At 40.0% G+C, this 64,741-nt stretch overlaps 3 protein-coding genes across 3 annotated transcripts in view; 2 read left to right on the forward strand and 1 right to left on the reverse strand.

Moving 5' to 3' along the window:
- The window catches only part of YTHDF3 (YTH N6-methyladenosine RNA binding protein F3), a 23,054-nt gene extending 21,379 nt beyond the window's left edge, over positions 1–1,675 (reverse strand). Inside the window, exon 1 of the mRNA XM_050915798.1 lies at positions 1,537–1,675. Within this exon, the coding sequence (XP_050771755.1) occupies positions 1,537–1,560 (24 nt within the window). The 5' untranslated portion in view covers positions 1,561–1,675. The remainder of the gene's footprint in view (positions 1–1,536) is intronic.
- A 25,007-nt stretch (positions 1,676–26,682) lies between these two features.
- Positions 26,683–42,082, forward strand: TTPA (alpha tocopherol transfer protein). Its single transcript, XM_050892490.1, has 5 exons — positions 26,683–26,877; positions 35,651–35,804; positions 37,039–37,232; positions 39,826–39,936; positions 41,954–42,082. Exons 1-5 carry the CDS (start codon positions 26,683–26,685, stop codon positions 42,080–42,082), a joined length of 783 nt encoding a protein of 260 aa, XP_050748447.1.
- Positions 42,083–45,001: 2,919 nt separating this feature from the next.
- On the forward strand, positions 45,002–60,537 carry GGH (gamma-glutamyl hydrolase). Its single transcript, XM_050892489.1, has 9 exons — positions 45,002–45,131; positions 45,672–45,786; positions 47,058–47,108; positions 50,288–50,372; positions 53,618–53,756; positions 54,626–54,732; positions 54,834–54,924; positions 56,224–56,361; positions 58,476–60,537. Exons 1-9 carry the CDS (start codon positions 45,002–45,004, stop codon positions 58,595–58,597), a joined length of 978 nt encoding a protein of 325 aa, XP_050748446.1. The 3' UTR covers positions 58,598–60,537.
- The last annotated feature ends 4,204 nt before the right edge of the window (positions 60,538–64,741 follow it).

Raw genomic sequence — 64,741 nt, forward strand, 5'->3', positions numbered from 1 at the left:
TGATACAGTCTGTATGAAGTTTTCACACATGGAAATAATACCTTAAGGAGGACTCTTTTTTTTTTTTTTTTAGGATTAGTCATTACAAAACACTGTTAATCTGTCATGCACTAAGAATCACTGTAACAGTAGAAGCTACAGTATCCTTAAATCCTCTACAGCAAAATAAAATAGCTTAGAAAAACAAATGCTAGCCCATGAAAATCTAATTCATCTTCTTACATATGTACAACTAAGCATGAGTGGGTCTCCAGGCTCTATCACTCTCTAACAATTTTTAGTCCTGAAAAACTCAGTATTCAGAGGTTTGAAAGTTTAGGAGGCAACCACCTCCATCTTGCTTTTACGTGCACCTGTCCCAGAGTTATAAGACTGTTTAACACTGCTCCATCTAAAGCTGCACTGGTTAGTCACCTCCCTCTCCCAAAACCAGAGAAAAATCTCTGTAACCTTAAAAACCCCAACTCATCTTTTGCGATGAATCTAATCCAGACACAAAGGCACGCAGAGACCAACAAGAGACATGGAACTAAAAAAGCTGGGAAGAAGAAGCCTTCGTGGAAGATAGAGCAATGAAAAGCTAGGGGATCACTGAGCTAGAAATAAGTGCATAAAAGGAAACTGGAGAGCATGCACAGAGACAAAACAAACAAAACATTAAAGGCATAGAGAGAGAAAATAAAAGGAGGCAGGGAACTGCAGGGCCAAAACTTTTGCGAAGTGGCAGAGGCCCACGGGGGAAGCAGAGACCAAGACAGAACAGCTTCCAGGCAGAAAGGCAGGCAAGCAGAAGCCTAGCAAATATGAAAAATAACAAACCCTAAGCTCCGTGAAGAACCAACTAAAAAAGTGCAGCACAGCGCACGGAGAGAAACAGAGGAGAACAGCTGGAAGAAGCGGAGGCCGCGGGGAAGGAGCAGAAACCAGAGGCCCGAAGGGAGAAGAGATGAGTGAGGAGAAAGAAAGGCACGAAGAGAAAGGATACGGTAACGAGGAGCCAGAGAGAATCAGGGGTGCGCAGGGGAGAGCAGATGGAGCTGGGCGCCGCGGGGAGCCCGGCAGCAAGGCACTCCCAGAGTGGAGAGAGGAAACGGGAGCCCGGAGGGGCTCGGCCGGGGAGGGCTCGCTTGCGGGTCGGTAACACACAAAGGGGGCAGGCCGGGCGGGGGGGGCGCCGAGCGGCAGGGCGGCGGGCCGGGAGGCGCGGGGCTGAGCGCCCGTGGGCCCTGCGGGCGGGGAGGCGGAGCGGCTCTGGCGCGGATCAGCGGTTATAAATAGGGGCTGCCGGGCTGGGAAGGGGGCCCGCCATCCCGGGCGCCGCCGGCTCCGATTGATCGCCGCTCCCCAGGGCGGCGAAAAGGGAGGGAAGAGGCCGCGAACCGCGCCGCCCGGGCGGCGAGGGAAGGTGCAGGTGGCCGCCCCGCCGCCGCCCCCCGCCAGGGCTAACGACGGGCCAGAGAAGAGGAAAGGGCAGGGAGCGGGCGGCGCCCCCCCCTCTTCCTCCTCCTCCTCCCCCCCCCCCTCCGCGGCCGGTACCTGGTCGACGCTGGTGGCTGACATTCTTCACGGGGAGCCGCGATCCCCTCGCTCCGCCTGGGCCTCGAGTGATTCCGCACGCCGGGGCCGCTCGCCCGCCCGCCGCTCCGCTCGCCTCCGCCGCCGCCTCCTCCCCGCCGCCGCCTGATTGTCGCCGCCGCCTGCGCTCGCCGCCGCCGCCGCCGATCGGGTTCCCGCTGGAAGGAGCCGGCCGGCCGGACGCAGCGCCGCTTCCCCCCCTGCTCTGGGCTCCGCTTCCCCACAATGGCGGACGGGCTCCGGCTCCCACTTCCGCTCCGCGGCGCCCTGACCTTCCGCTCCCCCTCCGCCGGCGTCGCCACTGACCTTTCCCTTCCCGTCCCCGCCTCCATGTCACGTGGGGAGGGAAACAGGCCCGCGCGCGCCCGCCCGCCGCCAGCGACTCCGATGGCGCGGGGGTGGGGCCTGCGGCGCCCGGCGGGGAGTGCGCGTGCGCGCGGTGGGGCGCAGGCGGAAGGAGTCGAAGCCTCTCCCCCTCCCTGCCCCCTGCCCCCCGCCCCCCTCCCGGTCAGCCACGGAGTGCGCATGCTCGTAGGGGGACGGCTGAGGAATGCTCGGGGAGGGGGCGATAAATAACGTTAATTGCCTCCGCCCCACTGCGCATGTGCCGGAGGAGCAGCTGGAGTGGGGGGGGGGGAGGCGGGTTGTGGCGTGCGCGTGCGCGGTAGGCAGCCGGCGGAGGGTCGGAGGGCGGCAGTGCTGTGAGGGGTCCCAGCCTGGCGGCCGTTAGTGGCCGTTAGTGGCCTTACTGCCTGTGGCGGGTGCGGGCCCGGGCGGTCCTTCCGCCGCCGCCCCTGCCCGCCGCTGCCCGTGCCCGCCGTCTCCTCCTTGGGCCGTGCCGCGGGCAGACGTGGCCCTGCTGCCTTCTCCGCGGCACCTCCGCTCGGGGTTGTAGGCGGCGGCCTAGGGGGAGTCGCCGTTGCCGCACGGCGCTGCGGTGCGCTGCCTGGGGTTGGAGCCCGGGCTGTGTACGGCCTCCGGCCGGCTGAGCTCACAGATGGCGGGGTTACCTGCTTGTAGCGTTTATTGTCCATTTAGCTCTGTCGCTGGCTTACGTTTGGAAGTCTGTGCTTTGATACAGGTTTGGTGGGAGAACAAAAAATGGTTCGTCAAATGCATTTGGTGTATATGGCTGCTTTCACCTCCATCATTAATGAACTACACAGGCTTTAATCAGTGTAAACACAAGTTCATCAATTGTATAGGGGCTTCCTGTAGCAACCATCAATAAAAGCCAAGATAGCTTCAACAATGCCACAGGGGAGAATTAAGCATTTATGAACTTGAATCTGAAAAGTCAGCATTGTAGTTAATACACTGCTTAGAGTTTTGAGGAGAGAATGCCTTAAATCCAATACTGCTTGTGTAAACATACCTGTCGGGGCAATGGGAAGGTACATCCCTCAAGGTTTTAAGTCCCTTTTGAAACTCGGTGCACGTATATTTTCTTCACAAAGTAAAAGGGTTTGGTTTTTTTTTGTTTTAAGCAATTGCACAAAGTGATCCTGGGAAATAACTGGGTAAGTAACAGTTCTGGATGAAAGAGTCAGGTTATAGTGGATAATCATTTCTTACTATTGCCAAAAAGTGAACATTATATAGGAAGTTACCCAAATTGGTGTAGGTAAGACTTGCAGAGTGCTCATTTACTCTGTTGTGGTGCAGTCTGTAATTTTGGCAACCACCCATCAAGAAACGTATGCTAGCGTCCAGAGGGAAGCAACAAGGATGATGAGAGGTCTGGAAAACAGGTTCTAAAAGAAAAGATTGAAAGAAATGGCCTTGGTTGGACTAGAAGGAGAAGAATGAGGGCTGATATGAAGAAAGTTATCAAATATTTTCATGCATAAAAGTGATAATTTCAGTCTGCATTCTTTCAAACAGGACAAAATATCACGGATTTAAACTGCAGCTGGCAAGGTTAAAGTTGATCTTCTCTTATGACACCTGGATAAACTAGTTGACCTTTGGCAGATCTGCAAACTTAACTTTGGATAGGACTCCTTTAGTATCAAAGGAAGTAAGGCTGCACCCCCACCTCTGCAGCACCACAGTTCCAAAGCAGGTGGGACCCTTAGATTCAATCTTTCAAATCATATTTCTTTCCTTTTTTTCCCTGTTTTCTTACTGCATAGGCAGCTATGGCACGAGGCGATTCTCACTTCTTGGTGAAGTGGTTCTAGTTTACATACAAAAAATAAAGATTGAGTAGGCAGAGGAAAAGTAAAAGTGAGTCAAACAGAGCACAGGCACTTAGGTGCAAAGAGTGCCCACATTAGATAGTCTCCTTACCAATAAGCTAGCCATTTCTACCTTTGGTTTGTTGGGGGGGGGGGGGGTGTGTGTGTGTGTTTGTTTGTTTTCCTGGCGTCGTCTTATTTCATTTAACCACAGTGAAATAACTTCAACCCCAGAACACGTTTTGGTGTGGTGATGAGAATACTGCCATGAGAAATGTGGGTTCTAATCTCTTCCCACTGAGGAGAGAATTCAGATCTCAACATTTCATAGGTCTCAGGGACTACTGGCCATGGGTAAGTCCCACAAAGTTACATGTTGTATATGGCATTGAAAATTCCAGGTTTGATCTTAGAGACCTAAATTTGACATCAGAAACACTCAATAAGAATCTGCCACAGAAGTCCATTAGGGCATCTGGGCCAATGATACAACGGGCTTTAAACCATCTGGTTCATAGCACCTTGCCAGTTCTCAGGATTTTATCCTGAGACCTAGGAAGTGTATTTTTTTAATCCTCTATCTTTGGAATCATAAAATGACATTAAAGTGTCAGGTTTTTAAATGGTTTTGGCCCTCCTGATTAGACAAGTCTTTAAAGTAAGCAGCCAAGAACTTTGAAAACGGGTGTCAGGAAAGGAGAACTCAGATTTATTATTTGTTTAAGATCTCAGTGGTTTTGACACAATGCCATTCATTTTGTGAGGCTGAAAGTTGTTTTTGAATGTTCGGGGTTTTAAACATTGATCCTTTTATAGAAGTACTGTATTGCCTTTGAGAAGGTGCTGGCCCCTAGTGACTTAATAGCATCTATTCAGTTGAATATGCAATGTAATAGTGGAATAAATAAAAGCAGTAGAATTTTTAATTCATTTTATAATGGCTGCTGTGATTTGTGTGACAAAAATTCAATGTGCTGCAAGCACATTTCCAGTTTTTGATAATGTTGGTGTCTGTGCTGGGAAGTGATTCTACATTGTTGTTCCTTGTCTATACCATTAGGAATGTGGTTGAGTGAAAATTAGCCTTAAAGGAAGTGCAAGTTCAGCAGGATTCCAGTCTGCATTGCAAGCTTCACAAAGTCTTAGGCTCAAATGAACCTTTTTAGAATCATAGAATCATAGAATGGTTTGGGTTGGAAGAGACCTTAAAGATCATCTAGTTCCAACCCCCCTGCCATGGACAGGGACACCTTCCAGTAGACCAGGTTGCTCAAAGCCCCATCCAACCTGGCCTTGAACACTTCCAGGGATGGGGCATCCACAGCCTCTCTGGGCAGCCTGGTCCAGTGCCTCACCACCCTCACAGTGAAGAACTTCTTCCTTACATCTCATCTAAATCTACCCTCTTTTAGTTTAAAGCCATTACCCCTTGTCCTATCACTGCACGCCCTTGTAAAAAGACCCTCTCCGGCTTTCTTATAGGCCCCCTTTAGGTACTGAAAGGCTGCTGTAAGGTCTCCCTGGAGCCTTCTCTTCTCCAGGCTGAACAACCCCAACTCTTTCAGCCTGTCTTCATAGGAGAGGTGCTCCAGCCCTCTGATCATCTTCGTGGCCCTCCTCTGGACTCGCTCCAACAGGTCCATGTCCTTCTTCTGTTGGGGGCCCCAGAGCTGAACACTGTACTCCAGGTGGAGTCTCATGAGAGCAGAGATGAGGAATAATGCAAGCCTCTGAGGACTTGCTGGAATGCTCTGTGGCAATTATTTCTGTAATATTGTCATTCAAGTTCCAACCTTATGTGGCTCTAGAGACTTTGGAAATATATACGGTTCGTTTTTCAAAATGCTTTTAGGCCTCTTTTTTTTTTTTTCCCCTCTAATTTTCCATCATCTAATAGTTACGTTCAGGAATATAATTTGTGATCTGAACTATGATAGTTTGATTCCACCACCCTTTGCCATCAGATTATCATATTGAAGATTTGCATCATCCACGTGCATTACTTGCAGAGTTGGTACAGATGGAGCTATGTCTAAGCCACTATGCCGGCAGTTTTCCGAATGGACTTAATTGGACAGGGAGTGCCAACCAACAGTGACATTCTCTTCAGGACTGCAGTTCCTCGTGGTTATTTGAAACGCATGCTTAGGGTCATGAGCACACATCCGTTCAGTATGGATGATGGGACCCTTCTAGAAATGTAGCTCTAGACTATAACAGAGCTCAGGAGGAAGACATTTCCCTTTGTTTAACCATGAAATCAGTAGGTCCTTATCAAAGTCTTCCCTGTTACGTTCAACAAAACCTTTTGGATTTTTCTATTACTGCTTTCAGCATAGTGATTGTGCCAACTTAATGGCAAATTTAAAGGGCAAAAGGATGACTACATTTACCCCTTTGAGATACATTTTTCCCTTCAGCTTCACTGGACAAAACCAAAAGAACAACATATGTATTTTAAAAATTAGGATAACTTTATGGTAATAATTTCTTTGAAAATGATTGAGATTTAAGACACAAGTTCTTAAGCGCTCAGAAAATGTAGCAAGGATTCTTTTCTTAGCCAATAAAATGTAAAAAAGACCAAGTCCAGATAACCATTATTTTCTCATACATCTCAGAGGCTGTCACTGGAGTGTAAAACAGGTGCTTTGTCAAGTCTTGGCTACAGATAGGAAGTGTCCCCAAGAATCTTAGAAACTAATACTAGACGACAGACAAACTGTAAATAGCATGATGCCTTTGTTTCTCAGTGTAGCCTAGCAGCTCAAAAAGATTATGAAAATACTTGTTAAATAACTAGAAAATACACGCTACTAGTGTCCTTCTGTTTCTACTGCCTCAAAAAAAAAAAAAAAATCAGATTATGATCTAGCATTGGTGATAGACCTTCTCCAAGCAGTAAGCTGGACTAGGCGGCCTTCAGATATCCCCACCAACTGACCTTTTTATGATTATCTGTCATTGAGAGAGCCTGTGAATGGTTCATGAGACAAAGTCAAAGCTCAGGTGTAGGTTCCTCACTGCTGAGGAACATGCCTTCCAGAGTGTCCCCATTATTAGCACACCTCCAGCTGCACCTTGGCATTGCACCTGTGCTCCCTGGCTCTTGGGTCAAGAGACTGGGACGCCCAACTTCATCTGGCATGAAGGATCACCATATTGGTGAAAGTCCTCATAACATGGCTATAAACGAGTGAAAGACAGAGCTCAACTGCAGATAAATAAACAATTTCCCTCTGTGTGTGTGAGATTTAATAGTTCTGAGCTATTAAATATAGGAATATATAAAGACTTTATCAGATACAATTTATTCAGTGGTAATTAAACAACTACATGCTCTGCACCCTGTGTGAAGTTCAATCCTGTGCTGAAGGCCAGGGCAGGTCCCAGGTTCCAGCAAGCATTCTTTTCCAAGGTTTGAACAGTTTTGAATAGTATGTTAGCATCTATGGAACAGGGAATTTCAAAATATGCAACAGGCATTCTGGAAAATACACTGACGATAAAAGTCACTGATAAAGTTGTATGATATGTTGATGTTGTTGATGCACTTCTTGGGAATAAGGAAATACAGGCTTGCACTTCTGAAAGAGTTTGGAGGAAAACGCTGTACGAAAGGACTGCAAAATGTATGAAAGACTGTAAATAATCATAGAATAAAATTATAATTGATGGACAATTAAATAGAATGTAATAGCTCATAGCTAACACTGTGACAGAGTTAAGCAGCTAAGTTAGTGTATGTTGTCTTTAAAAAAGAGATTACAGTGTTTAAACAACAATGATTTCACCCTTTGATTTTATTTCATTTGTTATCCAGTGTGTTATTTTTGGTGGGCTCCATTATCTGGGAGCATGAGGTAAGACAGAAGCTTTCCACACTGGCAAGCTCTTCTCCAGACATATACTAATGTAAAGTATTAGTACATTTGATAACAGTGTGTGCTAACTATTTGGCTTAAGGGAGCATGTAGTCACATATCACAGTAGGCTGGGTCCACAATGATTAGTTGCTGACAGATCTTCTCTCCTTAGTTCTTACAAAAGACAGTCTTAAAAAAAAATATATATATACCCTTTATTTCTTACATTCTCTGTGAAACCCTCTCTGTCCATGAGTCTATTTTTTTAATCTAAATTTCACTCATATTTTGTGTAAAATGAATGTCTCTTGCTGCCTTTGCTCCTAATCAGATAGAGCAATCTCCCTTTTGGTGTGGAATGTGGCTCATCGTAACTGCATGTTTGAAGCTTGGCTATGCCATCATCCAGACTACAGCCGGGAAGGCAGGGTAACATCCAAACACTGTGCTAGAGAAGACGACCAGTGGCCATAGTTTATATAGCTGGGGTACTTCTGGCCCACATCATAGTACGTTTAAGACCATACTTTTCTCAGTTCGTTAGCAAACTATATAACATCTAGGAAACCCAACAATTTTCTGATTTTAAAAAAGGAGAAATTCCTTCATGTGTCCTTAAAATACACACATTCCTGCAAGTAGCAACCCTCTTTTCTTAAAGTGCACTGTAGACAGCAGCCCATGGCCTGTTCCCACCCTGTTTCAAATTATTTCATATGCCAGACCAAAAAAGCATGGAACTATTGTACAGACAGTGCTCAGATACCTTACTGTTTGTCCAAATATTTTTAGGTGACCTGTAGTAAGAAAAGCTTCTCTAGTTCCATTTAGCCTGGGACATTTGTAGTCCAGCACAGCTGCTTACGTGTTTCATTCCTGTTTCAAGATTTGGCTTTGATGACCTGTAGGTAAATGTACACAAAGATAGCATTTTAGGTGCTAAGCCTCATGTGGTAACCTGCTTGCCTGAGAATATGCACTGAATGCTACTCTTTAATTTTAATTTAAGTTTATAATTTTCCTGATGTGTAAGAAAAATTGTCATGAACTGGATTCTGTAATTATTTCCAAGACAAACTATGTGATTCCCCCTGCTGACATTAGATTCAAGAATATCTTTGTAGTTAAAACAAAGTTTACTATACCAAAGAGACATGATGTGCATTTGCTGAGACAGTCACCCGTTCCATAAATTTACTTTGGCACTTACTTTGGAAAAAAGGATTAAATAGATTATGGAAAGGATACATGATTCTACAACCTTATTAATATTTATCTGTTCAGCCTGGTGGAAAATACCTGTAAACCTTTCTGAAGTCATGTTCTGCATGTGGCTGCAGCATTTTGACTCCTGCACTCTTTGACTATTTCATTAGATAAATGAAATATTTTTACTGCCTGGCTCTTGTCATGTCACAGGAGGGTCCTAGTTGTCTTTTTCCCCCTAAAACTTTTACTAATTTTTTTTTTTAAATGGGAGAAGCTCATGTCTTTTTCACAGGATTCTGTGTTTTCCATTCTTGCTCAAGAAGTCCTGCAAGTTTGCTCTTTGGTAGAATGAGGGGTTTGGCTCTGCTCCCAGCATGCATTCCACATCCCATTCCATTAATTTGATTTCTAAACTTGGACAATTTTTTTTAGTTTTATAACCTTACAAAACTTTCTAAAATCCTATTGTCAGTGATGCTTCCATTTTTTTCCTAGATATTTTTTGCTATGCAGTTTGTTAGTGGTTGGATTCAAAAGTTGTATAGCATAATGTTGTAGATGTTAGCTGCTAACCACAAGAAGAGGAACTGGAAGGATCTCTCCAGTGCAAGCTCCAAGAAAAGTAATCCCTCTCCCCAAACCCTGTACCTGTGTCTAGACCCTGCTATCTATACAGGTATGGCTATGCAAGATGAGTCCTCTGTTAATGTTCTTAAACCATTTATATAATTATAGGATGTTGTCAAAATTCATTATTTATGTGAGTGTTTAATGTCTACAACATCTACCTAAATCACCATTGTGCTCCATAAAATTTACTGAAATTTAAAACAGTATGGTATGCTTCCTATCAGAAGCAGTATTTTTCAGGCCATACTTTTATATTTCTCCACACTACTTTTTTCCCAAGAAAGTCTAACAAACCCCCACCAAGTAAGTGTGCAATAAGGCAATAAGTGAAGAGTTGTGTTCCTGAAAGACATTTGCCTTAAAAATATCTACAATAACCATATTTTTTTGCATCCGTATCATGTTCCTCTGCTAAGCTATATGCTAATTTTATATATATCACTTTATATCATCACATTATGCATGATTATGGAGATTATATTGTCATCTGTGTTTGTTTAGGAAATATTTTAATGTTCAGAATCACCTTTTTAGAATCAAACTTTTTTACAATGAACTATGGGAACTTTCTTTGTCCTTGGATGACATACTGCACTTATCTCCTTAAAAGCATCTACCTTCTGGGATGCTGGAGTCTTGTTAATAAATCTATGAATCCGAACTGTTGTGGTTTAACCCCAGCCAGGAGCTAAGCACCACACAGCTGCTCCCTCACTGCCCCCTCGGCTCCCAGTGGGACGGGGAGGAGAATCAGGAAAAAAGGTAAAACTCGTGGGTTGAGATAAGAACGGTTTAATAACTAAAGTAAAATATAATACTAACAATAATAATAATGAACTATAATAATAATAATAATAGTAATGACAAGGAATGTAACAAAAAAAAAAAGAAGAGGGAAAAAAAAGAAAAAAAAAGGAAAAAAACCAGTGATGCACAATGCAATTGCTCACCACCCACTGACCGATGCCCAAGCAGCGATCTGCCCCTCCCAGCCAACTTCCCCCTGTTTATACACTGGGCATGATGTTCCATGGTATGGAATACCCCTTTGGCTAGTTCGGGTCAGCTGCCCCGGCTCTGCTCCCTCCCAGCTTCTTGCACACCTGCTTGCTGGCAGAGCATGGGAAACTGAAAAGTCCTTAATTTAGGATTAAGCGCTACTTAGCAACAACCAAAACATCAGAGTGTTACCAACATTATTCTCACACTAGATCCAAAACACAGCACTGTACCAGCTACTAAGAAGAAAATTAACTCTATCCCAGCTGAAACCAGGACAAGAACATGTGATATTTTGTATTTGCGTCACTTCAAAATATTTAATACAAATCTGGAGAAGCAGAAAGTTTTGTTTTCTTTGAAATACGTAAGCCCTACACCTAATTTGTCAGCACAGCCACTCAGCATCCCCAGTATAAAGGTATTTATATAGTTAGGCACAAAATAAATATGTTAATTATATTTTTTGATATTTACATATTTACAAAAGAATACCACGAATAGGCACCAAAGTATGATTCCCCCATTGTTATTTGTAGGAAGAGTGCAACTTAATTTCTGTTTTAAAGCAGAGATATCTTGTAATGTATTACATACAGACCAAAGTAACTTAGGTAATTTCAAAATAAATATAAAATTGCGATGATTAGTACATAGTACTTTGGTCATTTCCAGTCAACTAAAAGTAACTACATTTCCTCATGAATGACAAAAGTGTGTTCTTTATCACTACTTGTAGCTCTGTATTCCTTATAAGAATTGATCTATTTTCAGTCATGCCTTATTGTAAAATAGCAAGTTAAATCTAGACTGTGATTTTAGCATAAAATGGGTGGAAAATACTTTCAATATACAATATATAAAAGTTAGAGCTAAGAGCTTTTTTTTCTAAATATAGATTAATTGAACAAATAAATTTCAAGTACATCTGACTGAAGTAATTGCACGATGGAACCCAAAACACATTGGCTATTGTGAATCCGTTTTTATTTTAATAACCTCATCAAAGAGAGATATATAATCCTTTCTACATCCTTATATTTCATTCCAGACACAGAAGCTGTCCAGTTTTTGGAGGCTTTTCATTAACCTATGTAATCAAATGTCTGATCAGCTGCTGGATCAACACCATTAATTCTAGTCCACTCAAAAGTGTTTCCAGGGTGGAGAGCTCAGGGTTATTTTTTCTTAGTGTTGGTTTCTGCTTTCAGTTCTTTCACTAATTTCTGTTTGCCACTGTTTTGATCTTTCAGCCATCACTAACTGCGTCTCATAAATGGTTATCCTGATTCTGGCATGACAGTACTTTCTCAAGGTGCTCAAGGTTTGGTCCCAGTCCTAAGTCAGGGCAAACTCAGTTTACTTTAGGCTGATGGCCTATCACTTTAAAGATCTCAATATTTTCATATTTTCAATCAAATCTCAGTTTCATGCAACAATAAGTCTGAAGTCTTGCTGAAAAATGCTCTTCATAAGTAGTATTTAATGTAAGAATTATATATGTTATGATGTAATGCTTAGATCAAACAGAATTTAAAATAAGCAACCATCCCTCCATACTTAAATTAAATCAACAAAACCAATAAAAGTATTAATAAATTTATTGTATTGATTCATGTTATATTATTTTTATTTTAGGAAATTGCTCAGATAGTAGGCCTATCAAGTGTCTCTAAGCATAATATACTACATTCTAAAAGTTATATACTTACATCATTATATAGCCACATTTTACTGACCAGTGAACAAGATTAGAAGTACCTTCTTTCTTTGGTTAGTTATTTGCCATTATTAAAATGATGACATCTCAGTCTCTCACTTGTTTTCATTTAAAAGCAGAAGTTAATTTTTCTTGTACTCTGGGAATTCTGATCATTAAAGGACATACCTCTCAATGATTTGGGCCTAATGAGCTGGGAAGAGAATGTCCTGTGCTGAGGCTCAGTAAGAGCCAAATTTTGTACATGGAACAGCTCGACAGACTAGTAGTTTTTCACCTTTGTTAATTTAGTGTTTTTCAGAGCTGTTGTGACTTGCTATTAACGAGCAATCAGATAGCACATTTAAAGAGAGGAGACTGACAGCTGCCATTCCTACCTTCAAAACCTAAAATATTTTGCTAATGGCTTGTTTTTTTGTTGTTTTGGCGTCTTTTAAATAGATCCACTAGGTGGTGCTTGAAATAAGCTACCCCGGTACGACTCGCTCACGGTTGCCAAGCCCATCTCAGAAATCTAGGGGCAACTGGAAATTATCGTGGCTGTGAAATATTAAACTATAATTCATTGGTCAAAACTCCAACCGGAATATTCTTGGCAACAGGAATAAGATTGCTATGCAAGTGCTTGGGTTCCTCCTTTTCCAAAATCGTGTTTTCTGTTTCAGAAGTAAAACTAGGTGTTCACCATTATGGAGATGTACTGCTCTCCACTATAAATTTCAGTGTTTCATCATCTCTAGTACTCTCAAAATAGATCATCTTCCGTCAGTGTTTTTGGCATTTGAAGAAAAAGTTTATGTCCAGACTCAAAGAGATTTGGGTAAGTACTTCTTTAAATATATTAAATGAAGACGAAGCTTGGCACTACCCGAGTGCTTCATCAGTCCTGGAAGAAGTTTAACTTCCAATAAGAAATGAAGGAAGACTGTTGTGGTGTTGCTGTGCGTGGCCGGGGGAAGAGGCAGGAAGGCATGTAGGGCCAGTTATGCAGGTATGAATTACAGACACTGTGCCAAATTCCTTGTGGAGACCAAGGCTTTTTTTCTCAGGTGATTCTTTAGCCATTTACTGTGCAATCACTCTTCCTAATGTAAACCAGCTTCTTCAGAGCTTTAAAAAAAGCACAGCCACTACAGAATTCTTGGTCAGCTATGTACCAGTCAGTTGCCTGATAATTCCCCTGCCTTTCAATCTGACAGTAAAAGCTTCTGGCATAATTATTTGTTCCTGACATTGCTTCTCTATCAAAGAGGGTGTTAGTCCTGTCAAACACCTGCCCAGCGCCCCAGTGGGAGCTCCGGAGCCCCTCCAGCTGCCAGGAGAAGCTGTGACACCTTCAGCCCTCGGGCCACTCCGATTTCCTCTCCCTCTGCCTTGAAGGTGAAATTCTGGCGATCCAGGCTTCACTCGGCATGTAGTTTTGAGGGAAGCGCCCCTCAAAAGGCATTTCTCTGTTCTTTGCAGACCCCAGGAGAACAAACTCCTCTAACCCATATGGTGAGCGGGGGATGGACAGAGAAGGAGAGGGAGGAAACACGAGGAACTTGTTCTTAGCCTTTTTGCTGGCCTACGGTGGCAGGCAGGTGGCTGAGGGCAGGGGCCCAGGCTGTACCCGTGCAGCGTTGACACTCGCACAGCCCGTGCAAGTCTTGTGCAAGAAGTAGGCCAGCAAAGGTGAAACCCATGAGAGGGCTCTGATTGCCAGGGCAGGGCTAGGAGGGCTTCAGGTTTGGGGTGAGGGAGCTGGAGAACTGAACGGGGGGAGCCCAGTGGGAAAGTGAAGGTAATCCTGAGGGCTGGGCAGGAATTGGAGGTGCTGCACTAGCAGCTATTGAGGATTAGGAAATTGGAAGTAACCACAGCTGGAATAGTTTAAGAGACACAGGACAGATTTAGAGTAAGCCAGGCTTCTGTTATTCATAGAAAAAATGTTTAAAATCACTGTTGAGGCAGGGTATGAAGGAAAAGCATGTGTGAATTGCCGGTGGAATAGACTCTAGATAGTCTATTATAAAAGTCGCTAAAGGGTGCACATGTGAACGCAGAGAATTCAGACCTAGTTATTAATAAATGCACTGCAGTCAAATGTAATGTGTCATTTAGCTGTAATGAAAAGTCTGTTTTGCTCATGGCCAAAGCACAAATGCTCTTTTCACCACAGGGGTGGGAAGCAGAGTAAGATATATAAACTAGGGTGATGTACATGAGAAGCTAATCTTTCACTCTTAGTATGCCTACATCATGTCAGGTATTTTTCATGTTTAAAACATCATCTGTGAAGAAACAGCCTAAGGATATTGATCTCACAGAAAAAAAGAAGGATTTGGGTCACTGGAAAGCTATACAGAAGAAATTAATCATAAACTCAGCATTTTGCTGCAAAGATGATTTATAGGACATGAAAAAATAGGCTTAATTATCTGCAATGCATCTTGGAATAATGCTGATATCAGTAATCTGAAAAATGCAGATTAGAAAATGTCAGTGCAACTCTCACTTAATATGAACTTGATAGTTCAAAGGCTTCCTCCTTTTTCTTTGTTATTGTAGTTCTGAAATGGATACACAAGTTTTATATATATACTATTTTCTTTCTTCAGTTTGTTGCTGCTGCTAAAGTTTAATACCAGTTTTAGTTTTGTATCTTAGTATCTTCCTTTTGCAATATGTATACTGCCAAAAATTAAAGTCTTTCTTTTAAACTAGAAGTCACATTTGGGTTGATTGGGTTAGTTGATTTTATTGTTTAATTAGCTTATGTATTTATTAACTTTGTGGGGTTTTTAACAACCAAATTCTTATTTTATCATTTCTGTTTCATTTTCATGAGAGGAGACTGATAAAATATTTGTTCATGGCAATGTGAGTCTGCTGCATAGGCAGGGCCAGAACTGTAGGCGGTCATCTCAGCAGAGAGACAAGAAAGAAGCCCTTGGCTCTGTGAGTCCTCAAAATAGGGAGGGAGCTACTCCCTGTGCCAGGCTCAGGATAGAGCGTCTCCAAATCCAGATGCAGAAGGAACATACTCTGATATCTGTGCTTTAACATTGCACGTATTGTTATCAGCTGTAATGTAATTTGAAGAGAGACAATTCACGTTCAGGTGTTGAAAAAGCACTGAATAGATCTTACTCACCTTGGTAGGACCTCAGCTAGGAACAGGAAAGAGTTAATTTCTATTTCACTGGCATAAGGTTATGTAAATTTTCACTTGTTTAAACAAGTGGTTTAGTTAGTTTGTCATAATTTCTTGTAAAAAGAACTAAAAGCAATAACTAAGTTTCAGGATCACAAGAAGAAAATATGGCTTTTTTAGTATTTAATGCTAAGGTAGGACAAGTGATGTTTTCTTCAGTTTGTTTGTAAATTTTCCAGTGCAAGCTAACTAGAAAAATGTTTAGGTTAAGTAAGGAATTTTTTTTCCCCTGCCATGTTCTGAAATTGCTATTAGTTTTAAACCAGGCCAAATTGATTCTTGGTGTCACTCCACACAACTGAGCGATGTCAAGTGTTTTGGAAACATTTTCTGGGCCGATCTGTAAGACAGAAAATGGAAAGTTTAAAGATAAGTCAGTCTGAGGACAGAACTGCAAAAGTATACCTTGGTCGAAAGCCAGACCAACACAGCCTTTGCAAAGGGGAAGAAAAGCACTTTGCTTTCCAGGCTTTTTAAAAGCTAGTGAAATAGCAGGTAAAGATGTCCTAAAAGCATAGTTTCTGTAGTTTTTCAACAGGCTCTCTCACAGAATGAAGATGATTAAAGAGGATGAATAATCATGGGTTTTGCTATGAATTAAACATTGAATATGTAGGAAAACAAACAAGCAAGCAAACAAAAAGCTGGAGTGAATGGCTGTTTCTCCAAATAGAAGGAGGTTAGTAACAGGCCATCCCAGAGATCTGCATTAAGACGATATTATTTTTGTTTGGAAGCAAAACCTTTTATCCAGTGAGTCTAAAAATAGGCTAATACGAGATGGAAATAACTCTGTTAGAAATCAAAGATGAGATACGTTACCCCTTTGCAACAAGACAGAGTTGACTAATAACTATTCTGAGATAGAGTATAGTATGTGCTCTTTTTTTGCAGTTATATTGGCTTCTCAGATACATATCAAATACCGTTTATTTCTGTGCAATTGGTCATACTCTGTTAAGATTGTCACATCCATTTCTCACCTCCAAAACATTTATCACTGGCAACTAAAATATTAGTATGTCTTCCTGGCTTCCTCTCATGGATGATTAGCCAACAGTCTCCCCCTTGCAGCCCAACCCTTCTCTGCCTCCTCTTTGCTGCCGTGGCAGATGTCATCACTCTGCCTGTCATTTTGGCTATACCTGAACACCTATCAGGCTCCTCCGTATCTTCATCCCTAGTTCATACCTCTTTTTTTACTAATTCCTTCTGCATAACGTGTCCAGGATAGAATTCTCTTTGTCTACTCACAAAACTGAAGTTCTTATTCATGTTATGGTTGTCTCATTTATTGAGACCTTTTTCTGGTCTGGTCAAATTCAGTCTTGCCCTGCTCACACCTACCCAAGAGGCTGCTGTAAAGATTGCTTGTTGTACACATCTGAAAGTGTTAGCTCTCTGTGTGCATCCTTATACTCCCATTTCTCTGTCACATCAAACCTAAGATGCTTATCCACAAATCAAAGCACTTTTTACTGTTGCTATCTAACCTATGGCACCAGCTTTTCTTTAGCAGTGAGTTAGAATTAGGTGCAGGCCCCCTTTTGCCCTCACTGTTGGGAAAAGCTCCACAAAAGGAGTTTTCTCCTTTCGGTCCCTCCTTGAAGCTCTTGTCTGGGACATTTCCAGGCTTCTCAAGACCTAGGTTGCAGACATGCAATAATTTAGGCTTGTTGTTTTGACCAGTATGGTTTCACTGTTTTCTTATCCTCTAACTCTGTCTTTTTGTGTCTTTTCTATATGTGGATGCAGGCTGCCTGAGGCCATGGACCAACTTGTTCTGTCTCTGCACAGAACCTAAGAGAAGAGGGTAATGCAATAACATCAACCATAGTAGTAATACCATCAATGCATACACAGTATTATTCATCTTACACGTTTTTTAGGAATCATAGACATCATCTTTTTGGGTTAACCACATCATGAAACTACCTTCTCAGTCCTTCTGTGCTCATGCCTTTCATTTGATTTCACTGATATGATACCAAGTTCCCCTGCCTGGACAGCTGAAAGGACATCACAGGGAAGGACTATTTCATTGCCTAAGGACAGCTCTGTCCTCTGGCTACCTTCATGCACTAAAAGAAATGAAAATGTTGACAGAAGATAGAAATGGCTCTAGTATGCTTCCTTCAATGGTGCCACTATAGAGACTCTGAATATGGTTAGTATAGGCAATATAGACAGCATCATCATTCTTTTTAGTTGAATTCACTGAAGAAATGGTAAAGAAAATCAAGAATAAAAATACCTAATTAATTTATTAACTCAGCTGAGTCAGTGAATACCCAGTGATTGCCAACCTGGATTAAAGTTTATATGTCATTCAAGAACTCAAATATTGTTTCACTTGGTAGGCAAGGGTCTAAATAAACAGGATTTCCCTGAAGGTAGCAAGGAATGGTGATGCAATGTGGTTATTTATTAGCTTTGGTTTTACTGTCAGGGAGATGGGCAAATAATGCCCTAATGCTTAGAATTTAAATGGGTCAAACTATTTGCACTGCTTAGTCTCTGCCCAACTTCTTAATAGGTTCCTAGAGATAAGCTTCTCAATAAACATAATTTTCAGAAGTCCTTTATCCTCCTTTGGTACTTTGCGCCAGTTTAAGCACTTTTGAAAATCAAGCCATTCATTTAGGTTTTGCAGTAGAACTACTCAGAACCATTTCTTTGCAGAAGATATTCCTCATTTAAACTCAAAGCTTTCATAGAGATCTACAAATTTGGATTGAGTTTTTTCCTGAAATGTCCCATGTTGACTGTCTGGTCACTGCAAGTGCAATATCTAAATATACATCTGACATTTTAAATCCAAATCCAAATATTTTGACACAATATGCTCTCACAGGTTTTGGTTTTTACAGTATAAAATGAAAGCAAATTTTGTAATCTTGGACTGCAGTAATGGATGGTTGTCCTCTGGACAGATTTATTTACATCCCTAGCTTAAATTGGTTATTTGAAAAACATATAAAAAAGCCCTTGTTCTCAGTTTAAAAAAATAAGAATTTTAAACTAATTAGTCTTCTTAAAAAGCAACTTTACTGGGAAAAAATACATACTGAGGGTGAGATGTTGGACCCACTGATGGAATCTGCTTTCCATTTGACTAGGAGAAATTTTGATAGTGGTGCACACCAGTCTTACTTTCACAATGCCCAGCAGACACAGGTATCACATCTATACTTGTAGTCACTCTGCCTACTTTCCTCTGCAATCCTTCTTGCAAATAGTTATCAGCCAGAATTTGCTCACAGGTCTTGACAGCATCAGTACACCTTATCTACCATGGCATATGGCTCTTTGCTACACACCTCACATGCAGAAGTATTGCAAACCAAATGAAGACCTGCCTTGACTGTGCCTTTGCAACATTTCACTGGTCGTCTTATCTGACATACTATATGTTTTAACTGGCTATAGAAAATGGGAGATCTCTTATCCAGTATTTTTTTTATTTGCCTGGATCAATGTAAAAACTTGTAGGAACACTGCTTCAATGTTAACTGTTTGGCACCAATCTAAGGCTTTGTTTTCCCAGTGACATTTTACCGTTAAGACAATGCATGTGCATTAAGGCATCTGATGTTGTAACTTTAAATTTTTCAAGGTTTTCAGGCATTATCATTGCTTTTATGTAAGCTTTATAAAATGATAGACTCTTCTAAATCAGTGCCAAAACTCCTATCATCTACCATTTTAAATACAGCAAGTGGGATTAAGGCTACACAAGTGATACAGCAAATCCTATTAAAGTCATTTAGGTTAGACTTTTAAAGTTACTTAGGTACCTAATTCTCCTTTTATCCGAGTGAAGATGAGGTGCATAAATAAATTTGCTGCTCTGGGTCTTAGGAGCTTTTGAAAATCCCACCCACCAACATATGATCCACAGTTTTGCGTATGACTTACAGATCTGATTTCTCAAGGAAATAAATGTGATCACATTGCCTGCTCATCTGTCTGTCCGTCAGTCAGTCTCTGACCTGTCTCTCCCCTTCATAACTTTTGAACCTGACAGCTAATGTTGACTACATTTTACAGAAAGGCAAGGGCCCGTGAGTATTAAGTCCTTACAAAGTATAAGGATTGGAGAAAGGGCAGAGGCAACGTTCTGTCTCCCCTCGAGAGCTGCAGCATGAGCTCAGCTGTCCTCACTTGCCCTTGTCCGCTCAGGTTCACCGGTCAGCACGTGTGTTGGTCGCAGCCAGCACAGCACCACCGTCTCTGCCAGACAGGTCTCACCTCGGCTCCAGGAACAAACCACACAGAGAAGGCAGCTGGCACTACTCTGCTGAGGATGGTGCAGGAACTTGAAACAGAGGGCCACTGGAAACTAGGCCGCATTGGTTTCATCGTCTAAAACCAGCCACTTGCTAACTTCCAACAGCCAACAGTGAACAGTAGGTTCTCAACACAGCTTCTGGAAAAACGCTCTTGAAAACCACACATTTCCTCTGAAATGGCATCAACAGAATTTATTTAAAACTAGTTGTTCTCTGGACCTCCACAACTTTGCTGTCTTGCAAAGGGCTAAAAATTTTGATGTGTCCCGGTGGCAGCAGCTGTACGGAAGAGCTGACATCAGTGCCTACCCTGTAGAAGGTTCTCCAATCTAGATTGGCTCTGTGATGTGCCACCAGCAGGAGATGCACCGTCATCTACTCTTGGTTCACATTGGATAGTATTTCTCATCCCTCAGGTTTACATCATCTTGATCCCAGGTGATCAGCCAGCAGGACGGGTACTGTGTCAGGAGGAAGGAATGGCAATCTATCCACAGGCTGTGGCTCTAACTTGACTTCTCACACTCGGGCTCTTTTGTAAATAAAATATTGATGTCCAGGCCCATGAAGCTTTATGTCATCAAGGCAGCGGACAACGCTATTACATGCTCAATAAAAGTCCATTATGAAACTCAGTAGAGACGATTGACCTTCAGCTGGAAACAGAGAAGCTGGTGTTAAATGAAATTAGGTTGTCAATGGCTCATCTTAAAGATTGCTTTGTGTTGAGACAGTACCAATTGGAGGCAGCATAAAACAGTTTTTAATCCAGTATGTGGAAGGAAAATTAGGATAGAGGAGTAGCTATTTTTCTCACCTACTCAGAAGAATATTTGTAAAGAGTATAATATGTGTAGAGAGTTGAAGCCAGTGCTGTACCTATCTGGAATCAATCAGTTTCTTCTTCCAGTAAAGACACAGCATTTATTGATGCCTGATTTTTATCTAAGTATCTAAATCATGACAAGGTACATTATTTTTATTCACTTGGAGTAAAAGGCAATAATGCAATATATTCCTCTCCACCTCACAAACCTGTTTAGCAGTAGGGACAAGGCCTGGGAAATACATGCTGCATTGATGCTTAGTACATAAAGAGATGTAAGGGCTTAAATTATTAGTTTAGTCCAGGCATAATGTAAACAATCCATAGATTCTACACAGCAGTTTGTTATAGTGGCCTGATTCTGGTCATAGCACTTATGTTTTGGCGGTCCAAAGCTTGTCTAGGTGAGAAGATGCCCATTGTTTCAAACACGATGGTGGTTTGGTCACATCTAATTGGCTTGATGTATCCTCAAACTGCTTGTTAAAATATCTACTAACAGAACTGATTACAGCATGATTTAAAAAATAAATAAATCTGGGTTTCACAAGAGAAAATACTTATAAACATATTTTTCAAAAAGGAAAAAGAAAAAAAGAAATTGTAATACTGCATTTTCTGCATTGTAAAAGGAATAGTTGTAATTTTAGATACGGCATAATGTCTGTTTATTTTAAGAATTGATTTGTACAGCCATATTCTTGTATAAAACTCCAACAATATCAGTAGTGGCAGACCACAGCTTAACACATACCTCAGTGTTTTCCAGAAATAAAAGTCTCTCCCTTCCATATAATTTAGGAAGAATGACTGTGTTGTGTGTCTCTCATTCTTTTACAATATAATATAATATACTGGATTCTCTCCTATTTAGAAGCAGAATGACAGCTGCATAAATTCATTAGGAGAGATGATTTATTTAAAGCATAGGCCAAATAAAAACCTAAACCCTAATGAAATACAAGACCCAAAGAAAAGCTTGCATTTAGCTTGCTGAGGTATATAGTATAATAGTCACAAAACTAAAAGAAGGACAGGAAAATCCATCAGATTATCTGGTATGGAAGTGAAAGGTAACCATGCATGCTTATTTTTTGTATTTCTGCTTGCACGAATGTGTTCATGGTGCACCTGGATAATTTTTTTCAGTATTTACCGGTGCCCTTTTCAATGTTAAGTTTTTATTTACAGGCTTCAGCTTGCAAATGGTTTTACCAGTGTCTCAGAGAATCTATGCTGTATATTCTCATGTGAAAAGCACACAATAGGTCTGACTCTGCTTTACTCAGAATCTTTAAACTTCACAGATTTCTGAGGGAGGTGAATGTCTTCAAAGCTTCACAACCTCCATTGAACAAAGTTTACCACCATTTAAAGTCATCTTCCCAGGCAAAAATTTAAGTCAGGGCACTGGATGCTGCTTCTGTGCCAGGGCTTGTATTTATTACCCTGCGTATCCTGCTGCATACCATAAACAGGACTAAAAAGTTGACAGGACGAAGTAGTTGCAGAGTGCCATCAAGTTCAGTACAAGGCAGCAAAGAACCACACCTTGAAACAACACGCTTTGATTGAGTAATTGGCGTTAAAGGTAAAGGAAAGGGGAACTTGCTACAGCAAATCATAACCCATAGACCGCTGCTGCTGCAGCTACACTGCAGGCAGTAACCATATGCTGGAATGCATGCAGGAAAGACAAGGCATGTGAACGCTCAAATATTCACCTTATCGATTCTGCTTGTTGATTTTGCCCGCAGCTTTTCAGTGGCTGTCAGCCCCAGCAACCTGAGTTAGCGTCTTTTATCACTTGTATGCTTATACAGTGGAAATGTTGACAAGCTGCAAAAGCAGCAAAAAATTGTGAGCAGAGGTCCCAGGGAGGGACACTACAGCCAGCCAGACCAAACACACGGTCACACACAGAAGTTGTGAAACACAGAGATGCAGGGAATAACGAGAAGTTTGCTGAAGAGCTGTTGTGTTTGCTGGTTTGTGGGTTTTTTGGCTCCTCTTCACCACTAGTTTACACAAGCACTTCAATGAAAACCCAGTGAAATTAGTTTGATAAATTTCAACTGAGTGCTAGGTGGAAAACTGTGAAAGGTGAAATTATAGCCTGAAGTATTTAATTAAATATATAGCTGATGGGTAAATCTTTCCCCATATGCATAGGCACAGATTTATTTGAAAGGAGGAAGAGACGAGTGTTAAGTAACCTACACGTCTTTCCTCTCTTTAAACACATATAGTGTGATGCATATTCTCCCAGACACGTGACAGGGCTGGGTCTAGCTAGCCCTTATTGCTTCCATAACATGCCCAGACTTTGACGGGATGCCTGTAAATCTGGCAGTAAATAAACCATCACTTCTGCGAATGGTTCGGTGCAGATGATTCATAGTCTTGCTACAGCAAGACAGCAGGATCAAAGTCTTTCCCCTTCATCATTCACTCAGTCCTTGAGTTACCCTGCCAGTTCCTGATCATGAATGTTTTTCATAATCTCTTCACACACCAAGGATTGCAGTGTCTTACAGAGTAGAATAAACTGGATTTAGCTTAAGAAGCAGCTTGGGCTCTGCTTATACTACACTTCTTTTTTCTTTTTATTTTATTTTTACACCAAGATGGTTTTGCAAATAATCTATCATGCTGTAAAATGAAAGACAAGTTCTCTGCCATGTACCTACCATCAACTGTCTGCTGAGATTGCTGAATTATATTACAGAGTAAGACTTTTAAAGGCTATTGCTAAGTTGCTGAGTCACCAACCGACCCTGCTAGACAGTATATTATAAACTTTTAGGTCTAGTACAATAGGAAAAGGTTTGCCAAAGTTTTGAGCAATGCTATCAGCACCAATGAGTAGACAGACAACAAGAAGGATGGATCATGGAGAAATTCAGACAAAAATCAGAAAGAATTTACTGCAACAACCAGACCTGTTACACCTTAGGGTTTCAGTTGCATTGAAAGGCTGACATCTTCAGCACTACTATGCTGAGGCATTCCCACAGTATTGATTCAGGGGATGACAACTATTACATACCTTTTTTTTGATGTACAAAATGGTCAGCCTGCAGATACAGTAATGGGTTCTCAATTCAATTTTGCTTAGCTTGAGAGATTTCTTTCTTCCACAGTAATATTCCAAAGTACTTTACATGAATAGACTCCCATGACAAATTGGGGATCCCATTGATTTGACTGTCTGCTCTGGATTTCACTGGAAGCTTGCATTTGTACAGGAGTTTGCTTGCTTGTACAGGACTGGGGTTTTTTACCTGTACATAATAAATACCAGAGTGATAAATAATATTTTTTTCCATGTGACATGCAATTTCATATCTCTCCAGTTAATAAATGGTAACATAATTCTTCCCAAATGCCTACCCACCCTGGAATATGTGATAGGCTTGAAGAATAAATACTTGAACTTATATTTTTTGGTAGAGTCGGGTTATTTTGTTTTAGATGGTGTATGCTTCTTTGAGAAGAAAGGCAAGAGGAAAGAGCAAGCCATCTGGCACCCTGTAAAACGACTCTCCCAGTTATTGTCTTGATTTCCTGACTCACACCTCTGCATTTACACTTTTGAAATAGGTGAATTCTTAGTAAAAAATCAAAGACCTGAAAATTAAACATTCCATGATGGCTTTCTCTGCACAAGTTTAAGCAAGTTAACTAGAACTTCATTTGTAGAGATGCTGACTACCTGCTGTCCTCAGTGAATGAAATTAAGCGTTCAGCATCTATGAAAGTTAAACTCTTAATCTTGATCCTATGGAAATTTGTGTACTAATGCTAGCTTAAATGCGTGTGCGTGAAAGACAAGGTCCTTCTATTTATCCGTATCATTCACAGAAAGAACATACAACTACTACTGTAGGGTTGAAACTCAAAAACCTTTTATGATTTTTATAGTGTCCTGTAAAAGAAAGGAGCGCAGGTACATGTATATTTTACAGTCAGTCTAAGATAGTTGCCTGCACAACTCCTGAATGCTTGCCACAGAAGACCTTTTAAAGTATGATGTGGGTTTTACACAGATTTAAAGCTTCTGCTGAAGGAGTGCAAATTCCAGCTATCTGGAAAAGTCTGTTTGTCACAAGAATACACCAAAAGGGAACATCTAAGAGATATTGCCACAATTTCAAGTCTTTGTTGTAGCAGTAATCATCATGGTCCAAGGACACAAACAAGGCAACGTTTACAAACAGGCATATTTTATTTAGACAGAGCTTTCAGGCACTTGAGCTCTTTTCCAGATGTAATTAAACAAAACAAGAACTTTACCTACAAGCCTCATCTTGCAACAGGTCTTAATTGCTCTGGTGAAGGGTGAAGTATTCGACATGTTGGCTCCTCTGTACGAAGCCCTGAAGATATCACATCTTCACTGTCAGAGATAGGAGCTCTCATTAGTGTTACAAATACAGTCTCACTCGTGGAATTTTTAATAGAAACCTTAAATTTACAGATATTTTTGTTACTCAGTCTTGAGGGAAATCACTGAAATCACTAGTAAAACTAACTTTGGTCAAATATGAAGCCAAAATTGCAATCCAAATTTTGTAGAAAAGCTAGTTAAAAGCTATGAGTTGCTCAGCTGAAAGGTGTAATAAAAAGTATCTGTATTTTCTCACCCTTTTTGGTTTTACAGACAAAACTCTGAGTTGTAAGAATACTGAGATGGCAAAACTAAGAGCTCAAAAATTAGGAAGTGGTGTTTAAAAGCACTGTATGACCTTGCTGTGATACCCCTTTGTGTTTGTCCTGCCACCCATGGTTGGGTTACACGTTTGCATGCCATTTTTCCCATGGAGGCTCTGTTCAGCTCTATACAGAAATAAAAGGTTTGGCACAACCTGCTGTTACTGCCCTCTCCACATTCTGTTCTCTTTGTATCTTCTTCTATTTCCAGCTTACTTTTTCTTCTTGATCTAGGGCAGGTCCATGCTTCCTCACACCTCCCTGCCATTCTACATGCCCACCTCTATATACTCTTGACCGCTATACCCGTTCCCCAATTTTTATCCTTTGCTGCAACACTTTGCCCCTGCAAGCTTATCTTTCCTGTTCAGCCCCTTGAGTTCCTGCTTTAATCTCTTTTTTGGCAAGATTATTCACACTCCTCCCACTCTTTACCTGTCTGCATTTAGTTAGGCAGATTTTCTTTACGTTTGTAAAACTGATGGGGATACCTGTGGACATTTCAGCAATATGTAAAAGTCCAAGACACGGCTAGATATGACCAAAATGCTGATCAAAAAGTATTAAGTGTACATGTAGAAAGCCAGAGAAGGGGAAGATAATCTGGAGCAAAGTTTTGTAAACCTTTTAATAGGCCTAAGTATGCTTTATAAACTGTATGTTAAATGAATCAAGGCTTTCAGCCCAAGTAGACCAGAGAGATCTCAAAGGAAACCTAATCAAAGGAAATGGTTATAATATAGTAGAACTCTTCACCTTTGATAACTGACCTCACTGCTGGGCTAAAGTTGGACTAAAGCTGAATTCAATTTCACCATCCTTTCTCCAGGCAGAGCGCATATATTTCTATTACTGCATATTCATGTTAATGATTAGGTGCTCCAAGGCAGCTTTCCACCAACACCGATCTCTCCTTTGCACAGCAGTTCCCAGCTGCGATGAGGTTGCAGCTTTTTACCATTTAATATCTGAAGAGGGATTATTTTCGCCTAAAAGGCAGGCCACCATCCTCGGCGGTTTTCGGAGCTCCGGGACGACCAGGCAGCGGCGGCCGGTGCGGGCACCTCCTGCCCCGCCTGCGCCCGGGCACCAGCGCCGCGGGGCCGGGCCGGGCCGAGGCGTCTCTCTGCGGCGGGAGCGCACCTCTCCCTTCGGGGAGGAGCAGGCACAGCTCCTTTTTGGAGCTGCAAGCGAAAAACAAGAGATGGGCTTAAAGCCTAAAATTCTAAAAACTGGTCAAGTCCGTAAAAGTGAAAAAACAACCCCCAAAGATTAACGGTCGCAGCCGGGCCGGCTGGGGACGCGGCTCACCTGCTTCCTCCGTTTTCCCCTCCGGCCCGGGAGGGTGCTCAGGGGTTAAGCCCCGCCGGGGGCGGAGGCAGCACGGCAGCGCTCCGCCGCGGCTTGGTTTGCCATGGGACCAGCGAGGCGGCGGGGCTGAGCGCGGCCGTCGCCTCAGAGCCGGCCGCCGGCGGGATGTCGCAGGGGCCGCCGGGCGCGGGGCGCCTCAACGACCTGCCCGACCACTCGCCGCGGGTGCGCAGCGCCGTCGCCGAGCTGCGGCGGCGGGCGGAGGCAGAGCCCGGCCAGCGCTGGCCGCAGCCCCTCGCCGACTCCTTCCTAGTGAGGTTCCTGCGCGCCCGAGACTTCCACCTGGACCTGGCCTGGAGGGTAAGGAGGGCCGGGGGGGGGAGCGGGCGTCGCCGGGCTGGGGGGCTCCCGCCGTCCGCTGAGGCTGAGGAGGGGGCGGCGGCCTCTCCCTTTGCGTGGGGAGCCCCCAGCGGCGGCTGTCAGCCAGCCGGAGGCGGCCGGGGGGCGTCCCAGCTGCCCCGGGTCGGGGTCGGGTCCCGCAGGCCCACCGGACCTCGCACCCCGCGGCCCGGCCGCCTCCGGAGTGCCTCGCCTTAGGCCCGGGGGGATGCCGAGGTACGAGGGCGGCGGGCAGGTTGGGGGATCGAGAAGCAGGCGGGGGGTTGTTGCTGGGGCTGGAGGGAGCCAGCGGGTGCGGGTGTTGCGTGGGTGAGCTGTCCTGCCTGGGTCGGCTAAGGCAAGCAGGGAGGTTCAGGATGTAACTAATTGCTTGTCACATGTGTCTTCAGTGTGGCACCGTATAGACGTGCGGTGTCGTGGCTGGCTTTGTGCAGTCTCGATTAGGTAACATAAAGGTTACGGTATGTGTGGTATAGTCACGTAATGTAGAGGTTATGGTAAGTGTGGTAAGGTCACAACTCCGATCAGGAAACAATATCCTTTAAAGGACATCCTTACCACGCTCAGATTACTAGCTACTAGTAACGATACTAGTTTCGCTACAGATTTATGATTACTCTAACATAAAGCTATGAGTAAAAACTTCTTTTCTGTTGGAGTTCAGTCGTTTACAACACTCCTTTTCGGCTTTGTTAAGTTTTGGTACTTTCCTGGCTGTGTGTATGGCTCTTTGCCAAACAGACAGTGCATGTGTATTTTTAATGATGTCCAAAGGTACAAATTGTTATTGTTTCTTTTTTTACAGAACGATTGACAACCACTAACCCTTCTTAACAAAGTATTTCCAAATCTTCCCAGGGCAAAAGCATTTATTCACTTGTGCCGACTGGAAACTGTGTTTTAGTGGAATTTGGTGTTCATGATACAGCATTGCCCAACAGACCTCACCTTTTAGTTTCTGACTTCTTTGCAATGTAGATTTTCCAATATTAGTTACCATAAGAGAAGATTGTTTGCATATGGATATATTGCAGGATCAGGGTAGCTAAACAAGAATGTGAGGAATTAAATTAAGCCCTTAAGCACAAATAGCTTTAAAAATTATATTTTGTGTTCTTTTCATTTGGCTCGTAAGACTTGTGTAATAGCTGTAAACCTCTCGTTCTCAGCAGAACTAGCAAGTCAAGTCAGATTCCTTTGGATATTTATGGATCTTACTTTTGCTTGAAGTTCATGAGATTGTTTATATCATACATGTGCACTAACAATTGTAGGACCGTGCCTTTTTTTTCTTTTCTAACAAAAGCCATTTTGTTTTCCTCTATTCCTTGGTTCCAAATAGTAGGGCTTAATGAAGACAATATGCGCTTCTAAATATGCACTCCTAATTGCATTGCAATTGGTTGTTATTGATAATCCTGTAGACAGGACAGTGGCACTTCAGAATTTGGCCCATATGTTTCTGCACTTTCTTGTGATTCATTGTGAAATGTCTTATAGGTAGGACTAATCTTCAAGAGTGTGGAATCTAAGCTAGGTTTAGAGATGGAGTCTATGAAGTAGCAAATTTCCTATACTCTTCTTGAGAATCAGCCCTTTAGGGCTGGGGAGCTGTTTTGGAAAAATTAAGTCTTTTTAGAATTTTCAGAATTTCTGAGTCTCCACAGGCTGCTCAGTTTCTAAATTTCTTGTTTGGACCCTTCTTTGAACTAAGAGATTCTGATGTTCAAAAACCACCTGTGTTTAATCTTTCCATCTAGAATTTCAGGTCTCCAAATGCTGTAGCTACTTGCACTTAATCTTCCATGTACCGGCTGACACTGATTTCTAGGTTACTTCTCTTACAGCATGGGAAGAAGAAAAGAAGAATTTTTTTTTTTTTTTTTTTAAAGGAATGTGTTTATCTGCAATTGGTATATTAAAGCCCAAGAGAATTATTGTGCAAAAATCTGTGGTGGTCATAAGATGTACATTCATCTAACCCAAGTCTGACCTCATGCAGAGGTTATGTTAATACTTCATCCTAGACAGAGCCCTCCTGCCATCAGTCCAGACAGTGGGTACTCCCTCCTGTCCTGGTTTGATGTTGTCTCTCAGTTTGGAGTTCAGGCTGATACAGTCCCTTTTTGCCCACTGGGCTCCTGCGTACTACTGCATAGTACTTGTAGAGCAGCTAAGGGATAATCAAAGTTTGTGGCTCTGTCAGTGCTTATAACCAAAGGTCTTCAAGCTCTTGTCAAGCATCTTTTTTAGTATGGGTTTATACTTAGCCTTAAATATGAATCAAGAGTCTGGCAGCTGACCAGTCTGTTTATTGATGCATCCCTGATTAATATTTGACACAGATTTATCTGATTTCAGGTTATCAACATTTGGAAATGCTTCAGAAAATAATTGGGTAGATTGTGGCAAGACATTCCATTTCTGAATCTTCTATGATGACTCATTCCAACAGCAATCTTTTTCCACTAGCAATTCTAGACTTGCTTTCTAGTACTGATGTATTGATATATGTCATGCTAGAAGAAAATCCACCACTGAAACAGGTAGCTGGAACTGAAGAACTTGAAGAAGAGCTAGAACTGTATGTATTTTTTTAAAGCCAATGATTATTCAATTAGGCTCAGTAACAGGCTATTCTCAAGTTAGAAGATAATTATTTTTCTGCATTTTGAATCACAGGAAGGGTTAAACTTGGCCCAATGCCTTATCTTAGAAAGTGGCTGGAGGTGTATGCATGAACCCGAACCACTTAAGTACAGGCTCCAGAAGAAGAGGTGAAGTTAAGCAGATAGCTTCCACGAAAGGATTTCAAATGCATGAATGTTATTGGTACAAAAGTGTTAAGTCAGTCTACATGAAATACTGGCAGAGATTTGTCTCTAGGAATGAACAGAAAGTCCTTTGACACAGACTAACAATAACTGTCAAAAAACACAACAAACCTTCAATAGGTAAATAAGAAATTTTCTTGTCCTGTGAGACTTCTAGGCAATACTTACCTACCTACCAAAAATTCACGCTCAGAAGGAACAGTGTTATATCATTACAGCATCTTCTTTGTGCCTTTGTAATCCCTGTTAGAGATATAGGTATGGATGAGATGCTAATGCTGCAAAAGATTTCAGTCTGGATATAAATTAGTACCTGAGCTGAGCATGTTGTTTACTCATTAATTTGTACAGATACACCTACCTACTATATATGCTGAAAACTGAGAAGCGGGGCCATGGGTCTCCATTAATTGTGCTAAAGCAGTGGGTTCATATATTCTTTTTTTAATGTACCAGCTATGTGTGTATGTTTGACTTCATTGTTGTGATCAAAACCACTGTCACTCAGATTCAGTAGTGATATGTGAAATCTGGAGAACTAGCATCTCCTTTCCTCCATAAGTCTTTTTGCCTAGTGCATTTTATTATGTCCTTGCATTACATCCCACAACTCTTGTATAAGGCTAATTCTCAGTGACTTGGGGATACTGTCTTTTTGTACTTGAAATAGATTATACTCTGGGGAAAAGAATGAAAATCTTTAAATTCAGTAAAAATGCAACATTGAAACTATGCCAAGAGATGTTTTCATAACATACCACTTAGACTTTTGTAAGCATCATTTTTATGGCACTCGAAACTGTCTAAATATGTAGGATCCTTTTAGGAGTTCTGGTTAATACAAAGGTATATAGCCAGACTTTGTCTTTGCTCTGCATTTGACTTAGGGAGGAATTAAGACTTCCTAGTGTGTTGTACTGCAAATAAGTTGCTTAGAATAACTATGATGTACAAGAAGGATTGTTTTCTGTAGTGTCAAACATACTGCTGAGTCTCAGGCATTGTCTCTGAGGATCTTCACGTCATTCAAACACAAATACCAAGTTTAAATCAGTTACTTGGCAACTTTTCTTCCATCAATACAGAGGGATTCCTCCAAAAGGATGGAAGAGCCCTTATTGGGCTCTCTGGCCTGACTGTTGAGGAAACACAAATCAGTCAGCCAGTCTTCCCTTTGTGCTAAGCCAAATGTCTAAACTTACACGTGTGCCAGTCTTTTCCCAAGTGGCAAAGAGGTAATGCGTGTGGAATTGGGAAAGTTCTATGCCTCTATAAAAGTATTTTAAATTCTTTGTGTATACCATATGTTTAAATTCTGTGTGTCGCTATATACACATATATAAAAAATATATATAAAATATATATGCACAAAGGTGTGTGTGTATATATATGTGCGCGTGCATTTATATTCTAAAGTTTGAGCTGTTGGTTTCTCCTCCAAAGATTGCCAATAGAAAACATTTTTTTCCCTAAACATCATGTGCATTGGTACAACTGCTGACACAATAGAGGCCTAATTCTGTCTAGCATCCTTATCAATATGAATAAATAGTTATTAATAAAGAAAAAATCATTAATTTACATATACAAATACATTGGTTTCTGTAACAAGCGCATTGTTGTTAGTTCTTTTAATTCTAAGTAAAGTACTAAGTTCACTTTTCTTTGTTTTTTAGCACATGAATCTTGGATTAATCAGTAACTTTATCATCTCTGATGTTCAGAAATCTGGAACTATCCCCAACAGATCTCTGGAAAAAACCCTCTTAATTAATACTTAACTCCAGACACTAGAGTTTTTCATCCAGCTTTCCCCATTTATCAAGTTACCTTGCATTTATTTTCAGATGCTGAGCAGATGCTAAGTAGGTTATTCAGTTTGTAAACACAGATAATTATACATTGAGATGTTTTTCTTGTGTTCTAAGTGCATGAGCCATTTTTTTATACAAGGTAATGAATGTTCCTGTTTTTCCTGATACTAGGTTACTTCATCATTGTCGTGGTTTAACCCCAGCTGGCAACTAAGCACAACACAGCTGCTTGCCCACTCCCCACCTCTCCCAGTGGGATGGGGGAGAGAATCGAAAAAAAAAAAAAAAGTAAAACTCGTGGATTGAGATAAAGACAGTTTAATAGGACAGAAAAGGAAGGGAAAATAATAATAATAGAATATACAGAACAAGTGATGCACAATACAATTGCTCACCACCCGCTGAGTGGTGCCCAGCCAATCCCTGAGCCACAGTGTCCCCCAGCCAACTTCCCCGGTTTATATACTGGCCGTCATGTCATATGGTGTGGAATACCCCTTTGGCTTGTTTGGGTCAGCTGTCCTTGCCGTGTCCCCTCTGAGCTTCTTGTGCACTCTCAGCCTCCACTGGCAGGGCAGTATGAGAAGCTGAAAAGGCCTTAACTTAGTATAAACACTGTTCAGCAACAACTAAAACATCAGCGTGTTATCAACATTATTCTCATACTAAATCCAAAACACAGCACTGTACCAGCCACTAAGATGAAAATTAACTTTATTCCAGCTGAAACCAGGACAATCATCTACATCTAGACATTATTATATATAATATTTATGTTTTGCCTTGCTGTCTTTACTGAAAAAAAAATTCTTTTTTTTTTTTAAATATTCTGTGTGAATTTCTGTGTTTAAACAATGTTAAACTAGAAATTTTCAAAATAAAGTAAAACTGTAAGTACCCGCTGGTAGTTTTTGAATTCTGCTATATGTTTGAGGATTACTCATGTAAGTAGCTCTGTGTGACTTGAGTATGTCCAGCTGCTAGGAAAGGGATTGTTTACATAAGTAAAAATTTACAGAAAATGTCCCAAAACTAGCTGTAGATGCTATGGAAGATTATCTAATGCTAACCTTTACTTCAGCTCTAAATTATTTCAGTTGATAGATCAGTTGGTTTTCAAAATCTGAGAACTCTTCAGCATTCGTGGTTTTGTGGCCAAGGGAAGTATGTTTGGAGCTTAGCCACATTATGTGTCTGTGTAAAAAGATGTACCAGTTGCCCATGTCATGGAAGGTGTCAGAAGTATTCCAACCATATACTTATTCCTTAATGGACTTGCCAGTAGGTAAATCATGTCTTTCGTAAGGATCTTGAGTATGTCACAAGCTGTGAACACCATTTCCTTTCTCCCAAGGTCCAGAACTTAAACCTTTGCTGTTTCCAACTTGGAAAATGTAAATATTCATGAAAATGAGAAACTAACTATATTGACAAGATAGGATTATTTAGGGGATTGAATGAATGTATCATTTTTATTCTCATCTTGGTTTTGGCAGGCAGCTCTTCAAAGAGATGTTTAAAATATTTATGTAATTGTTAATTAGGTTAATTAAGTTGTGGTACAACAGATTTTAGAAGAAAAGGGAGAAACGGTAAAGCTACAGATGTTTGCATAGTTGTTTTGAGGGTGTTTTTGTATTTTGCTGCTGTTTAAGTGTCTGTATTGGAAAGACCGAGGAAAAGAACATAATATGTTGACAGTGCTGTCTAGTTGGCACAAAGCGCTTAGGATTGCTCAAACAGTGCCCTTTGTAGAGAGTCAAGTACTAACAGAGTGAGATAATCAGAGTACCTAATCAGGCCTATTTTTGAAATCATAGTGAATTTCTATTCCACAAATTAACTTATTTTCTCTACTTCGCCCCCCTCCCCCCCCCCTTTTTAATTTTTTTGGTTTGAAGTTGGCCTAGATGAACCAATTTAATGCAGTCAAAAGGCTTCTAGTAAAATTCTCCTAATGGCTAAATGTTTCTTTCTACGGTGTATGATTTAGGATGAGGCTTTTATCAGCTTTCTCATTGCCAAATCAAATGGGATTCCAGTGTGGCAGATGAACTTTCTAATTTTTGTACCTATAAATACATATTTATAGGTGCTATTTCCATGAAGGATATAGATAATTTCTGATCAGTGTATCATCTATTTGTAAGTAAATTCTGCTGGCAAACAGTAGTGCCTTATAAATAGTTTCGTCATGACAATCTGTTCGAGACACCTTCAAAGTAATTCAAGACCTTCATCTCAGAAGAAAAGCCTTAAGCTGAAAAAAAAGTATATGTTTTATGTAAAACGATACAAAACACTTGAAAGTAGAGGGAAGGGTAAGAAATAAGACTAATGATCTAACATAAGCATGATATGGGTGAGTCTCAGTTTTCACTCTTAAGAGTTTGTAGGTAAGCATCAGCATAGCTGATGCTGTGACGGTTCCAAGGGATGAATTCAGTATCTACTGAGATTCCTGCTGACCATTCTTTCTATGAAGATGGTGAAGAAAATGATCCTTCCATAGATACAGGAAATTTGTAATTTATTTAAGGTTGTTTTATTAGTTGGAGCTGTCAATTCTTTTAACTAATGCTTCTGTTGCAAAATGTGGAGTAATTGAGAAATTAATAAAAATTAATTTCTGTTAATACAAATTAACAAAAATAAAAGACTGTTGGTTGATGCTTTCATTGTGGTGAACACATTTAATTTGTGAAACTGTGCTGAGGAGCAGATGGTTATTTCCTGTTTGATGAAATGTAGTAACAATTTGAAAGGCTAGCCTGTGCATTCTACCTTTAAACCTACATTTCAGTTTGTTGTGAAACAAGGTACTGAAAAATTCTGATTCTCTTAGCTCCTTTGCAGGTCTCAGGTTAGACATCTAAACTGTAGCTATTTAGGAAATTTTAATACAAAATCTAAATTACTTGCCAGAGCTATCCCTCTACCCTCCAAACTCGGTGCTAGAGAACTTAGCATGGGTGATACAGCAGAGGCAGAATTTAGTTGATGAATTGAGAGGAAGCTTTTTAGAAGATAGTCTTGCATAGCTTCCCAGTTACCTATGCAAAATGTCTTAAATAAATTTTAGTTGCAGGGCATAGCAGTTCATTTTCTCCACCACCGCTTAATTTATATTAAAGGAGAAACAGTAATTAGACTTGGAAATTAGAACTACTGCATCACCAACTTAATTTTTCATGATCCATCTCTAAGATGACCTTTCACAGTATCGCCTGTAATTCCTCTACATAGATGTTACCTCAGAAAGGAACGCCTTTAATTGACTCTTCCTTAGAGTTAGGCCATCGCCTTTCAACACACAGCTCTTCCTGTGCCTTAGACATACTAGTTTATGATGATGCCTTCCAGCCTTAGGAACCAGGGTGATCACGTCCCCGATAACAGACAGGATCTCTGTTTTAGCAAAACAGGTTCTCGTTATTTCCACTCTGGGGGAGGGAAATTGTCTAATGGGTAATGGACCCACCTCATTGTTATATTTTGCCATTTCAGAGGGGCAGGAGGGACTTTGAAAATGTTCTTTGGATATGCTGATGATCATACCTGTTTCAAATAGTAAACTAGAATTATTAATGACTGTGTGTACAAAATGGGCCCATGCTTTGCAGGGGGGGTGGGGGGGAAGGAAGAGGGTGGGTGGGTGAGGGAGAATGTTCCTCTATAAAATTTTGCACATCTAAATTCAAAAAATCCTGAATGAGTCTGATGCAGTATCAAACTGAATAACCCTAAAGGTAACCTGAGTAAGAAAACCAGGGTTTAGATGTATTTTACATGGAAATGACAGGCTTTTTCTACATATTCCAATTTTCTTTTCTGACACAAAATGACAACTGCAGTCCATTAACAGTTTGACAGGGTTCTAAATTCATCATAACAACTCACTCACTTATTTGATCCAGTATAGCAACCTTCTGCTTCTAGGAGTGATTTGCGTAAAATATACAATGAAATTATAGCTAATTTAATGAATTAAACGTGACTGTGACCACATGTTGAAAATGTATTTTTAACTGTGCTCTTCATACAATACCTGATGCTTATCTGACATCCACATTTATTTTTTTCCAGTTATTGAAGAATTACCAGAAGTGGAGAATTGAATGCCCAGAAATAAGTGCAGATTTACAACCAGCTTCTGTTCTTGGTCTTTTGCATGCTGGCTATCATGGAGTCCTGAGATCAAGGGACCCACATGGTAGCAAAGTTCTAATATACAGAATTGGTGAGTGACAAAATTGCTTAGACCTGTTTCACACCTGGCTCTGGCACTGATATTTTTGTTTTGTTTTGTGGGTTTTTTTAATTATCACAATTTCAGCAGCAAAATAAAAGTATTTTATGGGTACAACACCAGGGGTTGATAAAACTAGATGATATCAGAATGTCTTAACTAGAAAGGTAACATATTTATGTTCCCTGTTAGAAATACCTTTACATTAATATAAAGGTGAGTTTACTGAGCTGTAACAGTTACATTATTGGGCTTATATACTGGTATGTCTAAAGCTGTACAATCCTTTATGAAGAGCTTATTTTCTTTTTAGCAGAATTCTTCTCTGCATCAAAAGAAGTCTTAAAAGCCTAAAACTTGTAAGAGTATGTGGTTATTTGGGTCTGAGTGTCCCAACAATTATTTGTTTCCATGCAGATTTTCAAAGCCATGTGCTACAACTCCGGTACTTCTGTAGATGCAGCACAGAGGGGGGAGAACAGAAAAAAAGGTGTACACCTAGTCATGTACCAACATTTAGTTTAGATGTGGATGAGAAGTTCACTGGGTTTTCACTGTTTACATGTAGCCAAAGAGGCCTATCTAACAACACTCTGAAGATCCTCGGTTGGTTTGATGCACTCCCAAAAGTCTTTTAAAAAAAGATGTAGTTAAATGATCACCTGTTACCATATTTCTTTGTGCTTGTTTTGGACAGAGACATTATTTTTGCCAACTTTCAAAGAATTGTTTTATTATCAGCTGGCCTAGTATAGAGTTGTGCTCTGAAGCTTTCATCTAGGGTTAAGGCTCATCCCATGCAATTCTTTGCTCAGGCCTCAGAAAAACAAGTGAGATTCACTAAATCTTGGCAGAATTACTGTGCTGAAGACAAATTATATTAATTGATTGGATTGATGATCTGTGGTTTCTGCTAGCATGACTGTTACTGAATTAAGCTGTTCCTGTCAAAACCTTATACTGGAGTCTATGGCCATAGGTGGAACATACTACATTAGGTGGCATCTACCATTAGGTGGTACCATCTACAAAAAGAGTGTAAAAGATGAGTGACAGAGCAGGCACACAAAGTAACTTCTGTACTGGCAAATCGGTTTATTTCAGGACCTTTGATATTGCTGGTTAATTCTTGTTCCTGAGAAGCACATTAGAAGCAGTAGCAAGCAAAAGTACAGGTGTATGTGGTATTCTCGTGGTAATGCAGTGTAATCTATTTGATCTTCAGGACAATGGGATCCCAAGTTATTTACAGCATATGATGTGTTCCGTGTAAGTCTCATCACATCTGAACTCATTGTAAAGGAGATTGAGACTCAGCGGAATGGAGTCAAGGCTATCTTTGATCTTCAAGGGTGGCGATTTGCTCATGCATTTCAAATCAGTCCAGCAGTGGCCAAGAAAATTGCTGCTGTTCTCACAGTAAGTATGACATACTGCTTTATGCTGCTTCATTGTTATAACTCCCAATTTTTCGTCTGTTCTAAGCTATGGTAAATTTTCCTTCCTTAGACTTTCTTAGAGTCTATGCAGCTTTAAAGAACAAAATCTTAAATCCATTAAAAGTTATAGGTTGTTCTTGATTTGACTTAAAGTACGTTCTTGTATAGCAGTAGATGCCCTTTAACCTCTAATGTTTTCTAAGAACTCCACCGACCTGTTACAAGAATTTCATGAATGTAAGAGCAGATGAAGCCCAGTTTTGTAAGGATCTGTGTTTGTTATCCCATTTCATCTCCGCTCTTCCATTCTTCTGTGCATTAACTCAACATTCAAAGCTTTTTTTCCCTGAGACTCAGAGAAGATGAGAAATAGCATGCGCTAAGAGTAGTTAAGAGCAAGACAGTACTAACTTTTTACCAGTATGGATGCTGCTGCATGATCTTCCGTCTGCTACCAACCGAATGTATAATGTTTATGTTCTGCTTGCTTTTTGCCCCCCAACATGAGCATTATTTTGTGCAACTCACTGCTATGTCACCTCCTATTTTTCACAAAACTTGTAGGGACTTTACTGTCTTTAAGACTTGTTCCTTTCTGTCAAATTCGGTTGAACTTTGCCAATGGATTGGGGGGGGTGGGGAGAAAGGAACGAAAGACAAAAAGGGGACAGAGAATTGACAGGCAAGCAACAGTGTAGTCCTATAATCCCATTTTCCTTCAGAAGTTAGGCTGAAAGTCAGTAATAATAAAACTGTCAGCCTGTGATGTGGAAATGAGCCAGGGAGATAATCTCTTGCTCTGATTTGGTAAGGCTTGTATCCGAGATTCAATCAAAGCTTAGTCATTGAACTAGTATCATCAGAACTTCACCCGATCTTCCTTTTTGGTATCTACTGTAAAACTTCAGTGAAACCAGCAAGTATTCCCAACTTTTCACATGTAGAATAAGAACTCTTGATGTTCATACGATCCTGGGCCAGCTCTCATGAGAACAGGACTAGTGAGAGTGTTTCAGTTGATTTCTGAGGTAGTAAACAAGTTGCTAGTAATTTTTTAACCTTGAAATAGAGCAGAAAGGAGGTAGAATAGGATTTGCAATTACATCTAAAGGTTTCAATCCATTATCTCAAACCGGGAAATTCTTTGAATGTGATGTTTCCATCTTGACCTATTTCAGATTTGTTGCATGTTTTTCAAGCTTCCTAATGTTTATTATAGCTATTGAAAAAAAGAAAAAATTTGTGTGTTTCCAGTGTTCTTTTCTAAGAAGAGAAATAAGTTTAACTCATTTTTTTCAGATTCCTTTCATCACTTTAACTGGGTTCATATATTTCACCCAGAGATGGTCTTAGTGTTGTTCAATATGCTTATAAGTAAAAATTAAGGAACCTTAGTTTCAACTCTGTGTTTTTCTTAAGAAATATGTCTTACAAATTACTGTCCTGTATGAAGAAACAGAAATTAATAGAAAGGAAATATGTACTAAGGAATGGAAAGCATAGTAAGATTAGTAAGTGACATCATCTTGAAAAATCTGTTACCCCAGGCAAAACCAAATTGTTCTGTGAAAAACATGATAGTAGACTTTAAGTATATGATAACACATAATAACATGCAGTAAACCTATAATCTGATAGTTTTAAGGTCTTTATCATACGTTAAAATCTAAAAGGAGTTGCACTTAAGAAATGTCTGGGGTTTGGTTTTTTTTTAATCCATAGAAGAGTGCATGAAATAATGTGAGAAAAGCTATTGTACTAGTCGGGAGAAATGTTTGTGAGAAGTACCATCTTTATAAGCAGAAAGCCTCTGGTTGCAGAGGTAGTATCAGGTGGGATATGAATGGAAGCTATACTTTCCCCATTGCATAATGCTGTCTTTGAGCACTGCCGTATTTTCTTTTAACTTTCAAAGGTCTGGGACTTCTAAATGAATCTTGAATGCAAGAAGTAGTATTTCATATTATAAAGGCTGTATAGCAGATATAATTTTTATTTTCATTACAATAATAATCTTGTAAAGCTGAACTTCTGGCTTGGGCAAATTCCCAGTAATTTGAAGGCTCGTCTCTAAACTATAAATATAATTTATTTAACTTAAATTTAGTACCTTCAATGGTTTATATTTATATATATTTACATATTATCCTTCAGGCTGTGAATTGCCAATGAAAGCACATGGCTAGATAGCTTTTTGGTAAATTAGCAGCAGAATCTCTGTTGTAAAAAATTGTACCTCTGAGGAAAGGCTGAGCACAAGCTTTGTGTACATTACTTATGTGCAATTTGGTGAGAGTTTTCTTGTTTGGTTTGTTTGTTTGTTTGTTTGTTTTAATAGTCAGCCTCTCCTCATACTGGTGGTTTTTTTTTTTTTTCCTTCTAATGGGACGAACAAGATGTGATTTTTCTAAGTGTTGTTGGGGCAGTGTAAATTAAGAACACTCCAAAGTGCAGGAATTGGCAATGTCAGGAGGAATACTCTAACCTATGGACTAGATAGTTTTTACAGACTTGTCCTTAACAATAGAATTTTTCAATAATATTTTCTTGCTGTTTTTCATGTATGTTGACAGGATTCATTTCCACTAAAAGCTCGAGGTATCCACTTGATTAATGAGCCTTTATTCTTCCACTCAGTCTTCGCTCTAATTAAGCCTTTTCTCACTGAAAAAATAAAGGAACGGGTGAGTGCACACAAATATTTCTTTCTGTCACAAAACCCTTACATGACAATCTGTAGCACTTCCCTTAGGATCTGGTACTCCTAGGCACTGAAGAGCATAAATCATTTTTGTGTGTTAGTGCCATACAGGCCTCCAGAATCTGATTGTAAAGCATTTGCAGTTATCAAGAATGTGGGAGTTGCAAGTGGTTGCTGTTATCACCACTCTAAAGATAAAACCCACTGTGACACAGAGAGGTTAAATAATTTGCTTGAGGTCACACAGCAATTCTTCTGCAGAACTAGGAAGAAATAGGTCCTGGATCTCCCAGCTCTCTGCCTATAAATGACAGTGAGAAATTGTCACTGAACAGTGATGTTGTGCTCCGAGTTGTATTAGTAGAAGACAACTTTTTAGTTCTGAAAGACCTGCAGAGGCATTTATGCATCAAACATAGGTCAGGCTTAAGTTCAAAGTTTCTTTCCAAATAGCTTCTTATTTGTTTTAAATTGTTTTGCAGTTTTAAATCTGAAAACCCTGTTTGTATTTGGATGCAAAAGCATGCCAAGAATTCTGGTGTATTGTAGTATAGGAAGAATATTGGAGGTTTCAGCTGGCACAAAAGGAAGTACTGTGTAGTGTTAACAGCAGGACTAAGGTACAAAATAAGCAGCCCTGCCTATTGTTATTCCCATTCTGAAGCCTCCTTGTCTCAGCACGTGGATCTTGTGCATTTGCAGTAGCCACTGCACTCCAGGACCGTAGATCTAGATTTTTCTGGTCACTGTTAGCTGTTATTTGTCAGTCCCCTTTTCGTGGCATGTTTTTTTTGTTATGGGAGAGAAGCAACATTGTTTCTGCCAGCCTTGTGCAGTCCCTCACTCTCAATAGATGATTAAAAAAAGGGAGTATGTTCCAGCAGCCTGATGCCGTGGCCCTTCTTCTCTCACATTAATACCTGTGAAAAAAGCCCCTGTCACCCGATCCAGCTCAGAATATCTTGAGCTAGAACTCAAAAAGCAGAAAAGAGGGCAGACGGACAGTAAAGGCCTAAAAGAAAACAAACCAGATATCCCAGTTCATGGAATGGAACAGAAGCAGATTGGCTTGTCTCCTGGCTTAGAGTGACAGGTATGATCTGAAAAAAAAACCCTCTAAGGGCCAGTTCCCCATACCTTCATAGCAGTAATTACAATTCACTCATTATCTTAATTCCTGATGAGGAAGTGTTAGATAAAAGGCAGCCAACTACCTTTTGAGTGCATATTCTTGTAGTCTTTGTGTAATAATAATTGCAGAAAATTCTTGTCAGGTGTTAATAAGAGGCCTGTAAAAGTGTCTGACTGGAAGTAATGAACAAGGCTTCAAAATAGCTACGATAAAGCAAGAAGAGAACCACCAAAACTACAGTATTACAAGGGTTAAAGTGGAGGAGTAGTCCAGCATCTAATTTCAGTTGGAACTGAAACATAAGGACTGAGATACAGATTCTTTTGAATATCCCCCTTGGCACCTGTCTGAACCTACATACATAGTACATAATGTTTTTAAATACATGTGGAAAGACGAGGTAGTAATGCCCAGGAGCCAAACGCTGTTCTTTTCTTGGAGATGACTGAAAAGCAAGTACATGATATCTATCATGACAGGACCAAACCCCAGTCTTCCCGTGGTTTAGCTCACTTCAGCTGTTCAGATGTAGTGTGTACCCTCATCAGTATCACTAAACCAGTCTGGAACAAGCGTGTAGTTAGTTTCGGCTCCTGTGCTCACAGCTGCATAGAATGCAGTTCTCTGGTTGTAGTCCATGCTTCATCAAGCTGCAGATACTGAGCAGGACAGAGTTTAAGCACTCATGGGAAATTCACTCACGTGGTACTTTCTTCTTCATTGAAGGAGCTCATTATGAACAAGTACACTTGCTTAGTCAAACCAAGCTGGTGGCTTCAGCTCTTGCACTGAGTTTCTTTGCTGCCTGTTTTCGTTCAGTAGTCTTAGCATTCACACCCAAGTAAATGCTTTTCATATTTTGTTTTAGGTGTATATGCATGGAAATAACTACATGCAGAGTCTGACCGAACACTTCCCGGTCAGCATTCTCCCACAGGAATATGGGGGGAGGAAGTCTCCATTGAAGAGCTGGCCAAGGAATGGACTGACTTTATAATGGCATCTGCAGATTATCTTCAGAGCATTTCTCTGGTTGCCCAGGAATAACCTTATTACAGTATTATATCAATTCTTGAACACTGGAAGTGGAAATAAGTTTAATACAAAATCTTTCACGTAAACTTGAAATTACTGTAAATGAAACCAGTATGTCTTTGCAGGGCACTGAGTATTATATTGACTGCACTTTTATACTAACTGGAGTCTATCAGTATGTACGTCTGAAGAGATTAATGAATTCTACATATTTGCAATACTGTTTGTAATTGATTAACTTGTATGCCAAAAAACTGAATAGTGTGTTGGATATCAGAGATTGCTACTGCTTCTGTTAAGTCTTTGGAGACAAAGACAACTCATCTGTAATAATGCGGTCCAGAACTTTGTGCTTAGCTCTTGTATCTTGGCTTGTCAAGATAATAGGATACAAAAAAGAACAGAATGTGAATAGTGTAGACTAGTTTCTTGCGGAAGTATGACTATAGGGCTAATTTACAAGGAGTGAAGAGAGGCTGCTTTTTGGATTGATTCTCAGGGAAAAAGGCTGTTTTGTTAGTTTGTGTCAAATTGAAAATTAGTCAGCAATAGTGAGACATTTGTGTTAATCTTTGTGCTGCTTGTGCAGCTTCCCTTTTTGTGCTAATTAACACAGTAATCTTCCAGTTTTATAGAGGAAGATAGGGAAAACACCATGTACTTTTCTTCAAAGGACAGTATGAATCAGGAGGAGGAACTGGTAAGAGAGTCAAGTAACTTTGGAAATTCTGATTTTCTTTCTTCAAAGAGATACTGTCTATGGACAAGCTATAAGCAACTCAGATTATGATCACCTTTAATTCCTACTGTAGAGCACTACAGAGGTCAAGAGCTCTTAGCTGTTTGCAGTGTCTGTTTTGGAGGGTGAAGTAGATTATCCTTTGTGGATCTGAACTTTAGAAATATCTGTTGTGTGGTTTAAGGGTGCTTTTAGGTCACTTTGGACCTCGGTGTAGGAGATGCTGGGTATCTTCATTTCATTTTCAGAAAAGTAATTGGCAACCCGCCAGTCTATGTCTTCTGTTGGGCACTGGAAGAAATAATTTTTAATTTCCGTTGAGCCCTCTTCTTTATTTCTGTAGGGGTAATGAAAAAAAATCTGTCTATACTTATTGAAAACAGATTTTTTTTTTTTTAAGGGACATTATTCAGGTATGACCACTGCATGTGTAAAAGCTATCACTCACATTACATAGCACTATCATCCCACAATCCCCAGTGTTTAATAATCTAAAACATTATTTTACCTTTCACTCAGCTTTTTGTTAAAGTCTCTGTTAGTACACCAACTGCTAGAGTTCATGTACCCAGTTTTTAACTCTGTTTTGTAATAAGCCAGGGGGTCTTTGCATAAGCACTATATATTTAAGCATTCCATATGAATCTTCATATAAATGAATCCGTAACAAATTCTTTGTTTCTCAGCTAGTTAGAAATGCTAACTTCAGTTATTTTGGAATCTTTAGGACATTGGGATGTTATATTAATATATGCTTAGGGGAGAGAAATGAGACTATGCTATTAAATCAGAAATGTCTTATTTTAGGTTATCATTAATACTGCATTATTGCAAAAGCCATTGGAAGCTATTCTTTATTAGCAAGAGGAACATCTATGAAAGGCCCGTAGAGTACTTGTTGGTTGTAGTTTCTTCTGCTGTGGTAAGGTCAATGCCAGATATAAAATTCTTTCAAAACTGACAAGGACTTTTTAAAATTTTTTTTTTCTTCCAATTCCCTCATTTCCTCAAGTACATTTTTCATTCTGCTTTTTCAGGATATCTTTGATATGGAGCCTAAATTTAAAGAAACATTTTTCAGATACATTTTCATATATTAATATATTTCATATATCTTTCTTTTTCTCAGATTGAACTATTTTGTGATACAAAAGCTCCTTAAATAGAGGAGTTCAGTGAAGTGCTAATTCTTCTTTGTAAGAAAATAAACTAAGTAGTCAGGCATCTGGCAATTCTTCAAGTGTGTAACTCAAGTTCCAAATCGTTGCTAGTTTATGTAGCAGAGACTTCATTTGATTGCATATGTATATGCACATGGACAAAATTTAGCTAGTTTTTTTTAATCTTCATTTGGACTACACCAGCTCTATGAATATAAAGTCCTAAATGTCTTCAAAGGCATCCTGAATCTGTTATTAAATGGTAACGTGTATGCATGACAGCAGTTAGAGCACTGAGTGCAGTTATTTTTTAATGAACTGTTAATTTTTTTTTTATATTTACATGTTATATAGAAGGTAGGAACTCTATGTAAGGGACAAGTGCAGTTGCTGCTAATAATAAGGACACACGATAGTTAGGACATTTGCATAATGAATGGGAGAGGTATTGGTACGATGGATGGTGGTATGGCAGCTTTGAGCTGCAGAGGCAACAAAACAAAAAAGTAAAAATCTCTAAGTGCATTATTCTTCAAGAATATCGGGAGTGCCTCTAAAAAAAGAAAGTTGCTGTTAAATGATGATGCAAATACAATTTACTACTGACTATAAGCACAATGTAATGCATAATGTTTTTTAATTTTTTACATATTAACACCATTAAATTAATAAACCTTTTGTAGTTCAACCAGCCTCGTCTGTCGCTTTTTAGCGATACAAGCGTTACTTTTCCGGAGCATTGAGAAGAGGCCTCAGCAGGACCGAGGCCATCTCCTCCCTCCGGGCACAGGGCACAGGTCGCAGGCGGGCGGCTGCCGCGGCGGCCCCGAGCGCGGCCCGGCGGCCCGGCGCCGGAACTACATTTCCCAGCGTGCTCCGCGGCGCCGCAGCGGCGGGCGGGCGGGTCGGTCGGGTGTCGTGTGGCGCCGGGCCGGTTGCTGAGCGGAGCGGTTGGTTCTGACAGGCAGCGGGCGACGTGGCCATGGGGCGCCTCGCAGGGCTTCCTCCCCTCCCGGCCGCCACCCTCCTCCTCCTCCTCCTCCGCTGCGCCGCCGCAGCCTCCCTCGTGCGGCGCGGCCGCCTGGCGGAGGGCAACGAGAGACCCATCATTGGTAAGGGGCGGCGGGGAGGGGGGAGCAGCTGAGGGGAGGGGGTGGCCGTCCCTCAGCTCCCGGCGGCCGCTCCCCGGGGATTACCGGCCGGCCCGGGGTAACATGGCGGCCGAGGGCTGCCTCGCACCCTGCCTTCGCCGTCCTGGGGGAGGGAACGGCTCCCACAACCGACATGAAACCTGCCGGTTTGTGTGTGGAGTGAAAGGTCTCCTGAAGCGTAGGTTTGGTTAAAGCTTTTATAAATAGTGTCACGCTATACGTACTTTGTTTAAAAATCTTAAAATAACTATATTTAAGAGAAGTTGTAGTACTAAATAGTTAAAACAGGGAAGCTAAGTCTTAGTCAGATAATGTGTGTTTATTTGGTACGTTGTGACTAGGCATCGTAATTGATGCCCCATTGTCTCAGTGTTTGTAATTCTTTCAGGCAGTCAATGTAACACTGTAACCTGGTATATAGGAAACTGGAGTTTAATTTTTCTTTCAGTGTGTAGCATTTGCTATTTGTGTAGTGCTATTTTTCTGTCTTGGACCCTTCAGGGATATTGTCACAGGAGTGTCATTTTGAGAAGTTCCACAGATTTGGAAGTTCTTATATCGCAGCTTCATATGTGAAGTTTTTGGAATCTGCCGGTGCCCGAGTTGTGCCAATAAGGTAGATTTTTATATCCTTACAAGTGGGTAATAATTGTTTAACGTAAGGGTGACCTGTTAGAGGCACAGAAAGCAGTTGTGCTGCTTTTCTGAGTGTTTAGAGCTCCACAAAGACTATTTGAAGATGCCGCAATTTTAGAAATCAGAATAAAAGCAGACTGGAACATGTAGTTTTTAATATTTCTTCTTATGATAATAAACTTTCTTTGAAAAATATTATTTTTTTTACATGTAAAATTACCCTCCATAGTTTGCATCCATGGTTTTTGAAGTTAGCTATATTCAGTCTAATGTGTAGTGCCCCACAAACATACACAGATATCTAGATACATATATACATGCTATCTTTTGTCATGTTTTGTAGTCCTAGAATTCAAGTAATGGAGGAAGGCTATCGGTAGTCCTTGAAGAAACCGAAGTCCAGTTCCGTTCAATGTATGGGTCACTAACTCCATGTCTTGTACTTTGGTGGTTGGGTAAATAGTAGCAGAGTAACAGAACTGACAATACTTCGTAGCCAAACAGTTAGCTCTGAAATAGTAAATGCACTGAAATCAAATGTTAAAATGATAATTGTCAGAACTTAAAAATGATGCTAATGCAGCTGCAGAAATCACAATAGGATGTATCTACACAGTCCAATAAGGGCACCAGTTAAGTGCCTGAATTAGAAGCCAGTGTTCCTCATGTAGCTGGTGGAGCTTTCAGAATGTTTGCTGACCAGAAGCTTCATCGATGAATGGAGGCTTCTAATTCTGGTAACTAAGTTAGGTGCAGCAAAGCTGGACACTTTGAAAATACCCGGTGTATCAGTTCTGCATGAGTGTAGCCATCATACTGGTTTGCTGATTTTTTGCTGATGCTGAGGTCTTTTCTCATTTTTCCACCTCTCAACTATATCTTTGCTGAAGAATGGGTGTGACCCACTGCTTGCAGCTCTGCCCTTCTTGGAGTCAATTGGAAACAGGAGTTGCCGGTTTGCAGGAAATAATAGCCATGCCATTCATGTAAATGTTAAATTTAACCAGTGTCTGCAAAGGGGTCTCCGAGTAGCTATCCTGAACTGTACCTGACAGGGCCCTATTTTCAGTCTTGTGGATTGAGCTGTTTCAAGTGAAATGTTTCATTTGATTTGGGTCTATTTTATTCTGTTTAAAGCATGCTTTCTACATATTTTCTGTGTCTGATGTTTCTGTTCAATAACAATGATACTTTTGTGATTAAATATGTATATTTCATATGTGTTCTGTAACTATTTTCTTGGTGTTTCAGATTAAATCTTTCAGATGAAGAATATGATAAAATATTCCACTCTATTAATGGGTAAGTTTTGAGCACTGATTTTGTGTTGAAAGACATGATAGTTCTGGTTTTGAGCTCTGCTGTATTCCCAAGAACACTGTCTTTCTACTCTTTAGAGGTTGTGCTTAGCACTGCAGGCATGTAAATACATTCTAAGACAGAGAAAGCACTATTTCATCTGATGTCGGTCTGCTGCCTTTCCTTCCTTGAGGAGCATGTCAGATAATCTGCAACAGTGCCAAGGCTCATCTTGGCATTCTCCTGTGCTTGTCTGCAGGCAGACAGAAGTCGCATTATAGTGGTTAACAATTTTACAAGTGAAATAGCCCACTTCCTCTTTGTTAGTTTTTTCCTCGTCCTCATTTGAGTGATCACCTTAATTTTGATATTTAATAGCACTTGCTGGGTGTTTCATCCCTGTCCCTACCCTTTCTTCCCTCATCCAGTCCTCTCCATATCCCCTCTATCATAGAAGTTTCTGATTTCCAGTCTCTTCTACCCTTTTCTCTTTGGGTGCTTTCTCTCTTCCTACTTGAATGGCCCATCTTGCCTGTCATGATTCTATGGCTTAGGTCTTTGATAGACAAACATTCTAACTTTTCAGCTGACCTATGGCAAATGTCCACCCATGTGTTCTTCCTACATTTTAAATGTGGGATAATGTGATCTAATTTAACACATTTTAATTGAGGACTAAGCAAAGTCAAAACCTTTTATGTTTGCCTTGTGCTAAAAGTGCACTTTAGAAGAGTTAAATCAGCTGATGCTACACTTCACAGGCTTGATTGTATGTGAGCCCATAGCATGTGATTGGGCTACTTATAGTTTAAGATGCTCATCTCATGACTACGAATATTTTTGTTAAGCTTATGCATATACTAGAATGTTAATCAACATGTGTAGAACTTGCAGATTTAGAGCTGTGGCTGTCTGGGGAGACCATTGTCCCCTTACGCTCCACAGCATGCCCTGTACGCTAAGACGTGGGTCTTTACAGTCTTGTGGTATAAGCAAGTATAAGGCAGTGACACTGTCTCCCCTGTGGCTCCTCATGTTGGAGACAAAATGAGTGATTTCATCCCTTTCTCATGGCTGCCAGCCTCTCTTTGGCTGCCAAAAGGACTTTCACCAATGGGGTCTCCCATTCTTTCTACCTCACCACCTACCTCGATGCAGAAGACGGTGTTAGGCAAGTAGATCCAGTTCCCTTATCCTTCTGTCTTTGCAGTGACTGGCAGTTAGGTTTGTGCTATACAGGTGAGTAAGGATGATCTATATTTCTTCTTGTTGCCCTCCATTGTCAGCTAATGGCTTCCATGGTATAGCTGTGTGTAAATAACAAGTAAGATCTCTGGAGGGAAGGACTTTCCATTCTGTGGAAATGTAAGAAAGAGATATATTGATCTTTCACATTGCAAGAGCTTAGCTCCAGGTTCTTTGCAGTTGGAAATTATTTATTATTAAATGCCATCTTCTTAAAATCATGAAATTTACTATAGTAGAGACAGAATTTTATGAATATAGCAATGTACTCCTGAGCCTTTGAAATTCACTATACGTCATCAGCTCTAACCAGTTAGAGATACTGGAATAGAGGTAGTTGCATTTCAATCTGCTTATGACAATGTCAAGCTATTATCATTGCTACTTAATGGGTTACTTCCTTTTTGCATTAGCAGAAATGACAATTGTTTTTCCCAATTAGTATTGGCCAGTTTTTGGTTTGAACAAAAGGAACAGGTGAAGTGAATTTTCCACCACTTCCAGATAAGGATTGCCTTATTTGTCTAACTAGATCTCTGTAGAAATCTATAATCTGGCCTGTTTTGAAAATACCTTCAGCTGTATTCATTTTCTAAATTGGCACTGGAGAGTAATCTGATTTATATTTTTGAGAATACTGCTCTACTTTTCCACCAAATACTTGGTGGCTTTTGCATGATCCTGTGCATCATTCACCTTAAAATAAACCTGGTCATGACAGTTTGAACGCACACTCGCTCTGCAAATACTTGGGATCATTTGAGTTGTTAGTTGTTTCTAGCTGCTAGTTAGTATCTCACTGATACAGGTTGCCATTTCCAGAGCACAGAAAAGTAGAGGAAATCCTTCAGCCATTTTGGTAAAAAATCAGCAACTGATGGATGTGGCTTGGGTAAATCTAATTGAGGTTCTGCTGCAGTGGATTAGGGAGTGCTCACACATTCAGTTCTGTTGGTTCTGCAGGTACTGTTCCAGTTACAGGCAGAAGAGGCTTCCTTTATTTCATGTCACTGTCTCTGATGGTACTTGATTACGTTCCATGTCATCATGTGTACATGTGAAATCTCTGCTAGACTGTACTGAGTCTCTTTCTTTTGTGGTGTTTGGGGAGCTACACAGAGAATTGCCATTGTTGATTTTTTTTTTGCGGTGGAAGAAGATTATGCCCTATTTCTTTGAAATTGTTTCTGAGATTGCTTTGTCGTCTTCATCTATATTATATCCTATATAATCAAAGGTTATGGCCAAACATACTTTTGGGTTTTTTTTCCCTTTTAATGGGAACTTTCTGACCTGTGTTGTCTGCATGAAGAAGGTCACACTGCCGGGGCCACAATTCTTCTTTACTGAAATTGAACAGGATGAATTAAGATTGGGGCCAGGATTTTAAAGTGATAGGGAGAGCCAGCTAAGAGTCAGGACAGGATTTGACCGAGTCATGGCATGCAACCCTTTTGTGTACCAGCTGAAATTTGTGTGTTTTGTGTATTTTCTGTTTACTCTCTTCTTCCTTATGTTGCACAAGGCTCGGAATAACCATTCTTCAGTAGAAGAACATTAAGATTTAGGATACGATTCAGTCAAAGGCTTAGACACCTAAACTTAGTTGTCTGCATGTGTGCTAGCTGTCTAAACTCACATAATCAATTGACTGCTAGTCAGTACAGCCAGTGGAGCCTACAGGGCTGTTCAACCTACCGACCAGTTCGGTGTCTGCTCTAGAAAGCATATTCGAGTCTCCATTGACTTTTCTGACTAGATCCCTGCTGTCCATAATGGAAGCTTAGATGCCTATCTATAGATTTCTGAAATGTAGGTGTCTTAACCTAGACCTGAATCCTACCCTTAAAACCACTATCATACCTTTCTCTGTGTACATTGTCCAGGTTTTAGTTTGATCACCATTGCTAATCAGATTCTTGGATGTTGCCTTCCAGGGTACTTTTTCCAGGAGGTGGTGTGGATCTTAAGACTTCAGAATATTCCAGGGTTGCTAAGATATTTTACCACAAGGCATTAGAGGTAATTACTAAGGAACAGTCTGTTCTTGTTATTGTCACTGTTCAGAGATCAAAATGACAGGGAGGCTCATATTTTCATAGTTTTCCATTGGCATCCAGTATGTTAACTGTAAGCGTGATAATAAGTAGCTCATTGCTGGCTTCTGCATAAAAAATCATTTAATAGCTTAAGATTCAGCCTTCTGACACCCTCTCCCAAGTTCCTCAGGTGAGAACAGTATCATTTATTCATTATACTGGGGGCTTTATGGCTGTGTGGAATTTGCAATAAAGTAACAATAATGCCTTCCAAAAGCACAGAGTATCCGTTGACATTAAATGTTGAACAAAGATATACATAAATGTAATCATTTGTAGAAGTCTTATGACTAAAGTTTAGACTCAGAAGGAATTATAGACTCCCAAATAAACCAATTTACAATAATAAAACAGTAAGGCCTCCCTTCACATATATGTTACAGCTAATGAAACACCTTTATTCTCACTTATCTATAGATAGATTTAAATATATCTTTGGAGGTGCAGATGATGGATCTACATTAGCATGTTATACCATTTTACCTATTTCTTTGCATTTGTAACTGTAAATATAGCAGATTTTTAAAGTAAACACTAGCTTAGTTTGTAACACAAAAAAAAGGTGGGAAGAACACTTGAAAGGTTATATTAATTATTTTTTAATATTTATATGATCATTAGCTTTATTAAGAAAAGATTGAATTTCTGGGAAAGCTGTTTCTTTCAAAGAATATCAGGAAGGCTCTGAATCCTTATTGAAGATTTAATTTTTTTAGAGCCTAAGAGGTGGGGGGTTTTTTCAGATAGTAATTAACACATTTTGAAGTAAAATTTGCATTGTTGAAAGGAATGGAGATTCACTGAGCTTTATATACAATCCCTATGATTTGTTAAGGATCTTCTGTATTCAGATTGAATAAAAATGTAACTTTTCTTCCTTTTTTCCTCTTTACTGACTTTATTTTATTTTCAGCTAACGTCGATTAAAATTGTCACAGAAGTCATACTTTGGAAAACTTTGCCCAATTCTAGAGCCAGTTATGAATAGTGCTTAAACTGTTACCATGGTAGAAGCATTCATTGGTAGTGAGGAATTCCTCTTCTGCCCTTACTGCCGACTTTCCAACAGCAGGCAAGGAAAGCGCAGGCAGTGGCATTCACAGGACCAGTCAGCCACTGCAATTCAGTAATTAAGTTTCCTACTCTTCAATGCGCATGGCACCAATGTTGTTCTTCTTTTGTCTGTCTTTATTTGTGGTGATTGTTAGTCACCTTAAAACTGAATCTTGCAAAGACTATCTCGCTTTTATGTAAGACAATTAATTTCATTTGTCTCTTTGAAACTGCTCACTGTGAAGTGCAGCCTGTGTCTTGGTATGCAGTATTGGGGTGAGGCTTTCTTGTGATTTGCACTACTATTACAAAGTTCTGTTGACATTTCACAATGATTAACTGAATTGCTTATGTCATAGTTTTATGATTGGAGAGGCAGGTTTATTAGATGGTATGTGTACTTCAGGTGAGTGAAAGGCAGAAAATAATTTTAGGTTCATCATAGGTAACCCTTACTAATAAGTTTGGGGTTTTTTCTGTGCTATTTGTGGTGATAGTGTGTTTTGATTTTCATCTTTTGAGACTTAATTAGTGCTATAAAATATTGGTAGTTTTACTAATGTAAGGTGAGCTACAATAGTCAAGAGTACATTAGCAGGTATAGAATTGACTGCATTTTATGGTTTTTTTAAAGTGTATGAGGGCTCCTTTTCATTTTCAAATGTTCACAATGAGAAATGACTTGGTCTGGTTCTGCTTTCATATGAATAGAAGATGTGAAATGCTAATCCCCATCCAAGTCAATAGAATTTTACTAGCTAGGCAAAAACCTAAATGAAATACAGTTTTCCAGCTTTTAAGTTAGTTTTTAAAATGTGATGTCTGGGGTGTTGTTTAATACATGCTTAGCCTCCAGGCTAATGTTTATTAAAAAAAAGGAGGATGGGGGCACAAAATGTTTACAGTTCAGTTGTAATTGTTCTTAAACTGTAGTCCATTTTTTTGCCATTAGTGGTTTTATTCCTCACTTACATGAAAGAAAGACAGTGGACTTACAAGTTCTGTGTCTCTAGCCATGCCTGACAGGTAGTCATGAAGATTCTGCAGTACTAAGCCTTCTTTCTGTAAATCTTCCATGTTTTGCTCTGAGAAGAAGTAGTTATATGGGCTTTTATTACCATGCTATCAGTAATGCAGTAGGATAACATTTTTATTCTAAGCCTGTCATTTCAGCTTTCTCAAAAATGGCTTTTGAGCAGCAGCTCTTCGTGTGCGCGTGCGCATAACTTAAAAATGTTTATAAACAAGAAAGACACAGAAACAGGAGTTCTGAAACATCCCAGTCTCTAATATGCACTTAGTATCAGGAATAAACCATACAAAAATGCAGATTTCCACTGTGTGTATGCACTGTGCTTAGTTAAGTGACAGGAAGCTAGTTGCATTCTCTTTTTGATTTCCTTTTCTCCTTTTTGCTTTCTTCTCGTTTTTGCACTTATTCCCAATTTTTGTTCTTTTGAAAATCATGGTCACTTTTTCACGTTGCTTAAACTCACAATTTATCTTTCTGGAACACAAGTCCAAACCTGCTAGTTAAAAAAGCATATAAGTATGTCATTTAAATCCTATTACTAGCATGGCTACGGTCTAATGTTTTCTCAATACAGATGGGTGGGCACAGGCATATGGACATTGCAAAGGGCCCTTGCTATGTGATCATAACGCACTTCCTATGAAAGTATGAATTGTAATGAAGAGGCTTTCCCTCAAAATGGTGACAAGTTGGTTTGTGTCCCTTCTTATGATTGCCTTTTTTATAGAAATGTTGCCATTTTGTGGTTTCTGTTTAGGCTGCTCTCAACATTACTTATTCATAGAACAGAACAGTCAAATGAATATCAACATTAGGCTCAGTTTACTGCTTCAACGGACATGTGTATATCCCCTAGCCTTCATATTTTAGGAGAAAAACTAAGAGACTCTCTGTTTATTTCAGTTGTCATTGAACTGTTACAATTGTAATTGAACTGTTACAATTCCTCTGGTAGCAATTTGTACTGTAGTAGTTTGACTTCTCGCCTACACAAGAGAAAGCAAAAAGGGTAAGAAGTTCTCTTCAGTCTTCTTTCTGTAAATCTTCAGTACTTTTTCCTTATGTTGCTTTTTATTTTGAAGGCTAACGATAAAGGAGATTATTTCCCGGTGTGGGGAACATGTCTTGGACACGAAGAGCTTACATATCTCACAAGTGGCGAAGTTTTACTTGTTAATACCAAGACAGAGGGTTTTGCACTCCCTCTGAACTTTACCTCAGGTGAAAAATCCATTACATCTCATGTCTGAATTTTGCTGAGAGGTGTTCTGTTTTGTTCGTGATAAATATGCAAGGGTGAATGCTCGGGAGGTTTCTGATGATTATCTTGTTAAATTCTTTCTTATTAAGTTGCCATGACTATTTTTATAAAGTCAGTGCAACTCTATCACTTCTAAAGCAGCGATGTGAGCACAAGCCATTTGAAACCAACAGCAGTCAGCAGAAAACACAGTTGTGGCTCTTTGAGTCATTTGATAATTTGGACCTACAAAAATAATGTGGGTTTAGGTCCCTTTTTGTTACCTAGCTGAACAAAATTCATGGGTCTGAAACCTATTAAACGTGGAGAGCAGGTGATTTTAAGTTTTTCAAATTGCATCTTTCCTAATGATGAATATTAGCATTGCTGTCCCACTTGTACAGTATTGAAATCAGAGAGATCCCTTAAGATAGAGCTGTGCCACTCAGCAGCACTGGTAAAATGTGGCCTCTGTTGATACTTTATCCTTTAATTTGTGAGTAATCCATCTGCAAACCATGTAGCATTCACAAATTCTGTCATTTGTGCTCATTGTGAATGGAAAGGTCACTGAAATGAGTAGCAAAGAATGATGCTTATTTTAGTGAGAACTTAGGTAGCAGAGTTGGGTCCTCTCTGGGGCAAGACTGGAGGACAGTGGTAACAGCATATTGGAAACCTGTTGTGGTTATTTCACTGGTTTTCCTTGCAGAGTATTTTAAAATCAGTTATACTACAGAAAAAAGTTTAATGCAGTATTTTATTAAATTTGTCTCCTGTTCAGTATTAGTCCATCTGTTAGCAGCTTGGGTAATGGACAATATCCTTTTTTCATTTTTCTGTGTAATAGCTGCAAAAGACAGTAGATTATTCAAGAATTTCCCTGATGATGTATTACATGCATTTGCTACTGAGCCATTGACATCAAACTTTCATATGTGGAGCCTCTCCATGGAGGTATTTGATCATTTTATTTCCTGAACACAAACACATTTGCTGTGTTAAAACTAGAAATAAATGAGCAAATAACACATCTTTTCCCCCCCTCCTTATCACAGAATTTCACGAAGAATGACAAGCTTCGTAATTTCTATAATGTTCTGACCACTAACACCGATGATGAAGTGGAGTTTATATCTACCATGGAAGGTAGGGAAATAAATTTCCTTTGTAAACTGTGACTGTAACAAATTGGTTCTTTAGAGATGGTGTAGCATTGAGGTTAATTTGTACTGCAAACTTGCTGTTAGACTAGCAGGGTGAGCATCAGCCCTGTCGGTGCTCTGGCTGTGAGGAATGTACTCTGTTGCAGGGATATTTTATCTTTTGAGTACCTATCTGTGAGCCTAATTACTTACTTCTCTCACCCACTGTTCCCCTTCCAGATATGATGTTATGCTTTAGCACTGGAATATTCGAGTGCTGTGATGTGAAGTGTACAGCACTCATCCTGTAGTAGTTTAATCCCTCCGCAGTGCAACGTGTCTCTGTTGCACCTTGCTTTCTGTCTGCTTATGCTTGCATTCCTGTGATGCTCCGTATCTGTTTGCTGTACGGGAAGAACAATTCAGGGTACTCAGGTAACAGCAACGTTCCTCATTACTTTAGCAGCAATACTGGTAAATGCCATCCTCCAGAAGCCTTTTGGATTACTTACCTTGTTGCGTGTGTTTTGCACCAGGCTTGCTCAGCTCAGGAAACAAATTAGCTCTTCAGGGAGTGGTTTATCTTGATCAGTGCATTACTAGCAGCTCTACAGTAAGGCCCAGCTTTTGGCCCATGGGATGCTTCTGTATGGCATACTGGCTGTCCTCCAGAAGAGAAGAATAGCAGTTTGATCAGAAAACCTGATTAGGCTAATGACAGACATCTCCCGTGCCTGCAAGCGGTTTATCACAGAGCAGTCATCAGCTGCTGTGCTTCTGTTCTCTGTAAGAGAGTTAAGGACTGGCTTCCCTCTGCATGTATCAGGCCTGGCACAGAGCAGATTGGAGCTGCCCCTGGATTGACTGGGCCGTCCAGGAGATCCTAAGACTTGGGTCTGTCCCGTGGAACTGCCAGGGATATCCTGTGTGGCTGTGAATATTGTATGTTGAGTGATGCTGGCAGTAGGTAGGAAGTTTTGAGACTGATACACTTGTAACATTATTGTTTAGTGTGTGTGTATATATATAAATTCTGAAATGAATAATCAAAAAAGTGATGTACAAAAATCTTCTTGCATGGAATGAGACCCTTCTTTTACAATATCCATTTTTTTTCCTTCAGTTCTCCTGTGACTTTAACAGAGTTTCAACATGCTGTTTAAGCTTTTGTGAAACTGTTGATAAGTGTTGATATCTTGACAAGATATTTTTGTAGCTTATCCTTTGAGTTTCTTTTGCAGTAAGACTAAGCACATAATTCTTAAGGCATAGACCTTGCTTACATGCTTTGTGTTTGTTGCAGCATATAAATATCCAATTTATGGCGTCCAGTGGCATCCAGAGAAAAATCCTTTTGAGTGGAAGAATTCACCAGGCATTCCACATTCCCCATCAGCTGTAAGAGCAGCATATTATATAGCTGACTTCTTCATTAATGAAGGTAAAAATTTTATTATCTATAAATGTCATTTTTTAGAGTCAAGCATTAGTGAAAATCTTTGAAGACGACAGACCTCTTTTTCACCTGTCAAAGTTCAGTACCTCTTACTGCTTTCTGAGAAGATTACTCTGCAAGCTTTATAGGCTTATAAAAAACCAAGGGGTACTAGAAATAGAATGGCTTAGTAAAAGTAACATCAAAAGGCCAGGCATTCCACAGACTTTTTTCAGTAGACTGGCTCAAAAGCATTGTTTGTGCTGTGACTTTCTACCATTTCGAATGATCACTGTAACATTTTAGCCTCCCTTGCACAAAGACAATGAAATGAAAAAAGTACTCCATTCGTAATTCCAGAGGTTTCTTCAGTTCCAAACTGAGTTACAGTCATTCAGTGTATTCTCAGTTTTGCTTGCAAAATATATGCACCAAGAGTATAAATTCTGCTTGGGCAGTATATGGATGTATCAAAGGGGTGCAATATGGTGCCCAACAGTTATATACTATAGACAGCACAAGAAGTTTTTGAATTTTACAGAGCTTCTAATTTGTTTGTTTATACCCTAAGAAGCTGGAAGTAACTAACGTGTAAAATTTTGATAATTTATGACACTTCTGGTCTATTTGCTATAAATAAGCAGGATATAAATATAGGTGTATTGGAAGGATCAAACTTACTTTATTCCTTTATTTATACTTACTAAACCATTCTGCTGAAATATCATTTTCATATTTTAAATTGACTATTTATGAAATTGTCTTACCTGATCAGTTGGGACTATGAAGAACATAATCAATAACCTAATTGAGTTTGCTCTCTAGATTTGATCTCTAATCAAGAGAGTCACCTAATTGGAGAGAGCAGACAGTGATTTAAAGAAATGCAACTTGTGCTGACCTGGTCAGTGAGAGTGTAGAAATAAAAGTTGTGCTTCATACAAGTTCAAGGCTCTTTTTTGCATAACGTAGTGCTACTCCCCTTTGCGAAAAGGTAGCAAAATCACGTAAAATTCCTGGGCAGTATCCGTAAACTTCCTGTATTTTAAGAATTTTGATAGAGTACCTATGGGAGACTAAGACAAAAATAAAGGGGAAAATAGGAGAAAGTATAGTATGAGCCTGTTTTTTCTTTTGTAGTCTAATACTAGAATGCAGCATGTTCTCTAGTTTTGTTTGCTACGTTCTCTAGTATCTGTCTGCACACTGTATTACAGGCAGAAGTAAGCTTGCTCAGGCCATTATCCACATAAACATGGCAAAATAAGTGCCAACTCTGCTTGTAAGTCTTGTTGGGACACAGTGCGTGTGAGTTCTTTTATATATATACACACATATAATGAGCTTGTGTGTAGTATCACACAGATGTGTCACTGGCTTTTGGATCTGTTGACCTTCAATTCTAGTAGAGCAAACTTTTGTCAGCCAGCTGTATGTGTCTACCCCTCATCTCATATACCAAATTACGAGTTATTCTTCATTACCTCCCCAATCTGTGTACAGCTGCTCCTACCAAGTACTTCATATCATTACGTTGCAATGAGCAATTGATGTTTTTAGCTAATGTAAGGCAGAATGTCTTCCGCAACTTTGAAAATAAACCATGGGGTGAAGAACGTAAACTGTTTTCAGCTGGCAAAAATATACTCATCTATGATCACTTAATAACTAAACCATTCTACTGAAATATCATTTTCATATCCATCCATTGTTAGTTTTAGCTTGTGTAGAGTTGCCAACATGATAAACCAGACAAGGATTCAGTTTTTATTGTCCTCACCAGCACAGTCCATGCTAACACTGCAAGTTTTGGTAGGCTGATACTCTGATGCGTTTCTTTCAGTATTACAAGTACTGGTATCTCTGGTAGATACTGCCAGTACTCATGGATAAATATTTTTGTACGGTCTTGGCTTTAAATTAATAATTAAATTTCTCCCTCCTTAGTAATAAAATATGCTGTAACCAGCTTTCTGAAGATGTATCTTCACAGTTCTTCACATACAAGTTACTGTAATTCCATTTGCTGTTATGCTACGCAGAATAACTTACTTTGCCAAGAAAGATACCATCAAGGAGGATAACAGTAAAGTGATCTGTACTTTTACAATGTTTTACAGCCCGGAAGAGCCTGCACCATTTCCCCAGTGAAGATGAGGAAACAAAAGAATTGATTTATAATTATACTCCAATTTATACAGGAACATTTTCTTCATTTCAGCAAATCTATTTTTTTGATTGAGTATCATGTCAAAGGTGCAGTGTTGCTATTTATAAATGGAATTATTTGCCAGCATTGCATAATTAAGCTGATACAGTGCACTGCCAGAACAGTTCTCTTCCTTTACGATGATTTATCCTGTGTTTCTTCTGCACTGTTGGACCATTAATACAAAGATTTACATTCAATAACATAATAATTGTCTTGGATCACACTTCAAGGCAAGCTACAGAAAAATGCATTTTTCTTCCAGGGAAGAGGTCTTGGTTATGCTTATAAACTTGGAAGTAATCACATTTAGTACAAGAAAAAACACTGTATTCATGTAGTTTAAAATATGAGAGTTTGTAAAATGTTGTGGACTGTGATAGCACTAGAGGCTTAGATACATTGCTTAGTAAAATCCTATTCTTTTCAAATGATTTAACAAATGAGACTCTTGGATTTGTTGTAAATATGTGTGTGTAACCAAGTTCTTGACGGGGACTATTTTGTCATTTGCAAAATTGACCAAAATAGTAAGGAGGCATGATGGCAAAGAGACATTTTTGCCTAAAAAGCACATGTTATATCCCATTTGTGAAACAGTTTCTCTTGTATGTTCAGCATTGTTTGGAGTGCTCATACCTTGTGAGGTCTGTATAAATATGAGGATGCAGTGTAAACTAGGCATTGCAAATATCAGGTAAAATAAGTAGGTTTGGAGGGCATAGCTAAGTGCTGATTCCACTTTGTGTTCTTTTCAAATTCAGTTTTATAGATCCTCCAAGAATTTGTCTGAGAGTAACTGGAGTCAGCAGACAGATACAAGATGCAGACGTCTGTTTCTTTGTATTTAAAAGAATGTAAACCTGATTTTTTCTTTACATAGTCTGACTTTTCCTGTAGCTACTGGATAGAATTCTCACTTTGAGTCAAGAGGTAGTTGGCCATTAACTTAGTAAAGACAGTAGTTTCTTTCTGTCTTGTTGGATAGTTTAATGCAGCTAGAATTCAAACAGCAGATGAATGTATATGAGAAACCTATTAATGTTGACATTAATGTGATCATAGCAGTTGCATTCAATACACTGTGATACCTTTTTTTTTCTTTGCTTTGCTGCACACTTGGTGAAAATTTTGTTCAGTGGTTTTGTGTGGTGTCCAAAAAGGAACTGAGACAATCAAATATAACTCTCCTTTATTGCACAGCTTCCAAACTCTGTTAACATCAATAGGGATTTGGAGTTTATGAAGAATTCAGGTTTATACCTCAGCTCTGTTTTGTAGTACCTTATACTCTCAAGTACCGTATCTGAATAAAGCTGATACGTTTCTCAGGTTTTTCAAGTAAAAGACTCTCTAACTTGTTCTTTATCATGAAACAACTGCATAAGAGAATGTGAAATGCATTAGTTAAAAAACTATAAGGAAACACTAACTGTGAGTACTAGAAAGACGCTACCAGGTAATTACAAACTTTAACATGTGATATTGCAGGTTATTTCTACATTTTTCAGATCAGCCAAATTCAGTAGATGGAACTTGTTTTTAATATAGGTGACTTCATTATATTAACTTTATTAGCTGACTCCTGAGTAGAACCAAGTGTAAAAAGAGGATTATGCTCTGCAGTTGCGTATAAATGTAGCAGCTAAGATACTTACAAACCATGTCCAGTCTTCTACGTCTTGTTCGGGCTGAGTTCTTTGGAATAGCTCTAAGAATTTTTCCAAGTAAGGAGGGCAGAATTTAGCCTTAAAAACAGGGATCAATCTTGCAAGTGAAATGTCTGCTAACTGCAATGGTAGTAATTAGTTCCTAAGTGTGTAACTATAAGGAATATTGTGTGTAATATGATGAGAGAGCAGTGTATTACGAATTTGTATGTGTCTTTCCTTTATATGCTTTATCTTGTAAAGCCTTATTTGATGGTATCCATGATTTTTCTATGATACATGAAATAAACTTTTATTCAAGCAGATGTGTGGTTTTGTTCTCTTTTAGATACCGTGGATAAAGCATTAACAGTCTTTGTCTTTTTCTTTCCATCTGTGACAGTCACAAATCGGGAGGCTACCGTAACCTGTGTCCGCTTGGTATGGTCATGTCAGCAAGTCAGGGTCAGGATAAGTGAGATCCATGGCGCGGCACAGCCATACCTACAGCACAGCTCAGGCAGCGACCCGTGCCCAGCGCCTGAGCTTAAATGCGGCTGCTGAGCCAAGGGGCGGAAGCTTTCAACGAGGCTGCCCGCTGCTCTTTCTCATGCCACCTTTCCACAGCAGGCTCATCCCAGGTGCACAATGTCAGAGCTCGCTTGTGCACGGGCAGCCAAACCCCTACGCAGGTGGGAAGGGGTTGCAGAGGCGGTGGGTGCTCTCAGGGCTCTGAGAGCTGTAAGCAAGGCAACTGCTGTCTGCAATGTTCAGTGAAATGAGAACTTCTGTCTGTTCCTTATGATACCTGACATCTTCCATCAAGTTCTCCTCCAGTCAGAAGCAAACTATAGGAATCCAGAATTGGGTAGCACTCACCCAACAGAGGGTTTAAAAATTTGTTTTAAAGTTTCAGTAGACCTCCTCTCTGCTCTAAGTGATTTAAAATATGGTTTTTCATTGCTCAGACAGAACTTCTAACATAGTTTTTAGGATTAATGCTGGAGAGAGAAGAAAAGGAGCCTGTGGCCATACTCTCAGCTTATTCAGAGTATGGCTTATGAGCCTAATCATCTTGCTTGCTGCTGTGTGGGAAAAACATCCATTGATCAGCAAGGTAACCCTGTGTGTCTTGCAGATTATGTTAAATCCTCTCTAAGAAGGAAAAGTTTGACATGGTTTTCTCTGTGTACTATTCTGCTTTTACCACTAGATGGCCTACAAGAACCAGTATTTCGTGCAATGTTGTAATCGGGTATTTACTGTACTGTAGTATTTACTTATGTACCAGGGTATTTGGGATGTGGGGGAAGAAGAAGGGAGGAGACAGGATAAGACTGGAATCTTATTGGCATAACTGGTCAGATTGGCGGGATTGCAGGAGAGAAACAGAGAGTACACGAGCATAGAATTAATTGAGCTGGGATTAAATCTTGATTCTGATGAATATAAAACATTTGAGCATTAGCTGGAGGTGACTGGAACAACATCCCTGTTTTCAGGTGGTTGTTCCTCCCCTATAGCTACAGGATCTGTCTTGGTTCCTTTTTCTATAAATGTGAAAGTAGCTCATGCAAAACAGGACAGCTTAGATGGGAAGAACTGAGAACCTGAGCTTAGAAAACCTTTGCCTGGGAGGTAGGAAAGACCGGTTTGAATTCCTTCAGGTAAGGAAGAAATTACAAGGAAGAAATATCCTGAGTAAGTGCTCTGAGTGCTGAGTGGAAGAGGAAGAGCCTAACCCACAAGCTGCATTGTGGGGGGGAAAAAACCCCCAAAACCACCCACCCAAAACCCCACCACTTCTGGGCTGACCAGCTATGCAAAATGCCCTAGCAAGGTAGTGAATCCAAAGCAGAGATCAGTGTCTGAGCAGGCCATGACCCTATTCCCACTTCAATGCTGACTAACTTATTTTTAGGCTAATTTTTAACCTTTTTGCCTTCATCATCAGTGCCACCTTGTTCATTGCTGTGGATGCCACTCAGCAAAAGGATATTGAAAGCTAGACTGTACTGTGCTTCTGGGCAGATTCCCACAGAAATTAGTGGCCTATTAAGGATGTGGTGGCTCTTTTCTTGGAACAGTGAGGAAAGCATTGGGACAGTTTGAACAACCAGGAAGAACAATAATGAGTAGTTTCCCAGTTGTGTGTTACCTCTGTGTTGCCTTCATGAGGCAGGAGTCCCGAGGGGAGAGAAACAGCTGCGTGTGTGATCAGGCAGCTGAAGACTGCACGCCAATGCGTACTCAAGAATGTTTGGGTTTGAGGTGGGAAGGTGTACACAAGAAGATTTCACAGTCACTTTTATCACAGTAATTACCTTAATTTTTTATTTTATTTTATCTGAAGTTGTTTTTTTTTTTTTTTTTCCTTCTGTGGAGTTTACTTGTATGTATCTGGTGGTGGTGGTGGTATCAGAAAAGCTATAGGAGTTGGCTAGCGTTCAAGTCCCATTAAGGTTTCTAAATGCCTGTTCAAATTATTTTGGTTTGAGTACTTACATGGAATACAGATTGACAGATACTGTGAGGTGATTGATTGCCTTCCCTTGTTAGTCTTGTGTCTTTCCCTAGGGCAGGCTTTTTTCCTAATCCAACGCTTATTTATAGGGCAAATAGTGAGGAATATCCTGCCCAGGGCCACCTGTTGATAAGGATACTATTCCAGCTTTCATCACTTCCTCATAATGTTTATATCTGTTTCATAATGTAAGCAGTATGTTTTAAGAGCCAACTTTCTCTGTGAGTTCTTATATAACCAAAAATTTCCAAGACCTTTTCATCCAAAAAAAGTCCAGACCATCTAAAAATAGCTGTCACTATTTGAAAGAGCACTTGAACAAGGCCTTTGCTCCAAACTTAAGCAAAAAATCCTCAAATTCTCTTCTTTGTTATTCTCAGAAATGTAGTGAACAAACATCCCTCGCAACCAAGCTTTCTGTAAATGAAAAGCAAAAAGCAAACAAAATAAAAGGCTGAAAGGAGTAAATTCTAGCAATTGTTGCTTCCAATCATCAAAGCAATTGGGTTGAGTACTATTAGCCTGGGACTATGTAATTCCCAAGGTTCCTTTGATGATCTAGACTGGAAGATATTTCACTGTGGTTTTGCAGTTACACGAGTCCGAGAGCTGATTTTATATGTGTGTAGTTTCTTACTGTTTTCCTGAAGAGCAGATCAGCAAAACCAGAAAGCCTAAAATAGCAATTTTCTGGCTAGGAACGCATTAGGAAATTACTTTCTCCCTGTGACCTTCTTGAGGCACCAATATAAACAGGTTGTAATCACCTGAATTCAACTTCAGACCGGGAAGTTTAAACTTCACGTACCTGTACTTCACTGGGATTTACTCAGCAGCTCTCACGCTAGGCTAACTCCTAAGGGCCTGCCTTTTCAAAAGGCAATGAGGCTTATATTATTGTGACTAATTATTATTATATTAATTGCTAATTGTTAATACTATTATTACATTTTATTAATAATAATGTTAGTGTTACAGAGGAGACACAAAGTACAATGAATAGTTTACAGACAATTTCTGAGATTTCTCCAAAGAGTCCCTGGCAGAATGGAAGTACTCCAAAGATTTTGGTGAGAACCATTCTCTCCCTGGATGGAGTTAGTTCTTGCAATCCTTCTAGGCTTCCAAATTCATCACTAGCATTTATACTGTTGTACACTGATGGAGTTTGATGGAGGCCATTTGCAGCCTCTCAAAGCAGATCTAACCATGTCTTGTACTTCCAGAGGAAAAGAGAGAAACCTGAAGAACCTTATTATCTGCTTTGCTTTGATTTGAGGAATTTATACTGATTATTTCTCATTAATATTTGCAAGAAGTATTTTCCCTTTCAACCAAAAGTACCAGTAAACCTTTTGTCTCTGGAGTTATACCCACAACAGTTTTGTTTGTTCTTTATGCCACTAAACTGAAAAAACCAAAAGTTTCCTCTTACTAGAAACAGAAGCTAGTTCACCCTTCATCCCTAGGCTCTTAAGCTTTACTTCAGGTTTCTCATCCCTCCCAAGGATGAGTTTGAACACATCCCTGTAGTTTTCCTACTTTGGTTCTTGCAGCCCATGCTACTTTGCAGCTCCTTAGGGAGCTTAGTTACTGTACCATAACTTCCAGCCAGCAGTCACTACTTCTTCCAGCAACAGCTGCCATAGTCTTTCCAAATTACTGACTGTTCCACTTCAGATGCTTGCAAATGAGGGAATTGGCTTCATGAACATGCTAAATGCTTAAGCAAGCCCAGTAGCTCCCTGGCCATGCTAGCTGGAGCCCAGCCTGCTGCACCGTGCTGGGGGGAGATGCTGGAAAGGAAGCAGCAAGTAAGCAGAAGCAGCAGCCTGTGCCATCTGAAGCAGCAATTCAAGCCGTCCTAGCCTGAGCTATGATTAGGCAGACAGTACTTTAACATAAATGTCTGTCTTGTCCTTTTATTAACTATTAATGCTCTTGCATTTGTAAGGCTTCCCTAAGAAAGCCATTCAAAATCAGTCAGCGGTTTCCTCTTTATTT

This window comes from Gymnogyps californianus, chromosome 2, assembly GCF_018139145.2.
Source record: "Gymnogyps californianus isolate 813 chromosome 2, ASM1813914v2, whole genome shotgun sequence".
NCBI classification, from domain to species: Eukaryota; Metazoa; Chordata; class Aves; order Accipitriformes; family Cathartidae; genus Gymnogyps; species Gymnogyps californianus.

Coding starts and splice junctions, on each gene's coding strand:
- GGH (XM_050892489.1), top strand. CDS start 45,002: ATGGGGCGCCTCGCAGGGCTTCCTCCCCTCCCGGCCGCCACCCTCCTC. Junction 50,373..53,617: donor TTTACCACAAGGCATTAGAG/GTAATTACTAAG, acceptor TTTATTTTGAAG/GCTAACGATAAAGGAGATTA. Junction 56,362..58,475: donor TGACTTCTTCATTAATGAAG/GTAAAAATTTTA, acceptor AATGTTTTACAG/CCCGGAAGAGCCTGCACCAT.
- TTPA (XM_050892490.1), top strand. CDS start 26,683: ATGTCGCAGGGGCCGCCGGGCGCGGGGCGCCTCAACGACCTGCCCGAC. Junction 35,805..37,038: donor AGTTCTAATATACAGAATTG/GTGAGTGACAAA, acceptor TTTGATCTTCAG/GACAATGGGATCCCAAGTTA. Junction 37,233..39,825: donor AAATTGCTGCTGTTCTCACA/GTAAGTATGACA, acceptor GTATGTTGACAG/GATTCATTTCCACTAAAAGC.